This window comes from Oncorhynchus mykiss, chromosome 8 (assembly GCF_013265735.2).
Source record: "Oncorhynchus mykiss isolate Arlee chromosome 8, USDA_OmykA_1.1, whole genome shotgun sequence".
NCBI lineage: Eukaryota > Metazoa > Chordata > Actinopteri > Salmoniformes > Salmonidae > Oncorhynchus > Oncorhynchus mykiss.
In genome coordinates this window covers 12,951,059-13,023,147 of record NC_048572.1, presented here as the reverse complement: position 1 = coordinate 13,023,147, position 72,089 = coordinate 12,951,059, and the positions used below count along the sequence as shown (strand labels likewise).

The 72,089-nt window shown below is 44.3% G+C and overlaps 1 protein-coding gene across 1 annotated transcript; it reads left to right on the top strand.

Moving 5' to 3' along the window:
- The first annotated feature begins 23,243 nt into the window (after positions 1–23,243).
- On the top strand, positions 23,244–71,871 carry enpp1 (ectonucleotide pyrophosphatase/phosphodiesterase 1). Its single transcript, XM_021611574.2, has 25 exons — positions 23,244–23,846; positions 43,721–43,796; positions 44,315–44,440; positions 49,689–49,814; positions 51,508–51,571; positions 52,843–52,940; positions 53,209–53,288; positions 53,751–53,870; positions 55,171–55,280; positions 55,510–55,575; positions 55,706–55,778; positions 55,936–56,044; positions 58,686–58,817; positions 59,441–59,472; positions 59,618–59,745; positions 60,992–61,061; positions 63,775–63,862; positions 64,350–64,534; positions 64,786–64,825; positions 64,957–65,111; positions 66,310–66,445; positions 66,645–66,719; positions 69,527–69,662; positions 69,755–69,899; positions 70,291–71,871. The coding sequence occupies exons 1-25, from the start codon at positions 23,709–23,711 to the stop codon at positions 70,441–70,443; spliced, it is 2,661 nt and encodes an 886-aa protein (XP_021467249.2). The 5' UTR covers positions 23,244–23,708; the 3' UTR covers positions 70,444–71,871.
- The last annotated feature ends 218 nt before the right edge of the window (positions 71,872–72,089 follow it).

Genomic DNA, 72,089 nt, shown 5'->3' with positions numbered 1-72,089 from the left:
CTTGGCTGCAAACCGCCCTTGCTGTACTTGCTGTCTCTGCCTGGCCGGTTCCCTTCTCTCACTGAGATTCTCTGCCTCTAACCCTATTACGGGGCCTGAATCACTGGCTTACTGGTGCTCTTCCTTGCCGCCCCTAGGAGGGGTGCGTCACTTGAGTGGGTTGAGTCACTGACGTGATCTTCCTGTCCGGGTTGGCGCCCCCTCTCAGGTTTGTGCCGTGGGGGAGATCTTTGTGGGCTATACTCAGCCATTTCTCAGGGTAGTAAGTTGGTGGTTGAAGATATCCCTCTAGTGGTGTGGGGGCTGTGCTTTGGGAAAGTGGGTGGGGTTATTTCCTGCCTGGTTAGCCCTGTCCAGGGGCATCATCTGACGGGGCCACAGTGTCTCCCGATTCCTCCTGTTTCAGCCTCCAGTATTTATGCTGCAATAGTTTATGTGTCGGGGTGTAATGGGTGCAAAATGGCGGCAGAGAAGTCAGCCGCAGGAGAGAAATAACTGTGTTTCCAACGGCGCAGTTTATTTACAAAACCCACCGGAAAACAGAATAATAACATAAATGGGTACATAACCCGACACACACCAGGACAGACGTGCACAAGCACTTACAACAAACAATCACCCACAAGGACATGAGGGGGAACAGAGGGTTAAATACACAACATGTAATTGATGGGATTGGAACCAGGTGTGATGGAAGACAAGACAAAACCAAAGGAAAATGAAAAGAGGATCAGCGAAGGCTAGAAGGTCGGTGACTTCGACCGCCGAACGCCGCCCGAACAAGGAGAGGGACCAACTTCGACGGAAGTCGTGACACGGGTCAGTCTGTTATATCTGGTGTAATTCTCCTGTCTTATCTGGTGTCCTATGTGAATTTAAGTATGCTCCCTCTAATTCTCTCTCCCTCTCCTCCCGGAGGACCTGAGCCCTGGGACCATGCCTCAGGACTACCTGGCCTGATGACTCCTTGCTGACCCCAGTCCACCTGGTCGTGCTGCTGCTCCTGTTACGGTGCGTGAATGAGGACCCAAAAGCGAATCAACTTAAACAGAGCTTCTTTAATTACCAAACATAGGTAGGCTCAGATGGACCGGCAGATTCCGACAGGACAGGACAAGGTCACAGCAAACATGACGGCAGTCTGGTTCAGGCATGAATGACACAAACAAACAAGAATCCGACAAGGACAGGAGCAGAAACAGAGAGAGATATAGGGACCTAATCAGAGGGAAAAAGGGAACAGGTGGGGAACGGGGTGAATGGGTAGTTAGAGGAGACAAGGGACAGCTGGGGGAAAGCGGGGGAGAAAAGGTAACCTAACACGACCAGCAGAGGGAGACAGGGTGAAGGGAAAGGACAGAGACAAGACAACATGACAGTACATGACAGTACCCCCCCACTCACCGAGCGCCTCCTGGCGCACTCGAGGAGGAAACCTGGCGGCAACGGAGGAAATCATCAATCAGCGCACGGTCCAGCACGTCCCGAGAGGGAACCCAACTCCTCTCCTCAGGACCGTACCCCTCCCAGTCAACTAGGTACTGATGACCACGGCCCCGAGGACGCATGTCCAAGATTTTACGGACCCTGTAGATAGGTGCGCCCTCGACAAGGATGGGGGGGGGGGGGGGGAAGACGAGCGGGGGCGCGAAGAACGGGCTTAACACAGGAGACATGGAAGACCGGGTGGACGCGACGAAGATATCGCGGAAGAAGAAGTCGCACTGCGACAGGATTAATGACCTGAGAGATACGGAATGGACCAATGAACCGCGGGGTCAACTTGCGAGAAGCCGTCTTAAGGGGAAGGTTCTGAGTGGAGAGCCAAACTCTCTGACCGCGACAATATCTAGGGCTCTTCGTTCTACGCTTATTAGCAGCTCTCACAGTCTGCGCCCTATAACGGCAAAGTGCAGACCTGACCCTCTTCCAGGTGCGCTCGCAACGTAGGACAAAAGCCTGAGCGGAGGGGACGCTGGACTCGGCGAACTGAGATGAGAACAACGGAGGCTGGTACCCGAGGCTACTCTGAAAAGGAGATAGCCCGGTCGCAGACGAAGGAAGCGAGTTGTGGGCGTATTCTGCCCAGGGGAGCTGTTCTGACCAAGACGCAGGGTTGCGAAAAGAAAGACTGCGTAAGATGCGACCAATAGTCTGATTGGCCCGTTCTGCTTGACCGTTAGACTGGGGGTGAAAGCCGGAAGAGAGACTGACGGAAGCCCCAATCAAACGGCAAAACTCCCTCCAAAATTGAGACGTGAATTGCGGACCTCTGTCCGAAACGACGTCTGACGGAAGGCCATGAATTCTGAAAACATTCTCGATGATGATTTGTGCCGTCTCTTTAGCAGAAGGAAGCTTAGCAAGGGGAATGAAATGAGCCGCCTTAGAGAACCTATCGACAACCGTAAGAATAACAGTCTTCCCCGCTGACGAAGGCAGTCCGGTGACAAAATCTAAGGCGATGTGAGACCACGGTCGAGAGGGAATAGGAAGCGGCCTGAGACGGCCGGCAGGAGGAGAGTTACCGGACTTAGTCTGCGCGCAGACCGAACAAGCAGCCACGAAACGACGCGTGTCATGCTCCCGGGTGGGCCACCAGAAACGCTGGCGAATGGAAGCAAGCGTACCCCGAACGCCAGGGTGGCCGGCTAACTTGGCAGAGTGAGCCCACTGAAGAACGGCCAGACGAGTAGGAACGGGAACGAAAAGAAGGTTCCTAGGACAAGCGCGCGGCGACGGAGTTTGAGTGAGTGCTTGCTTTACCTGCCTCTCAATTCCCCAGACAGTCAACCCGACAACACGCCCCTCAGGGAGAATCCCCTCGGGGTCAGTGGAGGCTACTGAAGAACTGAAGAGACGAGACAAAGCATCAGGCTTGGTGTTCTTAGAGCCCGGACGATAAGAAATCACGAACTCGAAACGAGCGAAAAACAGCGCCCAACGCGCCTGACGCGCATTAAGTCGTTTGGCAGAACGGATGTACTCAAGGTTCCTATGGTCAGTCCAAACGACAAAAGGAACGGTCGCCCCCTCCAACCACTGTCGCCATTCGCCTAGGGCTAACCGGATGGCGAGCAGTTCGCGGTTACCCACATCATAGTTACGTTCCGACGGCGACAGGCGATGAGAAAAATACGCGCATGGGTGGACCTTGTCGTCAGAGAGGGAGCGCTGAGAAAGGATGGCTCCCACTCCCACCTCTGACGCGTCAACCTCGACAACGAACTGTCTAGAGACGTCAGGTGTAACAAGGATAGGAGCGGATGTAAAACGATTCTTGAGGAGATCAAAAGCTCCCTGGGCGGAAACGGACCACTTAAAGCACGTCTTGACAGAAGTAAGGGCTGTGAGAGGAGCTGCCACCTGACCGAAATTACGGATGAAACGACGATAGAAGTTCGCGAAGCCGAGAAAGCGCTGCAGCTCGACGCGTGACTTAGGGACGGGCCAATCAATGACAGCTTGGACCTTAGCGGGATCCATCTTAATGCCTTCAGCGGAAATAACAGAACCGAGAAATGTGACGGAGGAGGCATGAAAAGTGCACTTCTCAGCCTTCACAAAAAGACAATTCTCTAAAAGGCGCTGGAGGACACGTCGAACGTGCTGAACATGAATCTGGAGTGACGGTGAAAAAATCAGGATATCGTCAAGGTAAACGAAAACAAAGATGTTCAGCATGTCTCTCAGGACATCATTGACTAATGCCTGAAAGACAGCTGGAGCGTTAGCGAGGCCGAAAGGAAGAACCCGGTATTCAAAGTGCCCTAACGGAGTGTTAAACGCCGTCTTCCACTCGTCCCCCTCCCTGATGCGCACGAGATGGTAAGCGTTACGAAGGTCCAACTTAGTGAAAAACCTGGCTCCCTGCAGGATCTCGAAGGCTGAAGACATAAGAGGAAGCGGATAACGATTCTTCACTGTTATGTCATTCAGCCCTCGATAATCTATGCAGGGGCGCAGAGACCCGTCCTTCTTCTTGACAAAAAAAAACCCCGCTCCGGCGGGAGAGGAGGAGGGGACTATGGTACCGGCGTCAAGAGCTACAGACAAATAATCTTCGAGAGCCTTACGTTCGGGAGCCGACAGAGAGTATAGTCTACCCCGGGGGGGGGTGGTTCCCGGAAGGAGATCAATACTACAATCATACGACCGGTGTGGAGGAAGAGAGGTGGCCCTGGACCGACTGAACACCGTGCGCAGATCGTGATATTCCTCCGGCACCCCTGTCAAATCACCAGGCTCCTCCTGTGAAGGAGAGACAGAGGAAACAGGAGGGATAGCAGACATTAAACATTTCACATGACAAGAGACGTTCCAGGAGAGGATAGAATTACTAGACCAATTAATGGAAGGATTATGACAAACTAGCCAGGGATGGCCCAAAACAACAGGTGTAAAAGGTGAACGAAAAATTAAAAAAGAAATGGTTTCACTATGATTACCAGAAACAGTGAGGGTTAAAGGTAGCGTCTCACGCTGAATCCTGGGGAGAGGACTACCATCCAGGGCGAACAAGGCCGTGGGCTCCTTTAACTGTCTGAGAGGAATGTCATGTTCCCGAGCCCAGGTCTCGTCCATAAAACAGCCCTCCGCCCCAGAGTCTATTAAGGCACTGCAGGAAGCTGACGAACCGGTCCAGCGTAGATGGACCGACAAGGTAGTGCAGGATCTTGAAGGAGAGACAGGAGTAGTAGCGCTCACCAGTAGCCCTCCGCTTACTGACGAGCTCTGGCCTTTTACTGGACATGAAGTGACAAAATGACCAGCGGAACCGCAATAGAGACAGAGGCGGTTGGTGATTCTCCGTTCCCTCTCCTTAGTCGAGATGCGGATACCTCCCAGCTGCATGGGCTCAGCACCCGAGCCGGCAGAGGAAGATGGTAGTGATGCGGAGAGGGAGGCGACGGAGAGCGCGAGCTCCTTTCCACGAGCTCGGTGACGAAGATCAACCCGTCGCTCAATGCGAATAGCGAGTTCAATCAAGGAATCCACGCTGGAAGGAACCTCCCGGGAGAGAATCTCATCCTTTACCTCTGCGCGGAAACCCTCCAGAAGACGAGCGAGCAAGGCCGGCTCGTTCCAGCCACTGGAGACAGCAAGAGTGCGAAACTCAATAGAGTAGTCTGTTATGGATCGATTGCCTTGACATAGGGAAGACAGGGCCCTGGAAGCCTCCTCCCCAAAAACAGATCGATCAAAAACCCGTATCATCTCCTCCTTAAAGTCTTGATACTGGTTAGTACACTCAGCCCTTGCCTCCCAGATTGCCGTGCCCCACTCACGAGCCCGTCCAATAAGGAGAGAGATGACGTAGGCGACACGAGCAGTGCTCCTGGAGTAAGTGTTGGGCTGGAGAGAAAACACAATATCACACTGGGTGAGGAACGAGCGGCATTCAGTGGGCTCCCCAGAGTAACACGGCGGGTTATTGATTCTGGGCTCCGGAGATTCGAAAGCCCTGGAAGTGGCCGGTGGATCGAGGCGGAGATGGTGAACCTGTTCTGTGAGGTTGGAGACTTGGGTGGCCAGGGTCTCAACGGCATGTCGAGCAGCAGACAATTCCTGCTTGTGTCTGCCTAGCATCGCTCCCTGGATCTCGACGGCTGAGTGGAGAGGATCCGAAGTCGCTGGGTCCATTCTTGGTCGGATTCTTCTGTTACGGTGCGTGAATGAGGACCCAAAAGCGAATCAACTTAAACAGAGCTTCTTTAATTACCAAACATAGGTAGGCTCAGATGGACCGGCAGATTCCGACAGGACAGGACAAGGTCACAGCAAACATGACGGCAGTCTGGTTCAGGCATGAATGACACAAACAAACAAGAATCCGACAAGGACAGGAGCAGAAACAGAGAGAGATATAGGGACCTAATCAGAGGGAAAAAGGGAACAGGTGGGGAACGGGGTGAATGGGTAGTTAGAGGAGACAAGGGACAGCTGGGGGAAAGCGGGGGAGAAAAGGTAACCTAACACGACCAGCAGAGGGAGACAGGGTGAAGGGAAAGGACAGAGACAAGACAACATGACAGTACATGACAGTACCCCCCCACTCACCGAGCGCCTCCTGGCGCACTCGAGGAGGAAACCTGGCGGCAACGGAGGAAATCATCAATCAGCGCACGGTCCAGCACGTCCCGAGAGGGAACCCAACTCCTCTCCTCAGGACCGTACCCCTCCCAGTCAACTAGGTACTGATGACCACGGCCCCGAGGACGCATGTCCAAGATTTTACGGACCCTGTAGATAGGTGCGCCCTCGACAAGGATGGGGGGGGGGGGGGGGGAAGACGAGCGGGGGCGCGAAGAACGGGCTTAACACAGGAGACATGGAAGACCGGGTGGACGCGACGAAGATATCGCGGAAGAAGAAGTCGCACTGCGACAGGATTAATGACCTGAGAGATACGGAATGGACCAATGAACCGCGGGGTCAACTTGCGAGAAGCCGTCTTAAGGGGAAGGTTCTGAGTGGAGAGCCAAACTCTCTGACCGCGACAATATCTAGGGCTCTTCGTTCTACGCTTATTAGCAGCTCTCACAGTCTGCGCCCTATAACGGCAAAGTGCAGACCTGACCCTCTTCCAGGTGCGCTCGCAACGTAGGACAAAAGCCTGAGCGGAGGGGACGCTGGACTCGGCGAACTGAGATGAGAACAACGGAGGCTGGTACCCGAGGCTACTCTGAAAAGGAGATAGCCCGGTCGCAGACGAAGGAAGCGAGTTGTGGGCGTATTCTGCCCAGGGGAGCTGTTCTGACCAAGACGCAGGGTTGCGAAAAGAAAGACTGCGTAAGATGCGACCAATAGTCTGATTGGCCCGTTCTGCTTGACCGTTAGACTGGGGGTGAAAGCCGGAAGAGAGACTGACGGAAGCCCCAATCAAACGGCAAAACTCCCTCCAAAATTGAGACGTGAATTGCGGACCTCTGTCCGAAACGACGTCTGACGGAAGGCCATGAATTCTGAAAACATTCTCGATGATGATTTGTGCCGTCTCTTTAGCAGAAGGAAGCTTAGCAAGGGGAATGAAATGAGCCGCCTTAGAGAACCTATCGACAACCGTAAGAATAACAGTCTTCCCCGCTGACGAAGGCAGTCCGGTGACAAAATCTAAGGCGATGTGAGACCACGGTCGAGAGGGAATAGGAAGCGGCCTGAGACGGCCGGCAGGAGGAGAGTTACCGGACTTAGTCTGCGCGCAGACCGAACAAGCAGCCACGAAACGACGCGTGTCATGCTCCCGGGTGGGCCACCAGAAACGCTGGCGAATGGAAGCAAGCGTACCCCGAACGCCAGGGTGGCCGGCTAACTTGGCAGAGTGAGCCCACTGAAGAACGGCCAGACGAGTAGGAACGGGAACGAAAAGAAGGTTCCTAGGACAAGCGCGCGGCGACGGAGTTTGAGTGAGTGCTTGCTTTACCTGCCTCTCAATTCCCCAGACAGTCAACCCGACAACACGCCCCTCAGGGAGAATCCCCTCGGGGTCAGTGGAGGCTACTGAAGAACTGAAGAGACGAGACAAAGCATCAGGCTTGGTGTTCTTAGAGCCCGGACGATAAGAAATCACGAACTCGAAACGAGCGAAAAACAGCGCCCAACGCGCCTGACGCGCATTAAGTCGTTTGGCAGAACGGATGTACTCAAGGTTCCTATGGTCAGTCCAAACGACAAAAGGAACGGTCGCCCCCTCCAACCACTGTCGCCATTCGCCTAGGGCTAACCGGATGGCGAGCAGTTCGCGGTTACCCACATCATAGTTACGTTCCGACGGCGACAGGCGATGAGAAAAATACGCGCATGGGTGGACCTTGTCGTCAGAGAGGGAGCGCTGAGAAAGGATGGCTCCCACTCCCACCTCTGACGCGTCAACCTCGACAACGAACTGTCTAGAGACGTCAGGTGTAACAAGGATAGGAGCGGATGTAAAACGATTCTTGAGGAGATCAAAAGCTCCCTGGGCGGAAACGGACCACTTAAAGCACGTCTTGACAGAAGTAAGGGCTGTGAGAGGAGCTGCCACCTGACCGAAATTACGGATGAAACGACGATAGAAGTTCGCGAAGCCGAGAAAGCGCTGCAGCTCGACGCGTGACTTAGGGACGGGCCAATCAATGACAGCTTGGACCTTAGCGGGATCCATCTTAATGCCTTCAGCGGAAATAACAGAACCGAGAAATGTGACGGAGGAGGCATGAAAAGTGCACTTCTCAGCCTTCACAAAAAGACAATTCTCTAAAAGGCGCTGGAGGACACGTCGAACGTGCTGAACATGAATCTGGAGTGACGGTGAAAAAATCAGGATATCGTCAAGGTAAACGAAAACAAAGATGTTCAGCATGTCTCTCAGGACATCATTGACTAATGCCTGAAAGACAGCTGGAGCGTTAGCGAGGCCGAAAGGAAGAACCCGGTATTCAAAGTGCCCTAACGGAGTGTTAAACGCCGTCTTCCACTCGTCCCCCTCCCTGATGCGCACGAGATGGTAAGCGTTACGAAGGTCCAACTTAGTGAAAAACCTGGCTCCCTGCAGGATCTCGAAGGCTGAAGACATAAGAGGAAGCGGATAACGATTCTTCACTGTTATGTCATTCAGCCCTCGATAATCTATGCAGGGGCGCAGAGACCCGTCCTTCTTCTTGACAAAAAAAAACCCCGCTCCGGCGGGAGAGGAGGAGGGGACTATGGTACCGGCGTCAAGAGCTACAGACAAATAATCTTCGAGAGCCTTACGTTCGGGAGCCGACAGAGAGTATAGTCTACCCCGGGGGGGGGTGGTTCCCGGAAGGAGATCAATACTACAATCATACGACCGGTGTGGAGGAAGAGAGGTGGCCCTGGACCGACTGAACACCGTGCGCAGATCGTGATATTCCTCCGGCACCCCTGTCAAATCACCAGGCTCCTCCTGTGAAGGAGAGACAGAGGAAACAGGAGGGATAGCAGACATTAAACATTTCACATGACAAGAGACGTTCCAGGAGAGGATAGAATTACTAGACCAATTAATGGAAGGATTATGACAAACTAGCCAGGGATGGCCCAAAACAACAGGTGTAAAAGGTGAACGAAAAATTAAAAAAGAAATGGTTTCACTATGATTACCAGAAACAGTGAGGGTTAAAGGTAGCGTCTCACGCTGAATCCTGGGGAGAGGACTACCATCCAGGGCGAACAAGGCCGTGGGCTCCTTTAACTGTCTGAGAGGAATGTCATGTTCCCGAGCCCAGGTCTCGTCCATAAAACAGCCCTCCGCCCCAGAGTCTATTAAGGCACTGCAGGAAGCTGACGAACCGGTCCAGCGTAGATGGACCGACAAGGTAGTGCAGGATCTTGAAGGAGAGACAGGAGTAGTAGCGCTCACCAGTAGCCCTCCGCTTACTGACGAGCTCTGGCCTTTTACTGGACATGAAGTGACAAAATGACCAGCGGAACCGCAATAGAGACAGAGGCGGTTGGTGATTCTCCGTTCCCTCTCCTTAGTCGAGATGCGGATACCTCCCAGCTGCATGGGCTCAGCACCCGAGCCGGCAGAGGAAGATGGTAGTGATGCGGAGAGGGAGGCGACGGAGAGCGCGAGCTCCTTTCCACGAGCTCGGTGACGAAGATCAACCCGTCGCTCAATGCGAATAGCGAGTTCAATCAAGGAATCCACGCTGGAAGGAACCTCCCGGGAGAGAATCTCATCCTTTACCTCTGCGCGGAAACCCTCCAGAAGACGAGCGAGCAAGGCCGGCTCGTTCCAGCCACTGGAGACAGCAAGAGTGCGAAACTCAATAGAGTAGTCTGTTATGGATCGATTGCCTTGACATAGGGAAGACAGGGCCCTGGAAGCCTCCTCCCCAAAAACAGATCGATCAAAAACCCGTATCATCTCCTCCTTAAAGTCTTGATACTGGTTAGTACACTCAGCCCTTGCCTCCCAGATTGCCGTGCCCCACTCACGAGCCCGTCCAATAAGGAGAGAGATGACGTAGGCGACACGAGCAGTGCTCCTGGAGTAAGTGTTGGGCTGGAGAGAAAACACAATATCACACTGGGTGAGGAACGAGCGGCATTCAGTGGGCTCCCCAGAGTAACACGGCGGGTTATTGATTCTGGGCTCCGGAGATTCGAAAGCCCTGGAAGTGGCCGGTGGATCGAGGCGGAGATGGTGAACCTGTTCTGTGAGGTTGGAGACTTGGGTGGCCAGGGTCTCAACGGCATGTCGAGCAGCAGACAATTCCTGCTTGTGTCTGCCTAGCATCGCTCCCTGGATCTCGACGGCTGAGTGGAGAGGATCCGAAGTCGCTGGGTCCATTCTTGGTCGGATTCTTCTGTTACGGTGCGTGAATGAGGACCCAAAAGCGAATCAACTTAAACAGAGCTTCTTTAATTACCAAACATAGGTAGGCTCAGATGGACCGGCAGATTCCGACAGGACAGGACAAGGTCACAGCAAACATGACGGCAGTCTGGTTCAGGCATGAATGACACAAACAAACAAGAATCCGACAAGGACAGGAGCAGAAACAGAGAGAGATATAGGGACCTAATCAGAGGGAAAAAGGGAACAGGTGGGGAACGGGGTGAATGGGTAGTTAGAGGAGACAAGGGACAGCTGGGGGAAAGCGGGGGAGAAAAGGTAACCTAACACGACCAGCAGAGGGAGACAGGGTGAAGGGAAAGGACAGAGACAAGACAACATGACAGTACATGACAGCTCCAGTTTCAACTGTTCTGCCTGAGGCTATGAACCCTGACCTGTTCACTGGACGTGCTACCTTGTCCCGGACCTGCTGTTTTCGACTCTCTCTCTTGACCGCACCTGCTGTCTCTAACTCTGAATGCTTGGCTATGAAAAGCCAACTGACATTTACTCCTGAGGTTTTGACCAGTTGCACCCTCCACAACCACTGTGATTATTATTATTTGACCCTGCTGGTCATCTATGAAGGTTTGAACATCTTGGCCATGTACTGTTATAATCTCCACCCAGCACAGCCAAAAGAGAACTGCCCCCCCTCCCATGCAGCCGTCATAGAGATGAACGTATTTTGGTGCGAAAAGTGCAAATAAATCCCAGAACAACAGCAAAGGATCTTGTGAAGATGCTAGAGGAAACAGGTACAAAAGTATCTATATCCACAGTAAAACGAGTCATATATCGACATAACCTGACAGGCTGCTCAGCAAGGAAGAAGCCACTGATCCAAAATCGCCATAAAATAGCCAGACTACGATTTGCAACTGCACATGGGGACAAAGATCATACTTTTTGGAGAAATGTCCTCTGGTCCGATAAAACAAAAATAGAACTGTTTGGCCATAATGACCATCGTTATGTTTGGAGGAAAAAGGGTGGCGGCTTGCAAGCCGAAGAACACCATCCCAACCGTGAAGCACGGGGGTGGCAGCATCATGTGGGGGTGCTTTGCTGCAGGAGGGACTGGTGCACTTCACAAAATACATGGCATCATGAGGCAGGAAAATGATTTGGCTATATTGAAGCAACATCTCAAGACATCAGTCAGGAAGTTGAAGCTTGGTCGAAAATGGGTCTTCCAAATCGACAATGACCAAGCATACTTTCAAAGTTGTGGCAAAATGGCTTAAGGACAACAAAGTCAAGATGTTGGAGTAGCCATCTCAAAATCCTGACCTCAATCCTATCGAAAATTTGTGGGCAGAACTGAAAAACCGTGTTTAAATGTATTTGGCTAAGGTGTATGTAAACTTCCGACTTCAACTGTATACACATTTGATTGATTGATAGGGCACATTCGCTATACAACGCAGGCTTTTGTGACAAAATCATCAGCAGCGTTGAAAATGCGATGGAAACCCATTGACAGTGCCTTCAGAAATTGTTCATACCATTTGACATATTATTCAAACTGTTGTTGTGTTAGAGGCTGAATTAAAACAAACAACATCTCAACTATCTACACACAACACCACATAATGATGATGATGTTTTGAGACATGTAAGAGTTTTGGGTGGAAATTAAATACAAAAATATAAATTTACCTAAGTTTTTCACACTCCTGAGTCAATACATGTTAGAATCACCTTTGAAAGCGGTTACAGCTATGAGTCTTTCTGGGTAAGTGTCTAAGAGCTTTGCACACCTGGATTAAATCATATTTGCCCATTGTTATTTTTTTATTCTTCAAGCTCTGTCAAATTGGTTGTGGATCATTGCTAAACAGCCATTTTCAAATTTTGCCATTGATTTTCAAGCCAATTTAAGTCAAAACTGCAACTAGGCCACTCAGGAACATTCAATGGCATCTTGGTAAGCAACTTCAGAGTATATTTGGCCTTGTGATTTAGGTTATTGTCCTACTGAAAAGTGAATTTGTCTCCCAGTGTCTGTTGGAAAAAAGACTGAACCAGGTTTTCCTCTAGGATTTTGCCTGTGCTTGGCTCTATTCCAATTATTGTTATCCTAAAAACTCCCTAGTCCTTGCCGACAGCAAGCATACCCATAAATGATGCAGCCACCGCCATGCTTGAAAATATGAAGAGTGGTACTCAGTGATGTGTTCGATTTTGCCACAAACATAATGCTTTGTATTTTGCAGTTTTACCTTACCTTTGACTTAATGCAAACATTATTTTAAATATTTTTATTCTGCACAGGCTTGCTTATTTTCACTCTGTCATTTAGGTTAGCATTGTGGAGTAACTACAATTGTGTTGATCCATTCTCTGTTTTCTCCTAGCACAGCCATTAAACTCTGTGGTTCTCAGTGGTTTCCTTCCTTTTAGGCAAACAGAGTTGGGAAGGACACCTGTACCTTTGTAGTGACTGGGTATACTGATACACCATTCAAAGTGTAATTAATTACTTCACCATGCTCACCATGCTCAAAGGGTAAGGGACCTTACAGATAATTGTATACGTGGGGGTTACAGAGAAGAGGTAATCATTCAAAAATAATGTTAATCACTATTATTGCACACAGAGTCCATGCAACTTATTATGACACTTTTTAATGACATTTCTACTCCTGAACTTATTTAGGCGTGCCATAACAAAGAGGTTGAATAATTATTGACGTAATACATTTAGCTTTTCATTGTTAATTCAGTCCACTTTGACATTATGTGGTATTGTCTGTAGATCAACAAATTGTGGAAAAAGTCAAGGGGTGTGAATACTTTCTGAAGGCACTGTATTTTTTATTCGATACATGGGAATTTAACCGCAAAAGTAATTTTTAGGTGCACTACGTCATCACGTACATCCTTTTATCTGCAATAAGTATGTTTGATGGAAACACAGACAGACAGACAGACAGACACATCTCTGGTGAGAAAAGGTGTATATTGTTTTATACAGATTTTATAATATCCGCAATAAAATCTGTCACCCATTGGATGGAAACCTAGCTACTGTGGTCTCATGTTGAGATAAATCCATGTCTCAGGCCATCTATTTTGTAGATTCACCTGTATGCCACAACCCTAAATGAATGAAAAACATTAGCACCATATCATGTTACATTTTAATTCTATACAATGCTTGTGTTGTTCATTCATTTAGGGTTGAGGCATAAGGCTGAGGAACGTAGCTGGATCGACACAATCGATGGCATGGGATGGGGATTCATCTTGACATTAGACAACTTTAAGTCTTAAAACGTTAGACAAACTTCAATTTAGGATGTCCCTTTTAATCATCAAGTGACCTGCAATAGAACACACTATGTCAAATATCATATTAGCCTATGCCATCTGCCTATGTGAATTGTTTCTCCACATCTCTACATCCGGGTACTTTTCCATGCGTGCCAAATAAATTGAATAAGCATGGACAGCAGGAACTTAATTAGTATGTTTGGTGGAAAGGTTAGCTAATTTGTCCTGTGGCTTTAGGCAGCAGATCGTTGTTTGCTTAGATTGATTTATCTGTAATAAGAAAGCCATACAGTGGGGAGAACAATTTGATACACTGCCAATTTTGCATGTTTTCCTACTTACAAAGCATGTAGAGGTCTGTAATTTTTTATCATAGGTACACTTCAACTGTGAGAGACGGAATCTAAAACAAAAATCCAGAAAATCACATTGTATGATTTTTAAGTAATACATTTCAATTTTATTGCATGACATAAGTATTTGATCACCTACCAACCAGTAAGAATTCCGGCTCTAACAGACCTGTTAGTTTTTCTTTAAGAACCCCTCCTGTTCTCCACTCATTACCTGTATTAACTGCACCTGTTTGAACTCGTTACCTGTATAAAAGTCACCTGTCCACACACTCAATCAAACAGACACCAACCTCTCCACAATGGCCAAGACTCAGAGAGCTGTGTAAGGACATCAGGGATAAAATTGTAGACCTGCACAAGGCTGGGATGGGCTACAGGACAATAGGCAAGCAGCTTGGTGAGAAGGCAACAACTGTTGGCGCAATTATTAGAAAATGGAAGAAGTTCAAGATGACGGTCAATCACCCTCAGTCTGGGGCTCCATGCAAGATCTCGCCTCGTGGGGCATCAATGATCATGAGGAAGGTGAGGGATCAGCCCAGAACTACACGGCAGGACCTGGTCAATGACCTGAAGAGAGCTGGGACCACAGTCTCAAAGAAAACCATTGGTAACACACTAGGCCTTCATGGATTAAAATCCTGCAGTGCACGCAAGGTCCCACTGCTCAAGCCTGCGCATGTCCAGACCCGTCTGAAGTTTGCCAATGAACATCTGGATGATCCAGAGGAGGAATGGGAGAAGGTTGTGTGGTCTGATGAGACAAAAATAGAGCTTTTTGGTCAAAACTCGCCGTGTTTGGAGGAAGAAGAAAGATGAGTACAACCCCAGGAACACCATCCCAACCGTGAAGCATGGAGGTGGAAACATCATTCTTTGGGGATGTTTTTCTGCAAAGGGGACAGGACAACTGCACCGTATTGAGGGGAGAATGGATGGGGCCATGTATCGCGAGATCTTGGCCAACAACCCCCTTCCCTCAGTAAGAGCATTGAAGATGGGTCGTGGCTAGGTCTTCCAGCATGACAATGACCCAAAACACACAGTCAGGGCAACTAAGGAGTGGCTCCGTAGAAGCATCTCAAGGTCCTGGAGTGGCCTAGCCAGTCACCAGACCTGAACCCAATAGAAAATCTTTGGAGGGAGCTGAAAGTCCGTATTGCCCAGCGACAGCCCTGAAACCTGAAGGATCTGGAGAAGGTCTGTATGGAGGAGTGGGCCAAAATCCCTGCTGCAGTGTGTGCAAACCTGGTCAAGAACTACAAGAAACGTATGATCTCTGTAATTGCAAACAAAGGTTTCTGTACCATATATTAAGTTCTGCTTTTCTGATGTATCAAATACTTATGTCATGCAATAAAATGCAAATTAATTACTTAAAAATCATACAATGTGATTTTCTGGATTTTTGTTTTAGATTCCGTCTCTCACAGTTGAAGTGTTCCCATGATAAAAATGACAGACCTCTACATGCTTTGTAAGTAGGAAAACCTGCCAAATTGGCAGTGTATCAAATACTTGTTCTCCCCACTGTATGTGAAGAGAAATGTATGAATAATGAAAGCAAAATAGAGTGGGACTGGGGAACATGGCAGTTGTTGAAAATACTCACAAAACCAGTAAGTCTGAATAAGGATATTGGCCAAATCCTGGAAAACATGGACAGATTTTTTTTGCAGCCCTGCACATTTTGTACATAAGGCCTTTTGTAGAGAGGAAAATGGACAAAAGCAACAATCTTGATAAAAATCAATTGTGATTCATATTGTTTTTCCCACCAAACCGTATCCGTGAATGCAAGTCATATACTGGCATGTGTACCCAACTACTAAAGGTTAGACATGACAGCTGACGTAAATACATTTGATTGCATTTGATTGATAGTTTAGCTGTTCTCAGAATTTTTCTATGTGTTGTGATGTCAAAGTTTGAGTAGGGGAGAGTGGGGTAAGCTGAGCCGAAGGGGTAAGTTGCTTATGAATGTAAGAGGAGTCTTTTGGGGTTTAGGAACATATTACAAAAGCTTTTAATACAACTGTGTTTGATATAGACAACGGCCAAGAACCTTGCTGGCTAACCTCAACCAAATATATATCCTGCAAGGACCATTGGTAAACCTCGACTAAAAACTCCTTGTGGAGAATAACCTTGATTTGTTGAGTGAAGGATATTGGCCATAAGGCACAGACAGACAGACAAACTGACAAACAAACAGGCCTATGTTCAGACAGACAGACAGACAGACAGGCCTATGTTCAGACAGACAGACAGACAGACAGACAGACAAACTGTCAAACACACAGGCCTATGTTCAGACAGACAGACAGACAGACAGACAGACAGACAGACAGGCAGACAAACTGTCAAACACACAGGCCTATGTTCAGACAGACAGACAGACAGACAAACTGACAAACACACAGGCCTATGTTCAGGCAGACAGACAGACAGACAGACAGACAGACAGACAGACAGACAGACAGACAGACAAACTGACAAACACACAGGCCTATGTTCAGACAGACAGACAGACAGACAGATAGAGGGTAAACTGTGAGACAGACAGACATGACACACACACAGACAGGGTAAACTGTGAGACAGACAGACTGACAGACACCAGACAGATGAACAGACAGATGGACAGGCAATCAGATAGGCAGGCAGGGGGTTAAACTGTGTGAGACGCAGCTGTAGTGCTAAAGATGTGTGGAGTGCTTCATCAATGTGTGTCAGACATGTGTCAGGCAGCTGTTCTGAGCTTACTCTAGCTGTCAGTCACTAATAACCATCAATATTACAATAAAGTCAAGTATATCACAGATTGAAATGGCCATTGAACAGCAGGACATCTTGCACATTGTGCCTTTATAAGGTGTGCCTTTAAATTGACAGTTATATTCAACGACCTTGTACGGAACCTGCTTTTCCTCCGTCCAAATGTGATGAATGAAGGCTATGATATTTCCACGTTGTGTTCACCATTTAAAAAGCATAAAGGCCTTCCCATAGCATGTCCATGGTAGTGTGCCTGGTTTAACCTCTGAATATGACCTTTGACCTCTCACACATTGAAAAGCCTTGTAGCAGGAGAGATGTGGCACAAATATCCAACATTAGAGCGATTCCACAAGAGATTGGTCCACAGATATTTATGGTGCTTTGGATCTTCCTGAAATGAAATCCTTAGGAAGGTATTTTTCGGGGAAGGATGTTTGTTTTGTATACAAAATGAGAGCATCCTCACCGATTGCATCACTGCTTGGTATGGCAACTGCTCGGCATCAAATTGAAATAGAAGAAAATGCTTCTGTTGAATTTGTATGTGTTGTTCTTTGTTTCCTACAGACTACAGTGAAGACGTGAGCCGTATCCTTAAAAAAAGACACTGAGATACACAAAATCTTACACAAGTGAAAGCAAAAAAGCAGTGACATAACACATATGTCCAAAACAATTAGACTTGTATACTGCATGGTGTATCCTTATGGCTCTGTCAGGCAGACCTATACACAGAACACACCACAATGCTTAAATGAAGCGAATAACAGGTTTTTTGTTGTGACCCTTAACAAATGCACTGATTGGAATGGAGTGATCTGCAGAAATCATGCAGACTGTGCTCCATGATTGGGAGAATCCGAGAGGATGAGAGAGAGAGAGAAATACAGACAGAGCGACAGAGAGAGGCAGAGAGAGAGGGGGAGGCAGGAAAGAGAGAGAGAAAGAGAGGGAGAGGAGGTAGAGAGAGGGGGAGGATAACCAGGGGCGAACACATTACTCATAGTGAGAGAGGAGGGGGTGATGTGGGCTATATGATCAAATCCTTCCAAACCCAGAGCTGAAAAATAGAAGTGAGCTCTCTCCCTTCTCCTTTTTCAGCCCCAGCCTAGCTGCCTCCACAACTTTAAAAACCCTGGCACAGCCACCATGGATGAGCGGCTTCAAACAAGACCCTCCAGCATTGTACTATGTTTGTGTAGTGACAGTTGGAGGGCCCACTCTGTATGTTCACAACATTGTTAACGAGAACAATGCTACCAGCGGTCTCTTTCATACACACAAATGGAGCCAATCAAGTTTCTAGTTATCTAAGGCTGTCCTTCTCCAGGACATAAATACTGTGAGCAACCAGGTTGGCTTAGCTTGTCAATCAACCACTCATTTGTTCAGATAGTCTTGATGGCTGATGTACAGTACATGACATCTGGGACGGATATTGCTGAGACGAAGGACGATTTCAATATGGCAACGTTTTGAGGAGCATGTCGCACATCCAATGAATAATTCACCCGAGCATTACATTTTTACCTCGTTTTTATAAGTGGCCTACGTTCTCTCCAAGGGAAGACGAGAGTCGTGCTCATAACTGTCAGCTGATGAATTCTTAAACTAAAGAACGACTCCCACCACTTCATATTACATTATTGAAGTGTCATTGTTCGCCTGGGACGGAGCTGGAGAAGCCACTTGACGTCCCCTCAAGTACCACTGAGGCGGATTGATTTTTCAAACACGGTGATGACACGCGGTGCAGCTAAGCTAATAAACCCCAAAGCCTCAACAGCAACAGCCTTTGGAAAAGTTAGGGCATTCTGACGTTATTAGCATTACCCATGAATCCCTGTGAGATTAGCAGTAAGAGACCAGGGGAAGTTATGCTGTCACTTGTTGGACATCTAATTCTGCTCCTGGGCATAAATGCCTGATGGATCTAACTGGTATGTTTCGGCCTTAGTCAATATGAGTCCCAAATGGCACCCTATTCCATAGGGCCCTGGTCAAAAGTAGTGCACGCAATATGGACATGGTAAACACATTTAAATCCAGGTGTAAACGCATGATGTGTTCGGAATTCCATTATCAGAACTCCATGATCAGAATACAAACAATGCATTAATTGTCAAGTGTAGACACAGCCATTGAGCCATTATGTCAAAACAACTATCTCAAACACAGAGGCCTCCAGTGAACTAGACCGGGCTTACTTTCCGTGACTCAAGGACATAAGAAAACACATCTATCTACCTGACAGAAAGGCAGCCCAATTCTGAAATGTGTTTCACTAATTGGATTTTTGACCAATCAGATCTGCTCTGAAGAAAATCTGACGTGAAAAGATCTGTTAAGAAATCATATGGTAAGTAAAGATCGCAATTAATGGTGAAAATACTGCAATTTTATTTTATTTTTCTACATCGTGCAACCCTATCAAATAAAAAACTCTTAAGTATGCCTTGACCCCTGAGGGAAAGAGAGGGAGAGAAGCAGAGAGAGAACACATGGTAGATTCATACTGTATATTAATATAGTATATACTGTAGGGAATAGGGTGCCATTTGGGGCATAACCATTGAACCCAGATAGCAGTTGAATTGTACTTATAGACCTTACCCATCACCATCAAATTGACAATATAGGCCTTTTCAAGAGCAAAATGTGAGAGAAGATTCTAAGAACAAGGGAGAATGTGCGATGGAGACAATAAGTGCTGAATGTGAGGGTCACAGATAAGGTCATATTCTAATGGCCAGCTGGGTTGAGGACAGCTGTAGGCTCTCTGCTGAGACACACTGCTGCGGCAAAACTAGTTCACTGAGCATAGGACACTGCACATCACTCACTCACAGTAAATAAACACACACACAAACAGAGAAAGAAAGATAAACACGCAGCACTAGAAACAGTAAGTCCCAGGCATGTTGTAAATCCTGAGTGTCACACAAGGGAGAGGTCAGAGGTCGCGTGTTCTTGCCCCAGTGCTGGCAATGTGATCGCCATCATGACATCATGATCACTACGTTTCTCAGAGGGACAGTGGAACACCCTAACCTCAACCCCAAATGCTGTAAAAACATACAATGTACAATGCTATGGAAAACGTGTTTGAAATAAATAAATATGCCGTCGCGGGAAAAATTGCTGTAAAATTAGGTGCTGTCCATTGTCAAAGTCAAGCCTCAGCCATTATGACTCTAGTAATGACAGTTACAACACTACCACCTTGTGGGTGTAGATGGGAGTTAACACTGTGTATTTGAACGGCTTCCACCTGAATACAGTAAATAGGCCTAGCCCTGGAGACCGTGAATCATTTCCTAGACAATTAAGGAAGACTCAACCCACTATAATTGCTTTGCATATGGCTACACTGCAAGAGAGGATGTTTTAATGGCCTAAATTCGTTCATGGTGGTAAAAAACTTTGAATGTTTTGGTAGCTACCTTTATTGAGGGGTAGTACATATGACAGTCATTCACTGAGTCGGTGGTTAAATGAGGCCTCACCTCACTTTAGAATTTACAACGTATACCTCGATGGTATGGCCATGAACTATGATGACATAGTAGTAACCAGTGCTTAATTTGAGCCGGATCCTGGCACCTCTCCGTTTTGGACTGTTTTGTTCCGAGCCTATTTGGTCGGATCCAGTAACTTTCGTGGCATGAAAATCAATGTTTTTGCAATGTAACAATTCTAATAAAATCAATCAAAGTTCAATCGAGTTGCCTCTTCATTAATTATCCTGTCCCCCACAAAAAAAAACGTAATGTCAAAAAGTAGATTTTCAGCACGGGGCTAATATTCTCAGAGTTGTTTTGGGTTCGGTCGGTTTTATGGTTTGCGCAACATTGTAACCTCTGTTTGAAACCAACGCTTGGCCGCGGCTGTGTAAGAAGAGCGACAGTATCTCTCACATAACGAGAATGACATTCACTTTTTATAATATCTCTCCCTCTTTGCTCTGATATACATGAGCCTGCAACTCTCATCTATCCAGTGTTGCACATCATCATTTATTTCCATATGGAATCATACCCGCACGAAGGGTTCTGAAGGAACTGCAGCACCCCTGATCAATTGAAATACATTTGTCAAAGTTATAGAATGACTGCAGTCTCTTCAGAAATAAATGAAATCGCACACATTGCAGTTGTTGCCTGTTTTGCATGTTATTTTGGCATAAATACGTGTCACATATCAGTTTGAAAACAATGTAAAAAAAATATTTGAGTTAATAAAGCCGCATACAAACATAGTCTCTTTTTTGCTTTCTTGAGTAAGGCAGCTCCAAAATACAGGTGTTTAAGCCTAGCTCAGTGCTTCTGTCGGTGGTGGGGCAACCAGTGGAAAATACAGAGCGTAGGGGTTGGTAATGTTCTCTAGTTGCGCCGTGATTGGCTCAGTGATCTGTCACTCATGGGGACACTACGTCAGTGCAAAATCTACAGGGGAGAGCTCAAAAATTCAAACCCCTTGGGTGTTGCCATAGATTTACATTAGAAGTGCCCATCTAAGAAGGCTCAAGGTAAATGGCCACAGATAAAATTTCAAATCATGTTAAATCTACTGTAGCTTTGATTGGACTGACATGTCAACATAATACTGTCAAAATCTTAGCTAGCTAGACAAGCATTCATCATTGTGAATCAAGTTGACAATCTACTGGCAAATTATTTTCAAACCTTGTCATATAAAGAAATTTTAGATTAAATGTTTCGGTGCTCATCGGCCATTGGACAAACATTACACAACAAGTTGGAAATCTCAAATTCAACGAGTGGTTTGGAAGGAATCAGTGGCTAACTGCAAGCATTGCAAAGCAATTCAATGGAGATGATGTGTGGGCCAAGTCTGGGTTTAAGGGTCTATTTTCCAAGCTTAAATGGAAAAATATTCACATGCAACACCATGGGCCAGAAAAGGTTGAATACATTGGCCATACTGTCAATCCAGCATGACTCCATGTTCAAGACAACTGAGAACTTGAGTTTGAGTTTGCACATTAATCAACGTTTCAGTAAAAGTGCCGGTTTTAGCCAGCCGGCTCATTTTCAACCACAGTCCCTGGGCAGGTTATTAAAAACAATTACAATATAGACAATAGCAACATAGGACAAGCAAGACATAGCATACAGACAGAGCAACATAGGACAAGCAAGATGTAGCATACAGACAGAGCAACATAGGACTTAACTGACTTGCCTGGTTAAATAAAGGTAAAAAAAAAAAAAAAAAAAAAAAAAAGCAAGACGTAGCATACAGACAGAACAACATAGAACAAAAAGCAGCAAGACAAAATTCATAAAATAAACAAAGTGTTTCCACACCTCATTGAATATTGCAAGAGCTTTCATTGTCTGCTGTAAGAACAGCCCATGTTCTGAATTCTGTCGCTACACTTTTAAAAAGTGCTGAACAAATAGTTATATTGAGTACGTCCGCCTTAGCTCGCTCATTAATGTCTTAATAAAAATTACGGATTACCCCTTATCCATTCATCGTTCCTTTATGCTATAGTTTGTACATCTCAATTGTCAGTAGAAACCGCATTAATTTTCTCTAAGCAAGTCAGCCATATCAGCTATGTTTTTTTGAAAGGCAGTAAATGCGGCTGCATGAACTGTTTCGCTGCCAGACAAGGCTCTGCTGATATCCAGGTGTAGCAATGATAAGGATTCACTCCATGGTTCTGAAAATAAATCTCTGCTGTTGAGACAGCTTTATGTAGGTCCTAACAGTTTGTGGGCACCGTTATAGTGCAATTAATGTATTGTTTAGTGTCGTGTTGTGGCTTTGCTAAAATGCATTTAAAAAAAGTTGAGTTTGTCCCACTAAGATGTACATGCTAATATCGCCATTGATTGTTTTACAAGAGGGAGAGAGCGAAATAGGCTTTGGCACGAGCGCATCTGCCAGCCAGGGAGTGAGCTGCGCGAGTCATTTTTAGGACTATAATTTCCTCCTCATATTGTAGCCTACAATGTCTCCACCTAGGCCTAGGCTATATATGGATTCAAGACAAGGCCGTTTTATTGATCTCAGCTGGTCGTTTTGTGCGGTATTTTAAAAAGATGCTGCCAGAGTCTCCAGTCATGTAAAATGACATAGAATTGCACGAAATGTGTTTATAAAAGGCAAACATTTTTCCGGATAATAGACTACAACAATGTTTTCTCGTGTGTAACTTATGTAAGTGCTTTTATTCTACTGCTCTATGTCACAACGCAAATGCGATGATATGCATGCAATGCCTTCTGGTACCTCAGAACTCCCCAGGTCAGCCAACTCTCGCGCTCACTTTTTGTTCCGGCACCTCCCAATCTACAAATTAAGCACTCGTATTAGCCATAGTCTTGAAGGTTATGAGGTTGGCGGTTGCAAGCTTCATGATCACCAAAAGGTGGCGGCAGTGATGCATTATCTGAACTTGTAGAATGTTTCCTTGAGCGATGTTGAGTTGTGTAGCCTAAACAGTATACCACCTTCAACCTGAAGTTTAGCTGTCTTTATACATGTCCGAGGTAGTCTATTGTAATAATTACAGTGAGTAGTTATTGTACATAAAGCGAATGTTGGCTAATTACAAATATCCTCTCAACATAATTACAAACGTCCAACTCTAGCTCTCCATACCTATTGTGGCGTCTATTTTCGATGTTTCCTCTGCCATTCGTGAGGGTGGTGTGGCAGTACTTGGTCGCGGTAGTCTTGTAATTGACTTTTTAATGGTACTACTCCAATACTGTACTTCACCCTGACTCAGCTGGCTGCACATATTGTATAAGGATTAGGCTACAACGCTAACTTCGAGACGTCAACACTAAAAGAAGGCGGTTCTTCATTGAGCCCTACAAAATCCAAAGGCAAAAGAGACCAGACTATTTTCTCTCAAGTCTGCAAAAACTTTCTGTAACAAACCCCCGGGAAAAACGTTCTCCAGAATGGAAATATCCAAAGCAGATGACCTTTCGTCTGAGCAGGCTGCCAATTTACTAGGTTCACCTGGTCGAGACAATCAGATGAGACAGAGTGGACAGGTCCATAAAAAGAGGTCGAAGAACCGCATGGTCATCGTTGCGGTGAGTGGAATTACTGTAACTTTTCGGGCTGGGTAGGTTATGGTAAAACTAGGATCAAGTGTACCTGCGCAGTCTGCACTCTTGGTGATGTTATATCGCATGATGATACAATGTAACATAGCCAAATTTTAAAGCCAATTACCAGCATGCATAGCCCATATATTTCAATTCATTTTATGTTATATTTTGGATGGCACACATTCAATGATTCGTTCATAGGCGAACAGGTGTTTATGTTATCGAATTTGATAGGATATTGAATTACATAAAGGAGCAATGACATTGTTTACAAACAGTTGAGTAGGCTAAAACGATCTTATATTTTGGGTTCTGATTGGGTAAGACAGTTAAACTAAGCTGATGAGGTATTTTTACATTGTATTTCTTTTAAACGTTATTTTACCAGGTAAGTTGACTGAGAACATGTTTTTATTTACAGCAACAACCTAGGGAATAGTTACAGGGGAAAGAGGGTGAATGAGCCAACTGGAAGTTGTGGATGATTAGGTGGCCATGATGGTATGAGGGTTAACACCCCTACTCTTATGATTAAGTGCCATGTAATCTTAAGTGACACAGAGAGTCAGGACACCCGTTTAACGTCCCATCCAAAAGATGGCACCCTAAACAGGGCAATGTCCCATATCACTGCCCTGGGGCAATGATGTTCAATCATTAATGGCGATATAGTAGCGATCCTCCATATATGAGCCACGTTACAATTCTCACCTAGCGGATTAATCCGATTGGCACGATTCGTAGGGTGTTTGCATTTCACACCAGGGACCTGGGTTTACTTCCTTGCCCGGCTGTTTTACTACAGTGAGGCCATCAGAACGCACTACAGGACATGTGAGGGGGCCATGCTAGGTCAAAGCACAAGGACCTGCCTTCCCATTTGGAGGGGCCGTTTAGCGATCCTCACCAATTCCCACCAAGCCAGTTAACCTCTTTCGTGTGACGGGTAGGGTGTTTGCCAGCGACCTGAGTTCACTTCCCTACTTGCCTGTGCCAGCCATTGACGTTGTGGTTGTCTGAACCTGCAATTACTATATCCTTACGTTCAAGAATGTCTCAGTAGCCTACGTGCGCTACTTACAGCGCAATGTCTCAACAATCAGCTTGCGTGCACTTGGGCAATGTGTCCTGTCAGACATGAGTCAACTCTCTTCAGGAATCATTCTGCAAACGTCGGTTTAGAGTTGTGAAATATTACAACAGATGGCAATATTAGAGCTTGTTGCCATACAGACTGGTCTCATAGACTAGACATAACATAGTAAACGTAATGCCGGGACACTCAACTTAGTATATATATGTTACATTTGGTATGGTTGCATAAGATTACTTAAGGCAAAAACATAAGGAGGGGTGGTTGGTCTGAGTGGATGGGCAGGTGTATAACATGAATGCCTAGCAACTGTTAGTGTTCAAAAACTGGAGAGTTGAGACCAAATCACGGACGCTGGACAGAGTGGATTTCAGTTGTAACAAAAGACAGTTTTAATGAGTCAGAGATATCTTGTCCCGCAGTTTTACGTGCACGGACCTAGTTCACATAACTCGGCAAGGAGTCAGGTGAAAAAGAGACCTTATACTACGGTTACATTCATTTTTATACATAGAATAAAGTAGGTGGAGTCTTGTCGTTTCGGTCTTCTTGACTGGTCGGAGGGTTGGAGGCGGGCCTTGCTCTAGCCAGAGCGGGCCCCATTGGTGCACAGCAAAAGTTCTTTGCTCTTGGGACCGGCCAGTTAGAGGGAGATGAGATGTGTGTTTATATAAGGAAGAGGGGGTCAGTCTTATGGCTGGGTGTATGTGTTCTTACTACGGAATGTCTTTGTTTATATGAGCTATGTGTATGAATACTTATATAACAAATCCCTCTCTTCACGTCTATTAGACGTGAAAACTATAGCAGAAAGGTGGCGGTTGCAATCGTGGGTATACATAAGGTGGTGCTCCTAACCTTGTCTGGTTTGCATGGTGGGTCTGTAGGTGTAGTGCTACGTTTGGGACGGGAGTGATTGGAGGGAGTGATATCAGGAAAGGAGTTAGGGACATGTGTAGGGGTTGGTGTATGTGATGTGGCAGGGTGAAATAGTTGTTCAATTAACCATGTGAAAGTCCTCGGGTTACTCCAAATATCAGTAGGAATATCACAAATAAGGGACCAGATATCCCCAGCCTCACCCAGAGAGGGAGAAATTTCCCTCTAACTGGGCGAGGTTCCCTTCTCAGGGGAGGCAGAGTTTGATGCCGCATCACCTGAGGAAGGAGTGTCTTCATTTGGAATCGAATTTAGGCCGCTCAAATCAGCTCTGACTTCAGTCAGTGTTCTAGAAGGAATTGGGGCTGGGGTGCAATGTGTAAGGCGGTGCCAAGGTGTGCCTGATTTACCTTTGACCTGGACTGAGTGTGAAGTAACCTCCTTCACTTCGTACGGTCCAGTCCACCTGGGTTCCAGCCACTTTCTCTTGTGGACTGTAACCCTCACCCCGTCACCAACCTTTACCTTCAGTAGTGGCGTGTCCCCCGGCAGCTCCCCCTCCTGGACCTTGTGAACCTGGGTAGAGAGTGCTGCAGAGAGAACCGTCAGTTTTTTCACATAATTAGACATTACAATTTGTTGTACATCAAGGGCGGGCATATGACCTCCCTCCCTTGGTGGACCATGCATGACTCTACCAGTCATTATCCCATGAGGCACATACTTTAGCTATCTTAGCTTTTGCTTTTGGTTTGACGTTCCACCAGATTTTGGGATTGGGGCCTGTACACAGATCCAAATCTGTGGGTTATGCCAAATCTTTCTTCCACCTGTCTCAGGTGTTTGTTAAATGTAAGCCATTTGTCAAATTTGATTTGTCTTGGGATGCCATACCTGGGTATTAGTTTGGTTTGTAGCCACTCAAAGACTGACCTAGCATCCTCCCCTTTTGTTATTATTGCCTCTACCCATTTGGAGAACCTATCTACTATGACTAGGAGATAGAGTTTGCCTTTAGATACATTTTCGGGGCCCATGTCGGTGTAGTCTATACTAATATCCTGAAAACATGCATTAGGTATTACGTATGAGCCCATTGGTGTTTGATATGGTTTCTTTGGGTTGTGTCTGTCACAACCATTGCATTCGTCACAAAATAAATCATCGTCATAAAATAAGTCAGTCATATTTTTTATGTGAGGGTGCCACCAGATGTGCGAGGCCTTTTTGGAGGGTCTTTAGTTTGCCTTCGTGTGTGGGGCCATGTGTTTCTCATAAAAGTTCTGGGTCCATCAGTGTGGCCTGCTTCATGGGCATGGGCTGAGTCTGTATAGATATTCAGTCTTTCCTTTTCCTCTGATGAGGACCTGCGTCAATCCGATGATTTCAGCTAATTTGGCCGATGCTGGTTGAGGGATGATGGCTGATTGAAGGGTGACATCACGAGGTGAGCTGTTTTTTCAATAGCTTTTGCTACTGCAGCAACGTATCTGGAGCATGTTGACTGTCCTACCTCAATGTGGTCAAGTTTGAAGAGTAGTACATCAAGACCCTTCTCTCCCCCTCTTGTTTCTGGAATAGGACGGATGAGGTGAATCCTTCCCTTTCAGAAACATCCAAATGGAACCTGTTCTTGTAGTCAGGTGCAGTCAGAGCTGCTGCCGCTGATAGATCTGTTTTCAGGAGTGCTATGGCTGTTGATGCTTCAGCCGTCCAGGCCAGGGGTGCATGGAGGTTCCTTGATCGTAGGATGACCGGTGCTGCCACCCCCTCTGGGCCACACCCAATGGTACAACACCTGATAGGAGGGGTCAGGTGCATCATGTCTTCGTCCCAGTCTGCAGTGTAGAGGCAGTCATCAGTTTCTGTTGCATTGAGTGTGCAATGGATCTCAGCTTGGGGAGTCTTATATGGGTGCAGAGTGTAGATTTGAGCTTTCAGTTGGTTGAACTTAAACTGGATGTGAGGGGTGGCAGGCCCTGTGGGTAGGCATTTTAGCCAGTACACTTCTTGGGCTTCAGACAGTGTGGTCATCGGCAGGAGTGGCATCCTCATCATTCTTACTGGGTGATCAGGTGTTGAAGTGGGAGGGTTGGTTGTAATCTTGCTGCTCCTGCTGCATGTGGCTAGATTCTGGGTGGTTGTATGCTGGCTGTTGCTGATGCATGGGTGTGGGTCCTGGTTGCTGATGTTGCAGAGGTGGGTTTCCCCCACTTCCTCTTGCTCTCCATTGCTGTTGCTGCGGGGAGAGTGGTTTCATGCAATCTCTGGCAAAATGACCGGGAATTCCGCAGTTAAAACACTGGTAGTTTCCCCCTCTGTATGGTCCAGTGTAGGGGCCTCGTTGAGCCCGTTGCCGTTGCAGGATATACCGCTGTGGGGGAGGGTAATGGGGTGGTGGGGCTGCCTGCTGTTGGATCATCTGAGAGACAGTCTGTGCCACGATCTGAGTGTTATCTGGCTGCTCCCCTTGGTCTTGAGTTTCTACTGCAATCATTTGTTTGGGCGTGATGGCTGCAGACATTTTATCTAAGTCGTCTGATAATGTGTATAATGCGTTATTTAGGTATATTCAATCCTTACTATGTGGTGTTTATTTCTATCGTTGTATGCTTAGCCCGTACTGCTGTACTGGCTGTGGCTTATCTCTTCCACCCTCACCCTCGCATACAAAGGGGGTTATCCGTATGTGACGCCCGCCACGTGTGTTTCTCCGGTATTTTATTTGAATTTGTTCAGAGATTCGTTTAGGTTTTTTCTAGAAATGATTCGGCGATTTCCTTTTGGAACAATATATCAGTGAATATATGCGGTTCTATAACAGTTTTCAGAGTAATTCTAGCTCTTTAGGAAATATAGATTTGTTCAGCGAATTATTTAAATACTTTCTGTAAACCATTCGGTAAATTCCTTTATGAACTTATATCAGTAAATTCGAGCGATTCTATAGCAATTGTCAGAATAATTTTAAACTTTAGGCAATATCAACAGGAATGAAAAAAAAACGAAAATCAGTATTCCAGCCCGGCTGCTGTCAATCAAAGTTGCACGGCCATTCGATACTAAGGTGGCTTTGTCTATCAGCACGTGTGCCTAATAGCCCAGTTACGTATCCCAACCTACTCCGCGACAAACGTTTATTTCAATTTAATTTCCCCCATCTCCAAATCATGGAATGTCAACTCTGGTTCATATTATGTTTATTGTTTGATGTGCAATAGCCACCTCATTCCCGATCTCTGTCTTGTGGAACGCCAAACTTACATATCCTGTATCTACTCGACTACACCTCTTACAAAACCTATTAAATAATACACAGCTTTTTTAATAGGGCATTTTTCATGCAGATTCATTCAATCCAACCACACCTCCACAAGACCTATTCGATGTTATATGTATCAACAGGAGATTTTACTTGCAGATCCGGTTCATCCATAATTCAACTATAACCACACCTCCACAAGACCTTTATTCGATAGTACAGAACGTATCAAAATAGGACATTTTTACTTGCAGATTCGGTTCATCTATAATTCAACTATAACCACACCTCCACAAGACCTTATTCGATAGTACAGAACGTATCAAAATAGGACATTTTTACTTGCAGATTCGGTTCATCTATCATTCATTCATTCGTATGAAATTCTCATTGAATTTCCAACATCCATAATTGTGTCCTTTACGTGTTAAAACACAGCCACTATTTAACGTCACCTCTATACACAACCCAATACATATATAATTAGGACAGTTTTCTATGCAGATTTCAGAACAAATAGGGTCCCTGGAGGAATTTAACACATTGGTCAATCACAATTCACACATTCCTATTAAAATAACTGAGTATAGGCCCATTAATAAGAATATATATATATATTTTTTTTTTTACAAAACAAGATATCTTTAATCAATGTCTTAGGTTCTTATGTAAACACAACCCAAATCCTAACCTTAACCCCTAGAGCTAGCTAACATTAGCCACCTAGCTAGCATTAGCCACAACAAATTGGAATGTGTAACTGTATCATACATTTGCAAATTCATAACATTTGTAATGTACATTTTGCAAATTTTGAACATAAATGTACATTTTGCAAATTCGTAACATGTCATACGAAAGGGATGATCGACATCCGCAAATGAATACATATCATACGATACCAGTCAAAGGTTTGGTCATTCCAGGGTTTTTCTTTATTTGTACTATTTTCTACATTGTAGAATAATAGTGAAGACATCACAACTGTGAAATAACACACATGGAATCATGTCGTAGCCAAAAAAGTGTTAACAAATCAAAATATATTTTATGTTTGAAATTCTTCAAAGTAGCCACCCTTTGCCTTGATGACAGCTTTGCACACTTGGCATTCTCTCAACTAGCTTCATGCTTTCCCAACAGTCTTGAAGGAGTTCCCACATATGCTGAGCACTTTTTGGCTGCTTTTATTTCATTCTGCGGTCCAACTCATCCCAAACCATCTCAATTGGGTTGAGGTCAGGTGATTGTGGAGGCCTGGCCATCTGATGCAGCACTCCATCACTCTCCTTCTTGGTCAAATGGCCCTTACACAGCCTGGAGGTGTGTTGAGTAGGGATGTACAATATATCGGTTAACATATCGGAATCGGCCAATATTAGCTAAAAATGCCAACATCGGTATCAGCCCGATGTCTAGTTTAACGCTGATGTTAAAATATCGATGTCAAAGCTGCCATGCATACATATATATGACGTAATGACACCATGTAAAATGTTGCCCTACACGTGCAATACAGCATCCCTAAACTAGCCAACAATATCTGGTGTGTGGATTGAGCAGTCAACAAGTCGAGCAGTCATTTGAAAGGGTAAGAACATTTCAGCAAGACAACTCAAAAGCGAAATCCATTAAAACCAAGATAATGGAATTCATTTCCCTTGACAATCAACCGTTCTCTGTCGTGGGTGATGTTGGCTTTCGCCGACTGGTCGAGCACCGGTACACACTATCAAGTGCGCTATTTTTCAGATGTTGCCCTACCAGAGTTACACAGTAATAGCGTCACTGCTATTAGCTTCACGACATACATACTATGGAACTCCGTTTGGGTCTTTGCGTGTCGTAATAGCGTCACTGCTATTAGCTTCACAACATACATACTGTGGAACGCCGTTTGGGTCTCAAAACATGTGTAGTAGCATTGTCAAAGCTGTACAAAGAAGTCTGTAAACACCAGCCACGAACAATGTGTTTTCAATACCACATTGGTAATAAAGTTAATATTTGTTCGACCTCAACTTCAGGGGTAGCTAGCGTTAGCTTGGTACCAAGCTAGCACCAATACAACCAGCGTGAAAACAATGACCAGTAGAAACTGCAGTCATTTTCATTATTCTTAGCAATGATTTAGGAATCCTTGTAAGTATTGTTGTTCGCCTATTGAAATTAAACTTTAGTTCATGAAAATAAACTCACACTGTCAACTGCGTTTATTTTCAGCAAACTTAACATGTGTAAATATTTGTAAATATTTGTATGAACATAACAAGATTCAGCAACTGAAACAAACTGAACAAGTTCCACAGACATGTGACTAACAGAAATTGAATAATGTGTCCCTGAACAAAGGGAGGGTCAAAATCAAAAGTAACAGTCCGTATCTGGTGTGGCCACCAGCTGCATTAAGTACTGCAGTGCATCTCCTCCTCATAGACTGCACCAGATTTGCCAGTTCTTGCTGTGAGATGTTACCCCACTCTTCCATCATGGCACCTGCAAGTTCCTGGACATTTCTGGGGGGAATGGCCCTAGCCCTCTGCGCCAACAGGTCCCAGACGTGCTCAATGAGATTGAGATCCGGGTTCTTCGCTGGCCATGGCAGAACAGACATTCCTGTCTTGCAGGAAATCACACACACAACGAGCAGTATGGCTGGTGGCATTGTCATACTGGAGGGTCATGTCAGGATGAGCTTGCAGGAAGGGTACCACATGAGGGAGGAAGATATCTTCCCTGTAACGCACAGCTTTGAGATTGCCTGCAATGACAACAAGCTCAGTCCGATGATGCTGTGACACACCGCCCCAGACCATGACAGATCCACACTGATCCTCAACACTGGAGCCTTCAAGGGTGCGTGCTCAGTCCCCTCCTGTACTCCCTGTTCACCCACGACTGCATGGCCAGGCACGACTCCAACACCATCAAGTTTGCAGACGGCAAAACAGTGGTAGGCCTGATCACCGACAACGACGACACAGCCTATAGGGAGGAGGTCAGAGACCTGGCCGGGTGGTGCCAGAATAATAACCTATCCCTCAACGTAACCAAGACTAAGGAGATGATTGTGGACTACAGGAAAAGGAGGACCAAGCACGCCCCCATTCTCATTGACGAGGCCGTTATGAAGAGTTATGAAGAGGGCACGACAGCCTATTCCCCCTCAGGAAACTAAAAGGATTTGGCATGGGTCCTGAGATCCTCAAAAGGTTCTACAGCTGCAACATCGAGAGCATCACTGCCTGGTACGGCAATTGCTCGGCCTCTGACTGCAAGGCACTACAGAGGGTAGTGCATACGGCCCAGTACATCACTGGGGCTAAGCTGCCTGCCATCTAGGACCTCTACACCAGGCGGTGTCAGAGGAAGGCCCAAAAAGTTGTCTAAGTCCCCAGCCACCCCCAGTCATAGACTGTTCTCTCTACTACCGCATGGCAAGTGGTACCGGAGTGCCAAGTCTAGGACAAAAAGGCTTCAACAGTTTTTACCCCCAAGCCATGTTCGTCCTGTCTCCCTGTAGCGCTGTCTTAGGCATACTTCTCTGTTTATCATGTATGCATAGTCACTTTAACTATACATACTACCTCAATTGGTCCGACCAACCAGTGCTCCCGAACATTGGCTAACTGGGCTATCTACATTGTGTCCCTCCACCCGCCAACCACTCTTTTACGCTACTGCTACTCTCTGTTCATCATATATGCATAGTCACTTTAACCATATCTACATGTACTTACTACCTCAATCAGCCTGACTAACCGGTGTCTGTATGTAGCCTCGCTACTGTATATAGGCTGTTTACTTACCTATTGTTCCTCTAATACTTTTTTTTGCACTATTGGTCAGAACCTGTAAGTAAGCCTTTCACTGTAAGTTCTACCTGTTGTATTCGGCGCACGTGACAAATAAACTTTGATTTGATCCTCCACCTCCAAATCAATCCCGCTCCAGAGTACAGGCCTCGATGATCAAAGCGAATCCAACCATCACCCATGGTGAGACAAAACCGCGACTCGGAGGGTGAAGAGCAATTTTTGTCAGTCCTGTCTGATCCAGCGATGGTGGGTTTGTGCCCATAGGAGACTTTGCTGCCGGTGATGTCTGGGGAGGACCTGCCTTACAACAGGCCTACAAGCCCTCAGACCAGCTTCTCTCAGCTTATTGCAGACAGTCTGAGCACTGGTGGGGGATTGTACGTTCGTGGTGTAACTTGAGCAGTTGTTGTTGCCATCCTGTACCTGTCCCGCAGGTATTGTTCGGATGTACCGATCCTGTGCAGGTGTTACACGTGGTCTGCCACTGCGAGGATGATCAGCTGTTCATCCTGTCTCCCTGTAGCGCTGTCTTAGGCATCTCACAGTACAGACGTTGCAATTTTTTGCCTTGGCCACATCTGCAGTCCTCATGCCTCTTTGCAGCATGCCTAAGGCACGTTCACGCAGATGAGCAGGGTCCCTGGGCATTTTTCTTTTGGTGTTTTTCAGTCAGTAGAAAGGCCTCTTTAGTATCCTAAGTTTTCATAACTGACCTTAGTAGCCTACCGTCTGTAAGTTGTTAGTTTCTAAACGACCGTTCCACAGGTGCATGTTCATTAATTGTTTATGGTTCAGTGAACAAGTATGGGAAACAGTGTTTATAGCCTTTACAATGAAGATCTGTGAAGTTATTTGGATTTTTACAAATTATCTTTGAAAGACAGGGTCCTGAAAAAGGGACGTTTCTTTTTTTGCTGAGTTTAAATAGCTAGCCAGCTACTTAACCCTGTTGCCCAAATCCAACGTTATAAGCAACCAGCTAGCTTCATCTGGCTAGTGAGGCTCGACCGGACCGGGTTATGTATTATGTAACGCGCAGTCCCATTCAGATCCTGAATGGTCAACAAGCTTAGGACACGTCAAATAGTGTTATTTGACTCAAGGACCCAAACGGCGTTCCATAGATATCCTGGTTGAGAATGAAATTCACAATGAAACAGCACAGCAAGTAAGTGAAATAAATAGTTTTTGATTATGTTTTACTGGTAATGGGGACGTGTAAATGCCAACAAAATAATTTTTTGATCAGTGTGTGTAACCTTTTTTTAAACTAGGCAAGTTATTAAGAACAAATTCTTATTTACAATGACTACTTCCCCGGCCAATCCCGGACAACGCTGTGCCAATTGTGCGCCGCCCTATGGGACTCCCAATCACAGCCGGATGTGATAGAGCCTGGATTCGAACCAGGGACTAGTGCACTTGCACTGAGATGCAGTGTCTTAGATCGCTGCGTCCTTGTGTGTGTTAACTATTAACAGTTAACTATTTAACTGTACTAGAATGCTTAAAAGGCCGCATATTTTTTTCCAATATTGGTTAAATGACACCAATGAGAAGAAGAGACTTGCTTGGGCCAAGAAACACGAGCAATGGATGTTACACTGGTGGAAATCTGTCCATTGGTCTGATAACTCTAATGAACTTATCCTCTGCAGCAGAGGTAACTCTGGGTCTTCCTTTCCTGTGGCGGTCCTCATGAGATCCAGTTTCATTATAGCATTTGATGGTTTTTGCGACTGCACTTGAAGTAACTTTCAAAGTTCTTGAAATGTCTTAAAATAATGATGGACTGTCATTTCTCTTTGCTTATTTGAGCTGTTCTTACCATAATATGGACTTGGCCTTTTACCGAATAGAGATATCTTCTGTATACCACTCTTACCTTGTCACAACACAACTGATTGGCTCAAATGCATTAAGAAGGAAATAAATTCTATAAATGTACTTTTAACAAGACACACCTGTTAATTGAAATGCATTCCAGGTGACTAACTCATGAAACTGGTTGAGATAATGCTAAGAGTGTGCAAAGCTGTCAAGGCAAAGGGTAACTACTTTGAAGAATCTCAAATATATATTATATATATATATATATATATATATATATATATATTTTTTTTTTTTTTTGTTTAACACTTTTTTTCTTACTACACAATCCCATATGTTATTTCACAGTTTTGATGTCTTCACTATTCTACAATGTAGAACAAATAATAATAAATAAAGAAAAACCCTTGAATGTCTTGGATTTACATACAGAATAATAATACAAAAAGTCAACCAATAACAGGAATCCTTCATGATTACATGAAGCAAATTTACATTTTTGAGTAGTCTTGCTCAATTAACCTGGGGTGTGTATAGCTACTCCCAACATTTGGGTTGTGAGATGTATATTCTGTTTAGTGTCCTGAGGCGCCTGCTGTAGCTTTCCACCGGACAGGGTGTTTACTTTCACTGGACCTCGGTACTTTACCCGTGGCTTTCCCAGGACACCAGCCAGGTTTCTCAAACACCACACACACACACACACACACACTTGCAAACATAAACACATCTACACACACACACATATACACACTTGCACAATATTTCGTTCTAATATGGCTTTTCCAGTAAGCCATATTCGACTTACGACATCACACATGTACAGCATATGATTCATGAAACAAAGTCCTCAAGAGTTTTCAAAGCACTCCAAGATTAGGACCCGAGTTGTCTTTTATGCTCTTTACTACAGGTTATTGGTTTTAACCCACAATGAGAACACGCCATACTGATTAGAGCCCAGTTCTAATCCTGACAGGTCCTGCTAGCCTCTAATGAGACTCTTGACTCTCTTCAAGCCTTGATTATTAAACTTCTGTATATCCCTCCCTTTTAACATGGCTGACTCAGTTGAAACTTTAAACCACTGAGATCCACAGTCTTTGAACCGCCCACTAATTAAACATGTGGCAAGCCGTGCACCCTTCCATGGCCAGAGGAGCCAGTCAGAGCAGACCACCAGGCAGCCAAGAGGAGGGGAGTTGTCTTACGACCAGCATTTACTTCTCAGTTAGAGGGCCAACACCCAGATGTGGAGAATTACTGACTTTTTATTTGTACCCAGAAGAGAGGTATACATTTGAATGGGAAAGATTAAAGTGTCATACGACACATTTTCAAGAAGATTAATTTGGGTATGGTCTTTAGTATTTCATTTATTGTTTTGGTTGAATATTATTCTAGGATGTCTATTATTTTATTTTTTTTAATTTAAAAAAAAGTTTGGTTTCTCTCGATTATAAACGACTAGATGTTTTCCTCATACACAAGTTACAATAATATTTCTCAAGGTCACAGCAGGAAAGACTGCTGCCAAACGTCTCTTCATAATTTTTCTGACAATACTTCTGTGGTATGCGATGTCACTTTGCAGTCTCGATTTACTGGCCTTACTAACAGTGAAAGTGATTTAAAATCCCATGTACACAATATAAAAAAAGCCACAAAACAATCCCCAGAAGATTGAATACTGGGATAAAGCAGAGAAAGAAGTACTCTGGTTTAACCAGAGTGAGTGCTACGTAGCGTCACAATAGGGATAACAGTTTGATCGGATGAGAAGAGATCCAAGATGGTTTTTCAGGACGCAATGCTTCCATAACATTATATACCCATGATATGTACTGTGCTGGCCTCGTACCTATCCAACATACAGTGCATTTGGAAACTATTCAGAACCCTTTTTCCACATTTTGTTACGTTACAGCCTTATCCTAAAATTGATGAGGAAAATATTTATTTAATTAATCAACACACAATACCCTACATTGGCAAAGGGAAAACTGATTTAAAAACAGAAATACCTTATTTACATAGGTATTCAGATGCTTTGCTATGAGACTTGAAATGGAGCTCTGGTGCATCCTGTTTCCATTGATCATCATCCTTGAGATGTTTCTACAACTTGATTGGAGTCCACTTGTAGTGAATTCAATTGATTGGACATGATTTGGAAAGGCACACACCGGTCTATGTAAGGTCCCACAGTTGACAGTGCATGTCACAGCAAAAACCAAGCCTTGAGGTCAAAGGAATTGTCCGTTGAGCTCAGAGACAGGATTGTGTCAAGGCACATATTTGGGAAGGGTACAAAAAAAATTCTGCTGCATTGAATGTCCCCAAGAACACAGTGGCCTCCATCATTCTTAAATGACAGAAGTTTGGACTGTTTGTAGAGCTGACCACCAGGCCAAACTGAGCAATCGGGGGAGAAGGGCCTTGGTTAGGGAGGTGACCAAGAAGCCGATGGTCACTCTGACAGAGCTCCAGAGTTCCTCTGTGGAGATGGGAGAACTTACCAGAAGGACAACCATTTCTGCAGCACTCCACCAATCAGGCCTTTATGGTAGAGTAGCCAGACGGAAGCCATTCCTCAGTAAAAGGCAAATGACAGCCCGCTTGGAGTTTGCTAAAAAGCACCTAAAGGACTCTCAGCCCATGAGAAACAAGATTCTCTGGTCTGATGAAACCAAGATTGAACTCTTTGGCCTGAATGCCAAGCATCACATCTGGCAGCATCCCTACGGTGAAGCATGGTGGTGGCAGCATCATGCTGTGGGGATGTTTTTAAGCGGCATGGACTGGGAGACTAGTCAGGATCGAGGGAAAGATGAACAGAGCAAAGTACAGAGAGATTGATGAACACTCCTGAGTGCTCTGGAGCAGGTTATGGTTCACTCTACCTTGGGAGCACCATTCACATAACCTCCGCCGTGAGCATGGCCTATGGACATGTTGCACCATTAAGTCAATGTTTTTACCTTGTCGTTATGGATTATCATAGTCTTCATCAGACATGTAATCAGGCATAGGAAATAAATCCGGTAAATAGGGTTCTGAGGTGTCTCCTTCAGGGGTCAGTACTGGCATGGCAAGAAATGTCAACAGTTTAGCTGCACAATTTTTTTAACACAATTTTTTTATTTAACCTTTTATTTAACTAGGCAAGTCAGTTAAGAACAAATTCTTATTTACAATGGCGGCCAAACCCGGACGGCGCTGGGCCAATTGTGCGCCGCCCTATGGGACTCCCAATCACGTCCAGATGTGATACAGCCAGGAATCGAACCAGGGACTGTAGTAATGCCTCTTGCACTGAGATGCAGTGCCTTAGACCATTAAGTATTTATTGAAAAAACACATTTCCAAGACACAAATCAATCAAATAAACATTGTAGTTCCCATAACACCAAATAATAACTGAACCCTTCGAAATGGATTCCAATCGTTGTCTGGTTGGTGTTAGTTTGCGAGATCACTGCTGAGCTCTTTCAGATGTTCCACTACAATAGTCAAGTTATCCTCACCCAGGATATGAATGTACAGCAATGGTCACCTGTAATTTTGGATAAGGCTAAATCAATTACAGGCATGGTTGACCACACCCTATTTCCCGGCACTCATCCTTCTGGCGTGTCTTCATGTTCTTCTTCAGATAGTGTTTCAGTTCGCCCTCCCAAATGGCACATGTTCACTGTCCTTTACAGTCCGTTATGTATTGTCCATTTTCCTACCAGTACACCAGCAGCATGAAGGAAGTTGACAGGATCTCTCTCCATGCTCACTCTACGTGGACTCATGTCGCACAGCGTGAGAGAAAAAGACATGAGAGAAAAGGCAGTTGATGGCTTTGACTGGATACTGTGTACAGGTTGCTGGCTCGGACTCAAGTGTCACGGTAGCAGTGGTGCAGGACCATACTGAATGCCATTGTCGACATTGCTTCAGACGGTTGAGGTTCCGACTGTTTTTGGTAAAATTATATAACAATTTCATGTATCTAGATAGCATCTGTACTCACCTTCGCCATAACCTCGAGGCTTGACCAGAACAGCGGTTTAGTTTAGGGCATTCCTGATTCAGAAAATCCAGACAAATGATTTACTGTATGACAAATGATAACTACTAGCAATATTCTGAATACAAATTTCAAAAACAAATGTCAAAGAGAATAAAAATACACAGTTTAAGGCCTCCCGGGTGGCGCAGTGTTTAAGGGCGCTGTATTGCAGCGCCAGCTGTGCCATCAGAGTCCCTGGGTTCGCGCCCAGGCTCTGTCGTAACCGGCCGCGACCGGGAGGTCCGTGGGGCGACGCACAATTGGCCTAGCGTCGCCCGGGTTAGGGAGGGCTTGGTCGGCTTGTCTCATCGCGCACCAGCGACTCCTGTGTCGGGCTGGGCGCAGTGTACGCTAACCAAGGTGGCCAGGTGCACGGTGTTTCCTCCGGCGCATTGGTGCGGCTGGCTTCCGGGTTGGATGTGCGCTGTGTTAAGAAGTGCGGCTTGGTTGGGTTGTGTATCGGAGGACGCATGACTTTCAACCTTCGTCTCCCCTGAGCCCGTACGTGAGTTGTAGCGATGAGACAAGATATTAGCTACTACAACAATTGGATACCACGAAATTGGGGAGAAAAAGGGGTAAAACATAAATTTTAAAAATACACAGTTTAAACCATTTTTCCCCAAATGGGCTTATAGTCCCTATCATCTTGGCAATCTCACTGCAAAATTACAGGGTCAGGGAGTTAGAGGGCCAACTCTTAGGAAAATATCCCAACCATACAGCAGACCCAATCTGTTGAGATTTATTATGGAAGCAAGACGACAACAAACAAACCACAGCAACACACTTCATATTAAACTAGAGGTGGGAAAAACTTTTCTTCCTTTTAAAAAGGAGGATTTTTAAAATTGTATTTCACCTTTATTTAACCAGGTAGGCAAGTTGAGAACAAGTTCTCATTTACAATTGCGATCTGGCCAAGATAAAGCAAAGCAGTTCGACACATACAACAACAGAGTATGGAGTAAAACAAACATACAGTCAAAAATACAGTAGAAAAAAAAATATATATATATACAATAATATATACAGTGCCTTGCGAAAGTATTCGGCCCCCTTGAACTTTGCGACCTTTTGCCACATTTCAGGCTTCAAACATAAAGATATAAAACTGTATTTTTTTGTGAAGAATAAACAACAAGTGGGACACAATCATGAAGTGGAACGACATTTATTGGATATTTCAAACTTTTTTAACAAATCAAAAGCTGAAAAATTGGGCGTGCAAAATTATTCAGCCCCCTTAAGTTAATACTTTGTAGCGCCACCTTTTGCTGCGATTACAGCTGTAAGTCGCTTGGGGTATGTCTCTATCAGTTTTGCACATCGAGAGACTGACATTTTTTCCCATTCCTCCTTGCAAAACAGCTCGAGCTCAGTGAGGTTGGATGGAGAGCATTTGTGAACAGCAGTTTTCAGTTCTTTCCACAGATTCTCGATTGGATTCAGGTCTGGACTTTGACTTGGCCATTCTAACACCTGGATATGTTTATTTTTGAACCATTCCATTGTAGATTTTGCTTTATGTTTTGGATCATTGTCTTGTTGGAAGACAAATCTCCGTCCCAGTCTCAGGTCTTTTGCAGACTCCATCAGGTTTTCTTCCAGAATGGTCCTGTATTTGGCTCCATCCATCTTCCCATCAATTTTAACCATCTTCCCTGTCCCTGCTGAAGAAAAGCAGGCCCAAACCATGATGCTGCCACCACCATGTTTGACAGTGGGGATGGTGTGTTCAGCTGTGTTGCTTTTACGCCAAACATAACGTTTTGCATTGTTGCCAAAAAGTTCAATTTTGGTTTCATCTGACCAGAGCACCTTCTTCCACATGTTTGGTGTGTCTCCCAGGTGGCTTGTGGCAAACTTTAAACGACACTTTTTATGGATATCTTTAAGAAATGGCTTTCTTCTTGCCACTCTTCCATAAAGGCCAGATTTGTGCAATATACGACTGATTGTTGTCCTATGGACAGAGTCTCCCACCTCAGCTGTAGATCTCTGCAGTTCATCCAGAGTGATCATGGGCCTTTTGGCTGCATCTCTGATCAGTCTTCTCCTTGTATGAGCTGAAAGTTTAGAGGGACGGCCAGGTCTTGGTAGATTTGCAGTGGTCTGATACTCCTTCCATTTCAATATTATCGCTTGCACAGTGCTCCTTGGGATATTTAAAGCTTGGGAAATATTTTTGTATCCAAATCCGGCTTTAAACTTCTTCACAACAGTATCTCGGACCTGCCTGGTGTGTTCCTTGTTCTTCATGATGCTCTCTGCGCTTTTAACGGACCTCTGAGACTATCACAGTGCAGGTGCATTTATACGGAGACTTGATTACACACAGGTCGATTGTATTTATCATCATTAGTCATTTAGGTCAACATTGTATCATTCAGAGATCCTCACTGAACTTCTGGAGAGAGTTTGCTGCACTGAAAGTAAAGGGGCTGAATAATTTTGCACGCCCAATTTTCAGTTTTTGATTTGTTAAAAAAGTTTGAAATATCCAATAAATGTCGTTCCACTTCATGATTGTGTCCCACTTGTTGTTGATTCTTCACAAAAAAATACAGTTTTATATCTTTATGTTTGAAGCCTGAAATGTGGCAAAAGGTCGCAAAGTTCAAGGGGGCCGAATACTTTCGCAAGGCACTGTACCTGCTGGAGCGCGTGCTACAGGTGGGTGCTGCTATGGTGACCAGTGAGCTGAGATAAGTGGGGACTTTACCTAGCAGGTTCTTGAAGATGACCTGGAGCCAGTGGGGTTGGCGATGAGTATGAAGCGAGGGCCAGCCAACGAGAGAGTACAGGTCGCAGTGGTAGGTAGTATATGGGGCTTTGGTGACAAAACGGATGGCACTGTGATAGACTGCATCCAGTTTATTGAGTAGGGTATTGGAGGCTATTTTGGAAATGACATCACCAAAGTCGAGGATCGGTAAGATGGTCCGTTTTACAAGGGTATGTTTGGCAGCATGAGTGAAGGATGCTTTGTTGTGAAATAGGAAGCCAATTCTAGATTTAACTTTGGATTTGAGATGTTTGATGTGAGTCTGGAAGGAGAGTTTACAGTCTAACCAGACACCTAGGTATTTGTAGGTGTCCACATATTCTAAGTCAGAACCGTCCAGAATAGTGATGTTGGACGGGCGGGCAGGCGCAGGCAGCGATCGGTTGAAGAGCATGCATTTAGTTTTACTTGTATTTAAGAGCAATTAGAGGCCACAGAAGGAGAGTTGTATGGCATTGAAGCTCGTCTGGAGGGTTGTTAACAGTGTCCAAAGAAGTGCCAGAAGTATACAGAATGGTGTCGTCTGCATAGAGGTGGATCAGAGACTCTACAGCAGCAAGAGCGACATCATTGATGTATACATGGAAGAGAGTCGATCCAAGAATTGAACCCTGTGGCACCCCCATAGAGACAGCCAGAGGCCCGGACAACAGGCCCTCCGATTTGACACACTGAACTCTATCAGAGAAGTAGTTGGTGAACCAGGCTGGGCAATCATTTGAGAAACCAAGGCTATCGAGTCTGCCGATGAGGATGTGGTGATTGACAGAGTCGAAAGCCTTGGCCAGGTCAATGAATACGGCTGCACAGTATTGTTTCTTATCGATGGCGGTTAAGATATCGTTTACGACCTTGAGCGTGGCTGAGGTGCACCCATGACCAGCTCTGAGACCAGATTGGATGGTCTCCTGAGGGATCTCCTCCCAGACCTGGACTAAAGCATCCGCCAACTCCTGGACAGTCAGTGGTGCAACGTGGTGGATGGAGCGAGACATGATGTCCCAGATGTGCTCAATTGGATTCAGGTCTGGGGAACGGGCGGGCCAGTCCATTGCATCAATGCCTTCCTCTTGCAGGAACTGATGACACACTCCAGCCACATGAGGTCTAGCATTGTCTTGCATTAGGAGGAACCCAGGACCAACTGCACCAGAATATGGTCTCACAAGGGGTCTGAGGATCTCATCTCGGTACCTAATGGCAGTCCGGCTACCTCTGACGAGCACATGGAGGCCTGTGCGGCCCCCCCAAAGAAATGCCACCCCACACCATGACTGACCCACCGCCAAACCGGTCATGCTGGAGGATGTTGCAGGCAGCAGAACATTCTCCACGGCGTCTCCAGACTCTGCCACGTCTGTCACGTGCTCAGTGTGAACCTGCTTTCATCTGTGAAGAGCACAGGGCGCCAGTAGCGAATTTGCCAATCTTGGTGTTCTCTGGCAAATGCCAAACGTCCTGCACAGTGTTGGGCTGTAAGCACAATCCCCGCATGTGAATTGTATTGTCAATCAGTGTTGCTTCCTAAGTGGACAGTGTGATTGACTTGGAGTTACATTATGTTGTTTAAGTGTTCCCTTTATTTTTTTGAGCAGTGTGTGTGTGTATATATATATATATATATACACACACACACAATTTTGCTAAAAATTATAACCGGTTTTTGCTTTGTCATCATGGGGTATTGTGTGTAGATTGATGGAGAAAAAAAAACAATTTAATCAATTTTTTAAAAAATTGTAATGCAACAAAATATGGAAAAAGTTAAAGGGTCTGAATACTTTCTGAATGCACTGTAGGTACTGGAACTGTGCTGGAAAGATAATGTGACAATAAAATATCCAAACCAGCACTGTATGGTTTGAGTCGGCAGAATACTGTGAAAATGGTAATAGTGGACTATACAAGATGCTAAATGTATCTCTTTTCCTTCCCAGATGTTTTACTTGTAGGAACCTTTTCCTGCCACTGCTTCTGCGTTTCTTCCTCTGAGTTCTTGGCCAGGGTTACTGTGAAGCACTTTGTGATAACTGCTGTTATAAAAGGACTTTAGAAATACATTTGATTGCTTGGACTCCTACACTTGGGGAATTTTATAATGTTTTTTTATCTCGTCTCACCAATAGGTACTGTTGCTCTGCTTGCTGATGATCACTGTCATCGTGGTCGTATTTGCCTTGAAGCAGCGCTGCGATGTTAAAGGTACGGTTTAGTTAACAACGAGCCATCTCTGTCTACAGCCCTTTTTTTGTGCTTGGCAGCTGTGCAAAACTGACCATTTGTAAACACAGAAACAAAACCCGCCATTGTCTTTATGAGCTCGCCCACTGAATAGACGCTTTTCAGTAAAAATAGAAATCCTGTTCTAGTCTAATTTAATGCATTGAATGTCCAGTTTAAATGGTTCAATATTTTATTTTGAGAAAAGGCAAAAAACAGCCAAGGGTCAGCATTAACATCCATGTTAATCACAGCATTCAATGTGTTTTCAGCCATAACTAACCAATCATATGTACTTTTTCCTGCTTTTTGTAATCTGTCAAATGTTCCCCAATTATTCTGAGGAATGTAAATAACATTCTGAGTAACGCATTTGACGTTCTGAGTAATATAAATGTAATTCTGTGTAACAAGTCACATTCTGAATAACAAATTACATTCTGATTAGTGTAGTTGACATCCTGAGTAACACAATTACATATTTTCCTCATCCCCTGTAGTGTCAAGCTGTAAAAACAGGTGTGTGACGGGCAGCAGGGACAAGTCTGCATCGTGCCACTGTGACCTGTCCTGTGAGAAAGAGGGAAACTGCTGTCTGGATTACACTGAGGTGTGCGTGGAGCCTGGTAAGTCCCTAGACTAACTCAAGTGTTACTGCAACACTACACTACCAGAGGTATGTGGAGCAGGAGAGAATGAGCCAGGTTACCCACCAGCTACCCACCATCTATTAGCCCATAATGACGAAGGAAAAAACTGAAATATCGCATTTACATAAGTATTCAGACCTCAGTACTTTGTTGAAGCACCTTTGGCAGCAACTACAGCCTTGAGTCGTCTTCTGTATGATGCTACAAGCTCGACACACCTGTATTTGGGGAGTTTCTCCCATTCTCCTCTGCAGATCCTCTCAAGCTCTGTCAGGTTGGATGGGGAGTGTCGCTGCACAGCTATTTTCAGGTCTCTCCAGAGATGCTCGATTGGGTTCAAGCCCGGGCTCTGGCTGGGACACTGAAGGACGTTCAGAGACTTGTCCCGAAGCCACTCCTGCATTGTCTTGGCTGTGTGCTTAGGGTCGCTGTCCTGTTGGAAGGTGAACCTTCGCCCCCAGTCTGAGGTCCTGGACGCTCTGGAGCAGGTTTTTATCAAGGATCTCTCTCCAATTTGCTCCGTTCATCTTTCCCTCGATCTTGACTTGTCTCCCAGTCCCTGCCGTTGAAAAACATCCCCACAGCATGATGCTGCCACCACCATGCTTCACTGTAGGGATGGTGCCAGGTTTCCTCCAGATGCGATGCTTGGCATTCAGGCCAAAGAGTTCAATCTTGTTTTCATCAGACCAGAGAATCTTGTTTCTCATGGTCTGAGAGTTCTTTAGGTGTCTTTTGGCAAACTCCAAGTGGGCTGTCATGTGCCTTTTACTGAGAGAGGAGTGGCTTCTGTCGGCCAATCTTAAAAGCCTGATTGGCGGAGTGCTGCAATCAGGCCTTCTAGAAGGTTCTCCCATCACCACAGTGGAACTGGAGCTCTGTCAGAGTGACCATCTGGTTCTTTGTCACCTCCCTGACCAAGGCCCTTCTCCCCCGATTGCTCAGTTTGGCCGGGCGGCCAGCTCAAGGAAGAGTCTTGGTGGTTCCAAACTTCTGCAATTTAAGAATGATGGAGGCCACTGTGTTCTTAGGGACCTTCAATGCTGCAGACATTTTTTGGTACCCTTCCCCAGATGTATGCCTTGACAATCCTGTCTCAGAGCTCTACGGACAATTCCTTTGACCTCATGGCTTGATTTTTTTTCTCTTACATGCACTCTCAACTGTGGGACCTTACATAAACCTGTGTGTGCCTTTCCAAATCATGTCCAATCAATTACATTTCCCACAGGTGGACTCCAATCAAGTTGTAGAAACATCAAGGATGATCAATTGAAACAGGATGCACCTGAGCTCAATTTCGAGTCTCATAGCAAAAGGTCTGAATACTTATGTAAATAAAGTATTTGTTTTTTATTTTTAATACATTTTTTTAAATTTCAAAAAATCTGTTTTCGCTTTGTCATTATAGGGTATTGTGTGTAGATTGTAAATGTAATCCATTTTAGAATAAGGCTGTAATGTAACAAAATGTGGAAAAAGTCAAAGGATCTGAATACTTTGTGTGTGTGTGTGTGTGTACATGCTTGTTTGTGTGCGCGCGTGCGTGGACTTAAAGATGAATGCTTTCTCCTGTACAGAATAAATGATTAACACTATTATAAAACACGTTTTTTTCAGGTGAACTGGAATGTTCACTGCAGATGGCAGGCATGTTGACTCTGAGATAAGGCAGAACATGACAGAACCCATGTGGTCAATCGTGTGCAACATCATCCCATTTGAAACCCACAGTGCCAAGTCTTCCCTTTCAGGGTCCTTTCTGGTGTAACAGTACTGCTTCCAACACTCTCCTCACCTCGAACCAGGGACCCTCTGAACACATCAACAACTGCCTCCCACGAAGCATCGTTACCTATCGCTCCACAAAAGCCGCAGCCCTTGCAGAGCAAGGGAAACAACTTCATCATGGTCTCAGAGCTAGTGATGTCAACACTAACTAGCTAGCCATTTCACACCGGTTACACTGGTCACTGTGGCCAGCAGTCCCCTAGCTTCCATGTGGTATTCTCGGCCTTGTGGTTTCCCCACACATGGTTTTATATTTTACATGACATTTTAGTCATTTAGCAGATGCTCTTATTCAGAGTGACTTACAGTAGTGAGCTCATACATTTTTCATACTTGTCCTATGTGGAAATCGAACACACAACCCTGGTGTTGCAAATGCCATGCGCTACCAACTGAGCCTCACAGGAACATGTTGGTTTTTCCCCTTGATTATTGTAACATGGATGCATGTCTCCTAAGACTAACTGAGCTTAGCATCCCCCTGTCAGACCTTCCACTTGACCAGTAGGGAGGGAGGTAGAGAGAGACCATCTCGAGTTGAGTCGGCACTTCTGGTTCAGTCTGTGAGGAGATGTTCTGTAGACTCACATGTCAGTATCTGCTGTTGCTAGCTAAACAGCAACACTTACAGTAAGCTGGCTCTTAGTTTAATATCTTTGCACCAAAGAAAACAAGTGATGTGTGAGTTGGCTGCCCAAGGGCTTATATGAAAGCCACACCACCAAAAAATATATACAATAGCCAGATTGCGTAGGGTGCATGCTAGCAAAGCAACAACGCTAAACAATACATTAATTGCACTATACCACTGCTACACCTGTTTGGCAGCTACTGACTTTAAAAAAACATAGCTGATGTGGCTGACTTGCTTAAACAAATGTGGTTTCTACTGACAATTGAGATGTACAAACTATGGCATAACACCGAACCCAAACCGGCTGCGCGTGCGATAACGTGCATAAGTTTATTTTGTCCTAATACACCAAACGCGATCACGGCACGCATGTTAAAATATCAAAACAAACTCTGAACCAATTACATTAATTTGGGGACAGGTCGAAAAGCATTAAACATGTATGGCAATTTAGTTAGTTAGCTTGCACTTGCGAGTCCTATTTAGCTAGCTTGCTGTTGCTAGCTAATTTGTCCCGGGATATAAACATTGAGTTGTTATTTTACCTGAAATGCACAAGGTCCTCTACTCTGACAATTAATCCACACATAAAACGGCCAACTGAATAGTTTCTAGTCATCTCTCCTCCTTCCAAGCTTTTTTAATCGTTTAACTTATATGGCGATTGGCATCTAAACTTTCATAGTTTTACTACGACAACCGGCAACAGTTCATCTTTCATTCACCCACGTGGGTATAACCAAGGAGGAGATGGCACGTGGGTACCTGCTTCTATAAACCAATGAGGAGATGGGAGAGGCAGAACTTTCAGCGCGATCTACGTCAGAAATAGGAGTTCTATTTTAGCCCTTGGCATCGCAGACGCTCGTTGGTGCGCTTGAGCAGTGTGGGTGCAATAATTGAATAACATGGATTTTGCGATGCACGCGCCGTGTCCGGTCTGGTCAGCATGTGCGGGGACGACAAGCAGATATGAGGCATGCTGTAATTTTGATTAAGACATTAAGCGAGCTAGGACAGACGTAGTCAATATAACTATTTGTACAGCACTTTTGAAATGTACAGCGACAGAATTCTGTCGGTGTACATTAGTGTTCTCTCTGTAAAACCAAGTCAGAACCGTAGGATAAATAGAGTGGGCAAATAAGCAGACAATGAAAGCTCATAAAATATTTGTTGATGATTACATTTCTCTAAAACAGGTTATAGGCTGTGTGCACCACCAAGTCAGAACAGTAGGCACATTTAAGAGGGGCAAATATACAAAATTATTAGGGTGAGGCACAAGGGCTAAACAGCCTACTACACAACATACACTTAGCATTACTTTCTAGCTACAGTATACATATCTCCCAGGCATATTACATTATTTATGCAGCAGCATACATTACATGTTTGGACTCACCTTGTTGTGCTGTGCTCACTTGAACAGGAAGATGGCGAGGCAGTCCTTCGTGAGCAAATTTTGTAATCAAAGTCTGGCTCTAGAAAGAGGCCAGAGTTCCCGATGTTTACAATTTGTTGGATCAAAGTTCAAAACGTATTTTCTCAGTCGTAGCTCATTTTACCTGAGTTCCCAGTTGTCTTGAACTCACTAAAGTCAGATTTTGCAGTTCCGAGTTAAGTTATTTTGAGGACGACACAAATCATGCTTCATTGACAGCATGGCCAATGTTTATAATTTTACACTAGGAAAAGATAACCTTAATCTTAGACTTGGGACCACACAACCACTCCACTGAATATCAGGCTAATGATTGATTTACAATGCTTGCAGTTAGCCACTGATTCCTTCCAAACCACTCATTGTTGAATTTGTGATTTCCAACTTGTTATGTAATGTTTATGTCCAATGGCCGATGAGCACCGATACGTTTTATCTAGAATTTCTCTTAATTATTTATCTTCATATGACAAGGATTTGCCAGTAGATTGTTGACTTGATTCATGATGATGACTGCTAGCTAAGATTTTGAAAGTATAATGTTGACATGATCAGTCCAATCAAAGCTACTGTAGGGATTTGACGTCATTTTATCTGTGGCCAATGACCTTGAGCCATCTTGGATGGGCACTTCTAATGTAACTCTATGGAAGCACCCAAGGGGCTAGAATTTTAGAGCTCTACCTTTAGACTTGGTGGTGATGTAGTGTCCCCATGAGTGACAGAACACTGAGTCAATCATGGCATAACGCTCCGTATTTTCTGCTGGCTTGCACACCACCACAGAAAGCACTGAGCTAGGCCGAAACGCCTGCAGTTTGGAGCTGCCTTTCTCAAGAAAACAAAAAAAGACACCATGTTTGTATGCTGCTTTATTAACTCAATGATATATATATATATATATATATATATATATTTGTTTGCAAACTGATATGTGACACGTATTAATGCAAGAATAACATGCAAAACACAAGCCTGTTTGTTGCTAATATTATGGGCTCAAAACAGGTAGTGCTCTGTCTGTCTGTTCTAATGGGTAATACTCACTTGCTTTACTGTAGTGCTTTGTGAGAAGCAGACAGCGGTAGGAGAGATGACAGATTATTCAAATGCTGCTCTCTGAGTTTGTCCTTAAGTTGCTCTCCTACAAACAAACACACGCTCACACACACGTACTCGCTCTCTTCCTCTTTCTTCCTCTCTCTTTCCTCCTCTCTCTCTCGCGCTCTCCCCTCTCTGTCCTTCTCTCTCGCACATTCTCCCAATTTTTCTGTCATAAAATCTGTTTCTCTCTCTCCCTCATACTTAAATATTTTCCTGTCATAAACTCTCTCACTCTCTCTCTCTCCTCTCAGGTCAGCGTTGGACCTGTTCCAGATTCCGCTGTGGTGAGGAGAGGTTGGCCAATGGCCTGTGCTCCTGCTCTGATGACTGTGTGAAAGCAGGGGACTGCTGTGCAAATTACTACAGCTCCTGCAAAGGTAAAACCAAAGACTAAACTGTCCCTGCATGGATTGCAGTCCCAAACAGCATCAATTTTTTGCAACAGACCTTGGTCAAATACATTTATCATATAGATTCAAATATTTTACATATGCTTGTTTTAAGGCTATATCAAGTGCACCTCAAATACTTTCAAGTATTTTGCCCAGGTCTGTTACGTAAAGGCCTATACTCAGACAGTTTACAGTTGTTTGTTGACCGTTAGAGTGGGTGGTTGGTTGTTGACCGTTAGAGTGGATGGTTGGTTGTTTAGAGTGGGTGGTTGGTTGTTGACCGTTAGAGTGGGTGGTTGGTTGTTTAGAGTGGGTGGTTGGTTGTTTAGAGTGGGTGGTTGGTTGTTTAGAGTGGGTGGTTGGTTGTTTAGAGTGGGTGGTTGGTTGTTTAGAGTGGGTGGTTGGTTGTTTAGAGTGGGTGGTTGGTTGTTTAGAGTGGGTGGTTGGTTGTTTAGTGGGTGGTTGGTTGTTGACTCGTTAGAGTGGGTGGTTGGTTGTTGACTCGTTAGAGTGGGTGGTTGGTTGTTTAGAGTGGGTGGTTGGTTGTTTAGAGTGGGTGGTTGGTTGTTTAGAGTGGGTGGTTGGTTGTTTAGAGTGGGTGGTTGGTTGTTTAGAGTGGGTGGTTGGTTGTTTAGAGTGGGTGGTTGGTTGTTTAGAGTGGGTGGTTGGTTGTTTAGAGTGGGTGGTTGGTTGTTTAGAGTGGGTGGGTGGTTGTTTAGAGTGGGTGGGTGGTTGTTTAGAGTGGGTGGGTGGTTGTTTAGAGTGGGTGGGTGGTTGTTTAGAGTGGGTGGTTGGTTGTTTAGAGTGGGTGGTTGGTTGTTTAGAGTGGGTGGTTGGTTGTTTAGAGTGGGTGGTTGGTTGTTTAGAGTGGGTGGTTGGTTGTTTAGAGTGGGTGGTTGTTTAGAGTGGGTGGTTGACAGTTGGTAGAGTTGTATTCCAAAGGAAAGTAAGGTTCACCAGATATTAAGACATTGTGTCAAGGGATTTTAGGATTTAACACATTTGCAGCTGAATATAAACTGAATTCCACCTTTGATTGTAAAATCATCTTCTCCCTATAGTTCCAATGCACTCAGTCCCACAGATAGACTTGTGTGTGTTGATTTCTGATTGATGTTGGTCTCTCTTTTTTTCTAGCTCCTCCAGTGTGGTGGAATGAATTCCACAACATAAGGCCCTCGCAATCTTTCACTATCCCTGACCATCTTATAAGTGCTTAGACCAGTGTTTCTCAACCTTATTTGTACCAGGGACCAGCAAGCTAGGGCCTTCCTATTTGGACACCCACTTACACTAGCACTTCTAGAACTGAATAAATGAGTGTCAGAGAATTGAGGTTGAGAAACACTGGCTTAGACTATACAGGATCTCATATCTACATTTTAGAGCTGTTTTAGAGTCATCCAGTTGGCTTCATACTTATCACTCTTAACTACCGAAATAAAGCTTTAACTCATGGTCATTTCAGCTAGTATTCACCATTACTTGGCTTGCTTTAGCCTAAGCGATTCAAGCACAATGTTCACTTCATACATTTTTTAAATATATATTAGATGTGGTTAGATGTGGTTTAAGTGTAATGTGATTTTAGTCTAGTAGATAGATGTACTGTCAGTGTGTTTGGTAGTTCGCCACAAATGAGTGATGATAGTATGGTTGATTTTATAATACTTTCCAGTGGGAGTGAAGTCTTGGATAGAAGAGGAGTGTGAGGACATTCAAACACCACAATGTCCTGCCAGGTAAGTCATTTTCCACAACTACAGTACTTTCTCTGTGAGAAACACTTTCATACACCACAGTCTGAAGATAGTATCTACTGTTGAGGTCCCACTGTGCTTTAAGGCACAGCACAGTCCTTGATTTAAACTGCTTGATAGTGTATACACACAATGTGCTGTTGTTACTTAGTCACACTACAATCTGTGCGTACTACAGACAAAAACAGAGCACATTATGACGCAAATGCATTGTGTACAAGTTGAGGCCATTTGCTCTACTTGTGAGACTAAAACAGGATTAACACAAATGTTATTCCTGGCTTTTATGATGGAGAAGTTGGAGTGAAGCTGTTCAGTGTCTATATGGAAACTTAGCTAATGGGGCTGTGGATTGAGTGTGTGTGTGGCATGTTGTGCGATAAGGTTGGGACCACAGACTTGTTGGACTATGGAAAAGTTAACAGCTGGTGGTCTTGAAGCCATTTTTAGTCTGAAATACCTTCCCAAAGGTCTAATTAACGTTGTTTTTCTTTTGAATGTTTTCTTCTTCTTAATGACTGACGTCACTCATTCTTGTCTTTTCTCTTTTGGGGAAGGGGAGGATTTCTATTGGCTATAACTTCAAATTAGGGTTTATTTTATGAGTTGTTAGCCTTCAGCCTACAGGAAAACACAAATCTCCTCTGGTGCGGCCCTCTCTGTCATGATGAATAGATACGTTTAAAAACGCCTATTACTGAACCACAGAGAGCCTTAAATAACTTTAACATACATCACTTACCTCTGTTATCCCTCATGTTGGAGAAAAGAGAGGGAGAGCGGAAGAAGGAGTAAAAAGGAAGAAGAGAGGAAAAAAAGCAACTGTTGTGTTCGACTGAAATCTGTCTTTACCCTGCATTGCATTTCAGTTGAAAAGGGGAAGGGGAAAGTTTTTAAAATTCTCAGGGAAATGGGAACATTTTTAAACCACAGGCCTTAGAAACATCTGACTCATCTTGGATGCAGCCATCCAGCCCCAGACCTCTTCCTGCCCTTCCCCTCCTCTCTGTGTGTCTGTGTGGGCTGAATCCATCCTGCCTATCCGTCTCATCTAGTCAGCTCATGTCAGTTCCCCACAGTCAAAGGGCTTGCTTTGTGTTAGTCCACACAAACCCACAGCACAACTACTGTAACCGTGGAACTGTACCATCCACACTGTGCCAGACTCAGACAGTTTTAGATTCATGCTTTCCAGGAAAAATGTATGTTCTGTTTTAACCTCAATACAGCTCATTCTCTGTTTGTATCCCCAGTTTTTCCAAACCCCCACTGATCCTGGTGTCTATGGATGGCTTCCGGGCAGGTTATTTAAAGGCCTATGGCAGTCTTCTTCCAGTCATCAGCAAATTACGTAAGCACACCATTGTTTTCTGGTGTGTAGGGCAACATTTGGCATGAAACATTCTAAAGAAGTTATCTGGTTGAAACGACATCAGATTACAATCAAGTAAAGACGTCGTGGAGGAAATGATCCTGTTTCAGGAAACTATTGTTTATTTGGCCACTTATGTCCTTCCGCACCATCGCAAAAGACGTCAATATTTTAAAACCATTATCCACATGGTGAAATCCATTTACTTTGGCAGCTTTTAACTATTTTTCGTCTCCATCTATTTCAGGCAACTGTGGCACTTCTACCTCATACATGAGACCTGTCTACCCCACCAAGACCTTCCCCAACCACTACACCATTGTGACTGTAAGTGTTGATGCTCGTCTTAGTTGCTCTAATATGGAACCATCTGTTGCTCTGCAGAATTGTATACACAACTGGCCTATTTGTTTATTTGAAAATGGAATTCACTTAAAAGAAAGATGACTCTTTAAATCACCTTATCCATCAAATTGTCACTTACGACTAATGATAACATTACCTACCTCCTGTTGTGGCTGGATGGCTAGGACATGCTGCACCTCAGGAGAAACTGTGTTGGAGGTGTGCAACTGTAGGCGGTGATTTCAGATCTACTGGACTAACCCACACCTTCCATTTAGCCTCCAGAATTCTTTCAACACAGTGGGTTAACCGGTGGCTCTCTGTGATGAAATGGTTTAGATGTAAAGTTACAGATGATATGTCCACTTACTTAGCCGTGCAGCTGTCAAAGCACTGGTGTGTGTTACTCCCACAGGGCCTCACTGGTGTGTGTTACTCCCACAGGGCCTCTATCCAGAGTCCCATGGGATCGTTGACAACAAGATGTATGATGTGACCCGCAACGCCTCCTTCAGTTTGAAGGTTCCCGAAAAATTCAATGCCAAATGGTACCAAGGAGAACCAGTGAGTGGATGCATTGGAATACACAACAGTGCAAATACCGCACCTTCATTCAATGTTAGTTTACTGCTAGAACTTATTGGTTTGAGGATAATATGGCCCTAGTGTTAGGAGAAATGTAACTTGACTGGTAGCAAAACAGGTTCTCTGTTTCAGGCTAACATTCCACTCCTTGTGTCATGTTAAGAATGACAAGGAGTGTAATGATAACTCAAACAGACTGGTACCCAGGCTAGACGAGTGGAGCTTGGGAAGACATAAGGGGCCCTGTTGTTGTTAGAACAAGTCACAGATGGCACTTTGAGAAGATTTCCTCCTGAAACATTTAGCTGGAAAAATGCATGAGGAATAATAACATGAATGTTGTTGAGGAAATTCATTTGAACTGTGTTTACTAAAACAACCCTAACTATGAGACATAATGACAATACAGAACAAAGTTTACTAAAACAAGAGTTCCATAGGGCGTCGCACAGCGTCGTCCGGGTTAGGTGAGGGTTTGGCCGGGGGGCTTTACTTGGCTCATCGCGCTCTAGAGACTCCTTGTGGCTGGCCGGGCGCCTGCAGGCTGACTCCGGTCGTCAGTTGAACGGTGTTTCCTCCGACACATTGGTGCAGCAGGCTTCCGGGTTAAGCAGGCGGGTGTTAAGGAACGCGGTTTGGCGGGTCATGTTTGGGAGGACACATGATTCGACCTTCGCCTCTCCCGAGCCCGTTAGGGAGTTAGGGTTAACCCATTGGGAGGGAATTGTAATGTGGCTCATATAGTGAGGAGCTGAGGATCATTACACTGGGCCCTCCAAACGGGAAGGCGTCCCCGTGCATCAACTTTCTTTCAAGCATCTTCACACGTCCGCCAGGCTTTCTGGTGGCCTCACCGCCGCCATCCCACTTCTGAAACCAATTTGGGGGGTAGCCCCAACTGCGACTCAGACCTGGGTCCAACGACTGTCAAGCCAATGCCTTAACAATTACACCAAGAGGTCTGAACCACTTGATGAGGTTTCTAGGTGTTAATGTCGCTACATTACCCCCTTCCTTCGGGAGAGCGTGCCCCTCACGTGTACATGCCTCTCCAATAGCCTAACAGGCACCATCTCACTTCTGACAACCAATGTAGCAAACGGAGGGAGCAGGAAGCAAACCCGGATGGCTGGAGTGAAAGGCAAACAGCGTATAGGGTCAGTTTTGATGAGTCTATAGAGCTATTAGAGTAGCTCTTTCTAGTGGTCTGTGGTTGTTTTGATGATCAGAGCACCTCCACTGTCTGTCTCTCTCTCTCTCTCTCTCTCTCTCTCTCTAGGTTTGGTTCACTGCCATGGACAATAACCTGAAATCAGCCACATTCTTCTGGCCGGGCTCTGATGTGGCAGTCAATGGAAGATTACCTGACTTCTATAAGAAGTATGACAAGTAAGAGACATGCGTAATGGTCTTTCTTATCCATGTTTGTTTGTCATAATAAAGAGGAGTAGGTAATTATCCGTTAGTGAATACCCCATCTATTTGTTTTGTAAGATATAAAGTATGAATGTGTTATTTGGAGGTGACCAGCATTTGCTGTAGTGTACTGTAGCAGTGTGTAAGCTATCCATAGTGATGCTTTCTAAAGTAAGAAATAAAGCAGTATCTTTTGTTTTAGGAGCATCTCATTTGAGGAGAGAATCTCAACCATATTTCAATGGCTGAACTTACCTCAAGGGGAAAGGTATGGTAATATGCTTCTTATAACCTTTAAATGAGCATCATTTTGAAGGACAGTCCAAACACTGTCGTTCTCTTTCATTTGATCGGACCTCACTATGTAATCAGAGTCCTTTCATTTTGTTTTCATGTAGGCCAGATTTTTACACTCTGTACATGGAGGAACCAGACTCTGCCGGCCACCGATACGGACCAATGAGCAGCCAGGTCAGATCCATCTCTATTCATTCAACCCACCAATCAGGTGGGGGGTAATTTATAACCAATCAAAGCAGACCCAGCAAAGGCCACAAAGTAGTCAGGCAGAACTCCTGGGCCTTGTATAACATGTGGTGTTATGAATGACTATATACTGTATTTGCAGGTGATTGAGGCCCTGCTGAACGTGGACAGGTTGTTAGGACTTCTAATGGACGGCTTGAAACAGAAGAACCTTCACCGCTGTGTCAATCTGGTGCTTCTGTCTGACCACGGTGAGCAGCATGTTGCCACAACACACAGCCGGATTGTCCTGTACACACAGTGGTCTCTGCGATCAACCAAGGAATCAGTAGCCTTGTTTTCTACACAGCATTCAGATGAAACAGTAGATTGGAAAGTGACTTGTTGTTTTAGCTCCTACTGGAGCAAAGGGCTTCGAGGGGAAATGTACAGTACAAGAGAAACAATGTTTCTCAGAGATAAGCACTAAGAAAGTCAAAGTGAAAGCAGGGGAGGCGGAGGTAACCCATTTAGTGTTTTTTGGCAAATGAAAAAAGACAAGTGGTTTACTTTATGGGTCTGCTGTAAATCATAAAGTGATGCGATAGTGAGCATCCACTACTACTTAACATGAAAGAGGAGTTGGTCTAGGGGGGAAAAGGGATGAAAATAAAAAGAGGAAGTAGCTGATTTTCCTACATCCCTAAATATTAGTGACTCATCAAAGAAAAAGAGCTCATATCGAGTCAGTATCTGGCAGCTAAATGATGGCTAACGTCCCTTAGCTGTTGTATAACGGCTGCACAGCTCCTGCCTAACCTCCCTTAGCTGTTGTATAACGGCTGCATAGCTCCTGCCTAACGTCCCTTAGCTGTTGTATAACGGCTGCACAGCTCCTGCCTAACCTCCCTTAGCTGTTGTATAACGGCTGCATAGCTCCTGCCTAACGTCCCTTAGCTGTTGTATAACGGCTGCATATCTCCTGCCTAACCTCCCTTAGCTGTTGTATAACGGCTGCATAGCTCCTGCCTAACCTCCCTTAGCTGTTGTATAACGGCTGCATAGCTCCTGCCTAACGTCCCTTAGCTGTTGTATAACGGCTGCACAGCTCCTGCCTAACGTCCCTTAGCTGTTGTATAACGGCTGCATAGCTCCTGCCTAACCTCCCTTAGCTGTTGTATAACGGCTGCACAGCTCCTGCCTAACGTCCCTTAGCTGTTGTATAACGGCTGCATAGCTCCTGCCTAACGTCCCTTAGCTGTTGTATAACGGCTGCACAGCTCCTGCCTAACGTCCCTTAGCTGTTGTATAACGGCTGCATATCTCCTGCCTAACCTCCCTTAGCTGTTGTATAACGGCTGCATAGCTCCTGCCTAACGTCCCTTAGCTGTTGTATAACGGCTGCATAGCTCCTGCCTAACGTCCCTTAGCTGTTGTATAACGGCTGCATAGCTCCTGCCTAACCTCCCTTAGCTGTTGTATAACGGCTGCATAGCTCCTGCCTAACCTCCCTTAGCTGTTGTATAACGGCTGCATATCTCCTGCCTAACCTCCCTTAGCTGTTGTATAACGGCTGCATATCTCCTGCCTAACCTCCCTTAGCTGTTGTATAACGGCTGCATAGCTCCTGCCTAACCTCCCTTAGCTGTTGTATAACGGCTGCATATCTCCTGCCTAACCTCCCTTAGCTGTTGTATAACGGCTGCATATCTCCTGCCTAACCTCCCTTAGCTGTTGTATAACGGCTGCATATCTCCTGCCTAACCTCCCTTAGCTGTTGTATAAAGGCTGCATAGCTCCTGCCTTATAGCACACAATCCACTATCAAACTCAATCATTAAGTTATTGTCTACAGATTTTATTGTACAAGTAGCAATTCAGAAATAAAACATAACAATTAACAGTGTAGCCATAGTGTATATTACCACAACATATTGTTTTGTTTATATGTTATAGTTCTTCTATTGAGTAACTTTTGGATTGTCTTCCAGCCTCTGGCCTGTACTCTGGGGTCTGCCATTGTGGGGGCATTTGAATGCTTACTGTCAGCCACACGTACTGTTTGTTTTGGCTGAGACAATGGATACTTCCAAAATGGCTCCCTATTCCCTATTTAGTTCAATACTTTTGACCAGGTCCTATAAGGCTGGTTCAGAAATAGTGCACTATATAAGAAATAGGGTTCCGTTAGGGACGCTGCCCTAGCACCTGTTGTGGGGGAATCACATGGCAGAGCGAAAACTTTTGTAAAACAAGGTCAGATTGAATGCTGAAACAGCTGTGAATGATTTAGCCAGGGAGGTTTACAGAGGAGAGGTCTGTAAAGAAGAGATGCTCGCAACATCTGCATAGCATTTGACATGTGTCTAGTCTTGTAATTATGTCATTATGCGTGTAAAGGATTAACGAAATGAAATTCATTTGGTGGCACCGACCGATGGCTACTCAACTGGCCTTGTAATAAGCTCCACGTTGCAGGGTTGTACATTTTGATGTCAGGTTTTTATAATAACAAATGTCATATGGGAATCTTTTTTATTTAGCCTATAACAATTATTGCATTGCTCTTGGGTTATTTTTTGTCAATGTTATTGATGTGATTGTGATCGATTTGATGTTTTGATTGATTGGGAAATGGAGGATATAATCCTAGTAACAATAATCTGTTTATAATTTAAAGTTAAGTCTGTTCAGTAAAAAAAAAAAAAAAGATTCTCTGAAATCTGGTACAGATTAGACCACTTAATTATGGTGCTGTTGAAGTCTTATACTGTCTTTTCTCATTCTCCATTTCTCTGCTCTAACTTCTATTGCTCTGACTGCCCAGTTGCCAGGAACAACAATACAAACAATGGCAATTGTTTTTTAAATGATGTGTGCGTGTGTGTGTGTGTGTGTTTACTGTAATTGCAGGAATGGAGGAAGCTTCCTGCAAAAAGGCTGCATTTGTAAGCTCGTACCAGGACAACATTGACGACTTCACTGTCATCCAAGGCCCTGCTGCGCGAATCCGACCCAAGAACCTCCCAGAAGACTTCTTCTCCTGTGAGTAACTGTTGCTGATGACTGTTGATGATGTCAACGTGTCACTTCCAGCTGTTTTCCTTCCTCTTCCTGGCCTTATGTTGAAACACCATTCAGTGTTACAGCTGGTCCCAATTCCCTCCTTCCCCCTTAGTAATGTGTAAGCATTAATTAAGGTAGAAGCTTCACCACTTCACTGGGGCAGCAGGTAGCCTAGCGGTTAGAGTGAGCTGGCAACTGAAGGGTTGCTGCTATCAAATCCTAGATGCCATTGCCTTAACCCCCCACAACAGCAGCTCCCTGGCTTTCCGGGTGTGGCAGCCCCCCGCACATCTCCAAAAACCTGTGTGTGTGTGTCTTTCGCAGGGGCTGGGTTAAAGTATTCGGTTGGACTATGTGTACAATTGACTAAAGTGATTTTAATCTTAATCGCACTGTACCTATGCAGACCATCCAGATCTGCAAACATAACGGGAGGGATACAGCATTTGGGGCCAAGGGGAAGGGGCAAAGTGTTTGAGGGCAAAGTGGTTGAGGGCCAAGGGGAAAAGGGTCAAGCGGTTGGGTCCAAGGGGTCAAGAGTGATTTGGGAAGGGGAAGGTCATGACCCTTGAGTTACCAACTGTCTGTTTTTATTCCCCCAGTCGACTATGAAGGCCTGGTGAAGAATCTGTCGGTATGTGAAGTTATTGTGCCCAGTTGACTTCTGTGTTAATAAGATGAATTGAAAAATGATTTGCTTGCCTTAGCTTATGTCAAACAGGCCTCTCCCTCTGTCCCTTCATTGACTCTCTGCTCTTCTCTTGCTTTGTGTTTTGAAGTGCAGGAGCCCTGACCAGCCCATGAGGCCCTACCTCAAAGAGCACCTTCCCAAACGGATGCACTTTGCTAACAACGTGCGCATTGAGAAGGCCCATCTCTACATGAAGCCTGGCTGGCAAGCAGCTCTGTATGTCATAACATAACTCTCTTGTTTGCTTTTTTTTTTTCATAACACATTTTGTTTTTACATCTTTATTCATACAGATGTGGGATCTTAATTTGAACATGAGTAAAATAATCCTGCAAATGGGAAATTAGCTTTGATAGGCTATAGTTTAGTTGTTAGATCTACTGAGAGAAAGATAATTCTGGGTTTTCAATGAAGGTATGTAAATCACAAGACTCATTCTCTGTGACAACCGATCAAATTAAGATATGACATCTGTAGGAACCGTATACAGTATGAACCATAACCCTCTTTGAAAACGCAACACTTTTTTTTATCACATAACCTAAGCTGCACTCTTGGCTTTACTCTGGCATTAAGCCAAAGTATCTGTTGTGGAATAACCTAAGTAAATAAGTACCGTTTTAAATATTTAATAGTTAGCCTACTCATCACGGTTCACTCCTTTTTCAAGTCATCAGTTCCAGGCTAAACTAAATCCACACCGGTTAGAACTACACATTATCCATTGACATTCACTTTAAACGTTGTGCCTACATGCACTTGTCCCTATATGCATTTCTCCCTACATGCACTTTGAAAGCAGTTACAGGTACTTGCAAAAGGTGATCCCACTTTATATTTATACGGAAAAGTACAAAAATGTATGCACTCACTACTGTGGGTCGCTCTGGATAAGAGCTTCTGCTAAATGATTCAAAAGTAAATGTTTAACTCTCGTTATGTTCGTCTGTTGCAATGAGACATTATTCGACAAGACGACTCACTAGCCCTAACTTGACCGCTGAAATTCTCAACAGCTGCCACATATGAAAAGTGATAGTTGGTCTCCGGTTAACAGAAAGCCTATTAACATACCAACATACATTTTGTTTTGCCCATGTTTGGGCATGTTTTTTACGGATGTCTTTATTGGGTGCTGAAAGCTGTTCCTTGTTGTTATGGTTGCCACAGTTGAGGATGTGAGCTATTATTTAGTTGGGCTGGTTTATACAGCTGTTCAATTGAAAACCCCTCAATTTTAGTGTTGTATAAATATATATAAAATACAGAACTCCGTGTCATGTCATTAGTAAAGATTGAAAAAAGTAAGGGGCCTAGACACCTGCCCTGAGGAATTCCTGATTCTACCTGGATTATTTTGGAGAGACTTCCATTAAAGAACACCCTCCCTCTGTGTTCTGTTGGAGGTGTGATGTTTTTTCTAGGAATGGAATAATGTTTTTTCATCTCTGTTCATCCACAGACAACCTAAGGAAGTCAAGTACTGCACTGGTGGATTCCACGGCTCGGATAACGTCTTCAAAAACATGCAGGTCAGGGAATGTACACATCCAGGGAAACCCATCCGAACATACTGTCTCTAACTAAAAAACAGCTAACGCTAATAGCTACATTACACTTGAATCACATGGAGATAAAAAAAAAAAAAACACAACTAATTTTTATTTTGATGTGAAGTTCTATGATGAAAGCACTACAGAGAGGTAGCCTGAGTCCCAGATCTGATTGCCATCTACAGATATAGCATCTTAATTTGATCACCCTTTTGTTGCTGATTTGTCACATGCGCCGACTACAGCAGGTGTAGGTAGACCTTACCGTGAAATGCTTACTTAACCAACAATGCAGTTCAAGAAAGAGTTTAGTTTATATAGTAAATATTTTTTTAAGAAAAAAAAAATCTAATCAAAAGTAACAAAAAAATTACATAACAATAACGAGTCAATGTGCGGGGGTACAGGTTAGTCGAGGTAATTTGTACATGTAGGTAGGGGTAAAGTGACCATGCATAGATAATAGCAGCATTGTAAAAACAAAGTGGGTGTGGGTGTCAATGTAAATAGGTCGGGTGGCCTTTGGATTAATTGTTCAGCAGGCATATGGCTTGGGGGTAGAAGCTGTTAAGGACCTAGACTTGGTGCTCCGGTACCGCTTGCCGTGTGATAGCAGAGAGAACAGTCTGACTTGGGTTACTGGAGTCTTCGACCATTTTTTGGATCTTACCACCTAGTATATAGGTCCTGGGTGGCAGGAAAAGCAAACTTAGTGTATTTGAGTTTTTAAAAGGCTTCTAACGTTTGTAATTTTCTTTTTTACATTTTTTTGTTGAATTTCTACCCCCTTTTTCATGGTATCCAATTGTTAGTAGCCACTATCTTGTCTCATCGCTACAACTCCCGTACGGGCTCGGGAGAGACGAAGGTCGAAAGTCATGCGTCCTCCGATACACAACCCAACCAAGCCGCACTGCTTCCTAACACAGCGCGCATCCAACCCGGAAGCCAGCCGTACCAATGTGTCGGAGAAAACACAGTGCACCTGGCAACCTTGGTTAGCGCGCACTGCGCCCGGCCCGCCACAGGAGTCGCTGGTTCGCGATGAGACAAGGATGTCCCTACCGGCCAAACCCTCCCTAACCCGGATGACGCTAGGCCAATTGTGCGTCGCCCCACGTACCTCCCGGTCGCGGCCAGTTACGACAGAGCCTGGGCGCGAACCCAGAGTCTCTGGTGGCACAGCAGAGTGGTGCCCTTAACCACTGCGCCACCCGGGAGACCCTACGTTTGTAATTTTCACTTAAACATTTCAGACTTGATTTGCAGAAAAATGTATCAACGCCTACAAAAAAGGATTATTAAAAAGGATTATTTTCCTGCTGTAGCAAACTGGCTCAAATTAAGATCCTACACCTGTATGGCCATTCTCAGGCCAAATGTCCCAAACAGATCTGGGAGCAGGCCACTCCAAAGGAGCCCCAGTTTGTTAAATCATGCCTGACATTCTTTAGGTTAAATCAAGCTGTGTCCTCCGAGAGAGTCAAGTCTCTCCCAAAGTAAACCCACTGCAATACCATCACCTATAACAGTAATGTCCTCCCATTTGGAGTTGTTGTTTTCCCATGTACATTTTTACTAGGTTTACTAGGTTTTACTAGATTTCTCCCCGTCTCCATGTTAGTCTTTATGATCGGTCTGTGTATGTTTCCGGCCTTAGAAAATCGCTCCCAAAATAAGCCTGCTGAAATACCATCCCCTATAACAGTATGCTTTGTTCCCATTTGTGTTGTGTTTTCTCATGGCTATGTTTACTATAGTTTACTAGACGTCTCCCTGGCACCTCCCTGTTAGTCTTTATGTTTATAATAGGTCTGTGTATCCTTCTAGATGTGGTCACACCTGGAATGTGTTGCTATAATTATCCCTGCGACTTTACTCGCTAACCTAAATAAAACAGGTGCATGAGACAAATGAAAGTCTGCTGAAAATATCTTCTGTGTGTCTTGCTGCAGACCGGAAGAAAAGCAGACATAGCTAGCAAGTAACAACATCACCTATTTAATTTAGTAGCCACCCACGTTTTAAAGGGGCAATCAGCAGTTACTACATACATTTTTGGACTTATAAATGAATTATGTGCCCATTGACTCATGAAGAATACAAGTTAAGAATGCCTCATCAACTGTCATACCCCATCAGAACCCAAAATATACTGTAAGTTTGTTTTACTTAAATGTTTGTAAACAAAGTAAATGTGACCAAACACTATACAGCCGCAACATGGTTAAAACTATCATTTTGATTTCATGGATGGTTAGTCCTTGCATCAATAGCTCTGAATTTGAGAGTGGTTGATTTCTCCAGCCCCAATCTCTCAGCTTTTTACTTAAACGAGGGCTGGGAGTCCCCTTGTTATTGTTTCTACTGCTGATTGCCGCTTTAAGGCTCATCTTATGATTATTTCAAAATGTTAATTGCTTTTCAACCCACCTTTTTGGAAGGTCATTTAAGTACTTAAACTCCCACACGGTTTACTTTTAGCTATTCTGATGTTTACACATGGTCTATTTGTGGTTTTGACTCCTTCGTAGGTGTAGGGAAATTTTAACTAAATGAGATGGTGAAATTGTGGTTACTTTGTTCTTCTCTCCATATCTAACATGTCTACTCCACTGTCATGAATAGCGTCTCTCTATCTATTTATGTGTCAGTTATTCTTGTGAAAATGAATTGTTTTTGTATTTTTCAGGCCATTTTTATCAGTTATGGACCAGGGCTGAAATACAAGACCCAAGTTGCACCTTTTGAAAACATTGAAGTGTACAACCTCCTGTGTGGTAAGCCTGTTAGTCAATGGACCATTTAACATGGGGACAATGTCCTGTTGCATAACTAGAAAGGATTAGCCTGGGTGCCAGTCTGTTTTCGCTCTCTTGCCAACTCCTGATGGAATTGTCATGCCAAAGGAGTGGAATGATATCTAAACAGACTGGTACCCAGGCTAAGTAATACTTCTCTAAAGTGAAATTATTTCAGCAGGCCGAACTGGCTTTACATTCATTATAGCATCATTTCAACCACTTCTATACAGAACTCCCAGGACTATTTCTCAACATTGTGATACGTTTCAAAGAGGATGTGCCAGTTGAGAAGGCCACAGCACCACCACTGGAAACTAAGTCCATAGTCACACAGCTATTCTGTACAGTTAGCCCATTAGATCAAATCTAGTCAGTTAAAGAAAATACCTTTTCAACTCTCTACTATCACTTTATTCCCCCCCCCCCCCCCCCGTCTCTATCACCCTCTCTCTTTGCCTGTCAGATTTGTTGGACGTTCCCCCTGCTCCTAACAACGGGACCCATGGGAGTCTGAACCACCTCCTGAAGAACCCTCCCCACCGCCCCGTGTACCCAGCTGAGCTCTCCTCTAACTCCACCTGTGAGGCCAGTGGCCTTGCCCCCTCTGACCACCTGGGCTGTAGCTGCAGCACCCGCACCAAAGCAGCGGTATGACCAGGGGGTACAATCAGGGAGGGGGGTGTATCCTCAAACTCGCACATCCATCCCCAGAGAGCAGGACTGGGAGGGGAGGGGTAGACAGAGGGTTTGTCCTGTCCATAACACTCTAAATCCTCAATGTTTGAAAGGTGCTTCATTGAAAACTAATATTTATCCTCACTTTATGATTGATAACCCAGAAGCACTCAGAGGGAGAGAAGTTGACAGACACACTAACATGCTGAAAATATATGTTTCAGGAGAAGACTATGAACAGGCAACTCATCAAAGACAATTCCAGTGAGTACACACTTCATGGGTTTCTTTGTAATGGCTTAGCAGTAAAAGCTTTGCCAAACACTCCAGTTAGCGTAATCATGGCTCTATTTTGTCTATAATTATGTTTTTTATCACACCCTCCCCTCTCTCAGTTTCCGGAACCAAGGCTCTTCACCTACCATATGGAATCCCTCGAGTTCTCCAGGAGAATTCTGAGTACTGTGTCCTGCACCACGCCGACTACATCAACGGTTACAGCAAAGATACTCTCATGCCCTTATGGGTCGCCTACACAATTAACCCACTGGTGAGTCTTTATGTGCTTGTGTGAACGACCAGGTTTCATACCCAGGTATGTGTTAGTCTGCTTAGCTAAAGCCGAGGCATTTGCTTGGGGGAGTTAACGCAAGTCTTCAGAATCTTAGGAAATGTTACCCCTCACGCGAGCGTGGTTCTAAACCACCTCCATTACACTCTGGCTCTCTTTAATGTCTACAGATAGATAGTATGTTGTGTTGGAGATGCACTGTTGTATTATGTTTCTCTGGTTAGTGTTTCTCTGGTTAGTGTTTCTCTGGTTAGTGTTTCTCTGGTTAGTGTTAGTGTTTCTCTGGTTAGTGTTTCTCTGGTTACTGTTAGTGTTTCTCTGGTTAGTGTTTCTCTGGTTAGTGTTTCTCTGGTTAGTGTTAGTGTTTCTCTGGTTAGTGTTTCTCTGGTTACTGTTAGTGTTTCTCTGGTTAGTGTTTCTCTGGTTAGTGTTAGTGTTTCTCTGGTTAGTGTTAGTGTTTCTCTGGTTAGTGTTTCTCTGGTTACTGTTAGTGTTTCTCTGGTTAGTGTTTCTCTGGTTAGTGTTAGTGTTTCTCTGGTTAGTGTTTCTCTGGTTACTGTTAGTGTTTCTCTGGTTAGTGTTTCTCTGGTTACTGTTAGTGTTTCTCTGGTTAGTGTTTCTCTGGTTAGTGTTTCTCTGGTTAGTGTTTCTCTGGTTAGTGTTTCTCTGGTTAGTGTTTCTCTGGTTAGTGTTAGTGTTTCTCTGGTTAGTGTTTCTCTGGTTAGTGTTTCTCTGGTTAGTGTTTCTCTGGTTAGTGTTTCTGGCTAGGATATGAAATAAGTTGTAAAGATGTGTGAAGTGCTGTGAGCTGAGCTGCTGCCTGGCCCTGCTAGCTGGCTGTAGATCTTCCTAACTCGTGCTGGCTTTCATAGCTTCTTGTGTTTGTCATTATGTGGTGAAAACCTCAATGTAAATCAGGACGTCTCTCTACAGTATATCTATCCCTGGCGTTCGTTCTCTCAACATCCTCCTTTTATTCCATTACTTTCTGTCTAAAAGCTATTAAGAGGATGGAAAGTAGATGATTCATGGTTTTATTTTATCTGAGGAGAAGGTAACGGGAAAAGCATTATCCTAATGTATATATTGAGTCAACCCTGCAATAAAGAATGAAACTAGGTTCACAAAACTAATACCAGAGCTCAAGAACTGGAATCATCTTTCTCGTCCCCGTCAGAACAATGTCCAGCCACTGAGTCCAGTAGCGGAGGCCTGTGTCCGTGCAGACGTCCGTGTGGCGCCGCTCTTCAGCCAGAACTGTGTCAGATACAAGGACAACCCTGCGCTGTCCTACGGCCTGCTGCATCCACCCAGTGAGTACATGGGAGATTACACCCCAAAACCTTTTGTTAAATACCTACTCCATATTACTGTACATGCATATAGCCAGCGGTGCATCAGATTCTAACACTAAATCAGGACAGTTCTCATCCAACTTTTGAAGACCAGTTGATGATTTAAATGAAGTGTGTGTGTGTGTGTTTAAGTGATTAATTCATGTTGACGTTTCAGATCTGGGTGCCAATGGAACAGAGGCAGAGTCACTACTCACCAGCAACATTGCGCCCATGTACCCTGCTTTTAAAGGTGAGCAGGTCAAGCTAGCTGGCTAAGAGACAGATACATCTCAGGTACTGTGCAATAATAGCTCAAACACTCAACCAGGTATGTGTGATTTCTTATGGACATGCAGCTTCAGGAAATGACTTCTTAGGACACAGTGTGTCTTTGCATGGTGTATGTATAGGCCTACTATAAGATTTCTCACTGGACTAATGGGTTTGTTTTATACTGATCAAAAATAGAATAAAATACTATGTAAAGTGTTAATTCCATGTTTCATGAGCTGAAATAAAAGCTCCCAGAAATTGTTCATATGCACAAAAATATTATTTCTCTCAAATTTTGTGCAGAAATATGTTTACATCCTTGTGAGTGAGCATTTTTCCTTTGCCAAGATAATCAAGCTACCTGAAAGTTGTGGCATATCAAGATGCTGATTAAACAACAATTGCACAGGTGCTCCTTGTGCTGGTGACAGTAAAAGACCACTCTAAAATGCAGTTTTGTCTCACAACACAATCCCACAGATGATTTGAAGGAGCGTGCAATTGGCATGTTGACTCCAGGAATGTCCACCAGAGCTGTTGCCAGAGAATTTAATGTTCAATTCTCTACCATACGCCGCTTTAGAGAATTTGGCAGTACATCCAACCGGCCTCAGAACGGCAGACCACGTGTAACCATGCCAGCCCAGGAGATTATTCACCTGCGGGATAGTCTGAGACCAGGATCTTGACCTGATTGTAGTTCGACTGTTGTAACCGACTTCAGTGGGCAAATGTTCACCTTTGAAGGCCCCTGGCACACTGGAGAAGTGTGCTCTTCACAGATAAATCCCGGTTTCAATTGTACTTGGCAGATGGCTGATGTGGCGTCGTGTGGGCGAGTTGTTTGCTGATGTTAACGTTGTGAACAGGGTGCCCCATGGTGGCGGTGGGGTTATGGTATGGGCAGGCGTAAGCTATGGACAACGAACACAATAGCATATTATCAATGGAAATTTGAATACATAGATACCATGATGAGATCCTGAGGCCATCACCTAATTTCAGCATGATAATACACGGCCCCATGTCGCAAGGATCTGCACACAATTCCTGGAAGTTCAAATGTCCCAGTTCTTGCATGGCCTGCATACTCACCAAGGACGCTCTAGATTGGAGTGTACTACAGCATGTTCCAGTTCCCGACAATATCCAGCAACTTCGCACAGCCATTGAAGAGGAGTGGGACAACATTCCACAGGCCACAATCAACAGCAGCCTGATTAACTCTGTGAAGGAGATCTCGCACTCCATGGTTGGTTGGTTGACTGGTTTTCTGATCAACAACCCTACTTGTTTTCTGAACGGTATCTGTGACCAACAGATGCATATCTGTATTCCCAGTCATGTGAAACCCATAGATTAGGGCCTAATGAATTTATTTCAATTGACTGATTTCCTTATATGAACTGTAACTCAGTAAAATCTTTGAAATTGTTGCATGTTGTGTTTTTGTATTTTTGTTCAGTGTCGTTTCTATCAGTTTTACTTTTACTCTTAGGCTTACTCTTACAGCATGTAACACTCCCAGCCTGCATCTCTATTCTATTTTGAACTAGCCTTGGCCAATTAGGTATAAATTTCAGCCCAAAGATCCAACAGCTGAGATAACGTACTAGGACAGTTTTTCCCCTTGTATTTCCTGTTAGATCGTACCATTTTTCCTAGGATCTAAGGTTCTAGTTGAATAGTGGAAAAAAGCTGACTCCATAGTAAATATTTAACTCAACAACAAGCTGTAGATTTAGGAGCAGGGTTTAAAACTCTCACACCAACTGAGAAATCTCAGATTGGTCTGTCAACATAAAAGCTTCCCTGTGAATTAACATGGTAATCTGACCATGGTCATAGTGAGCCATATTTATTCAGTAGACATAGGATCTCTGTTACATTTTGTCTAGGGGACAGTAGTGTACAGTAGTGGTGCAGCAGGGCGTTACCATATCAGGCAGTGGTCACGGTAAAAACCCAGCCCACTCCCTAAGCTCTCTTTTAGTGTTTTATTGTTCACTTTCCATTCTGTGTAACTGGCTTGACAAAAGTGATTGCTTGCTATGCTATTCTAAAGAAGGGGAGTTTGTTACGTTTAAAATCCCACCCCATTTTGTACTCTCTGCTTGGCACGTAATGTCATTTGTGAGAACATGAGCACTCCTGATGCAACATTCCGATAACAACTTGTGGTGTAGTTACTCATAGACCGTCAATGTGTTGGTAGTAGACCTAAAAGGTGTGTTCCTGACTTTCCCAGACAGACAATGTTGCTAATGTGGTGTGGGGTCATGTCTACTCTGATGGAAAATAATAGCAGAGTTTTAAACACTGGGCTGTAGGATACTGTTTGGGACTCGGTTATGGGATAGCGGTTAGGATGGTACAATATGATGCCATCTTGTGGGTTCCATATTGATGAAAGGGAGATGCAAATGGTTGTTACTTTTGTTGATGCCAGTGGACACAGGTAATCCATCATGAAAGGGGTTTATTAAGTATGATATGTCATACAAGGGGATTTTGTTTTTTAAATCCATGAACAGAAGCACTCTGTGGATAACTTTACAAACACTCACTGCCCTCTGGTGGCAAATGGTGAAAGTCTACAGAGTAGAAATGCTGATCTAGGATCAGCCCCCAACACTGTCCATTTAATCACATTTATTATGATCTAAAGGGCAAAACTGATTCTAGATCAACAGTCATACTCTAAGACATTTTTGTGAATACGGGCCCTGAAGACATTGTTCAGTGACTTCTTGCTTTAATAAGTATATGATTGTATGTTTGCAGCTGTTTGGACGTACTTCCATGACGTCCTCCTGGTGAAATATTCCCAGCAGCTGAATGGGGTCAACGTTATGAGTGGACCTATCTTTGACCGGCACTACGACGGACACTTTGACACTCCTACAGTTAGCACACCACAGTAAGTGTTCATCATCCATGCGTGTTGTTGCTTCTGGCTTTTTTTGAATTCTCAGTTGTACATGAACATGTTTCCATCTTTCTCTCCTGCAGACATGAGGCTCCCATCCCCACTCACTTCTATGTGATCCTGACCAGCTGTGGAAACTCTTCCTTCTCCCCTGCTGACTGCCAGGGTCCCCTGGAGACCACCTCCTTCACCCTCCCCCATAGACCAGACCACACTGAGACCTGTGCTGTGAGTCCCACCGCTCTGGCTGGCTGTCCTACTCTTTCCTACTGGGCCAGCTGAAAAGCCTGTTGAGGAAATGTAACATGTCAACAGACCAAAGGATGGCTGAGATAATCAGATCTGGTTTAAATAGATGCTGTATGTCAAATACTTGAGCAGCACTTCATTTAGTTAGCCGTGTACAATGCAACCAATTAAATCGTCTCAAATGTGCACATTTCAAGCTAAATCAGCTGCACCCGAAATATTTTCAGGAATTTCAAAGTATTTGATTGTGTATTTGACCTAGGTCTGGAGATCATATGGGATCCTCTCTAGTTTTGCTGTTTGTAAAGATAATCTATGAATATTATTAGTGACTCAGCCCTCCTTTTCCTCCTCCTCCCTGTCTCCTCAGAATGGCTCAGACTTCCAATGGGTCCAGGAGTGGGCCCAGTTCCATGCTTCCCGGGTCCGAGACATAGAGCTCCTGACTGGACTCAGCTTCTACCACAACAGGATATCAGTGGAGGAAACGCTACAGCTCAAGACATTTTTACAGACTTTCTAAGATCCCAAGAAGTTGCCTCCGGCAGGTTTTAGTACCATATTTTGTTATCGCTGTAAGGCCTTACTACACATATGCAAGTAAAAAGGCACGGGCTAAATGTGTAGCCTTGGATCCCATTAAATTAAAAAAGGTGTAACACTTATATTTAAGTGCATAAAGAGGGAAAAAAAGCTGTACTGTTTAAGTGAGAAATTGCTTGAACCTCAATCATAGACTTTAAACCAGAAAGGCATACACTGAAAGAAGCCAAGTTATGACACATAATATAATAGACCGTTGTCTGTTTGGACTTGAGCCAGAACACTGAACCAAAGAAGTCATCATTACAGTGCATTTCGAGAGTATTCAGACCCATTTTCTTGTTACAATATGACATTTACATAAGTATTCAGACCCTTTGTTATGAGACTTGAATTTGAGCTCAGGTGCATCCTGTTTCTACAACTTGGAGTCTACCTGTTGTAAATTCAATTGATTGGACATGATTTGGAAAGGCACACACCTGTCTATATAAGCTCCCACTTGAACCCAATTGAACATCTCTGGAGAGACCTGATAATAACTATGCAGTGACGTTCCACATCCAACCTGACAGAGTTTGAGAGGATCTGCAGAGAAGAATGGGAGAAACTCCCCAAATACAGATGTGCAAAGCTTGTAGTGTCATACTCAAGAAGACTTGACAGTAAACGTTGCCAAAGGTGCTTCACCAAAGTACTGAGTAAAGGGTCTGAATACTTATGTAACTGTGATTTCAGTTTTTTTTTTTACATTTGCAAAAATGTCTAAAAACCTGTTATTACTTTGTCATTATGGGGTATTGTGTGTAGATTGAGGGATTTAAACAAATCTATTTTAGAATAAGTCTGTAACGTAACAAAATGGACAAGTCAAGGGGTCTAAATACTTTCCGAATGCACTGTAGATCCATCTACCACTCTGCTGAACACCCCTCTTTCATCCCAGAAAAACAAGGGGAAAGAGTGAGAATGGAAGAAAATACGAGGAAACCGGCATATAAATAGGAATTCTATTTGACTAAGTGATTATAATAGCTGGGACATTCTCAGGAAACCTCAGACATTCTGGAATGCAAAAGTTAGTAACGGACACTGGCCGAAGGCCTGAAACACTGCCAAAGTGTTTGACTCAGATGTCTGTGATTCGGAGAGTTGGCTGAAAGACATGGCATGGGTGCTCAACAGAAAGTGTTTAGTCTACAAGAACAAAAACAGGAAAACCACACATTCCACACACATGTTCATGGTTGCACTTGCCAAATGGTGTCATTGTATGTTTGACTAGATAGTGTTTTTATTTTGTTAATATCAATGTTTTTATATATTGAGTATATTTTTATTGCTCTGTCACTATAAATTAAAGGTTGTGAAGTTGATGTGGGGAATTGGGATTAAATTCTTGACAGGACTATTGGTGTGTGCACATAAGTATGTGGTGTACATGTGTTGTGGTTGCAAATACATGTACATGTGTGTACTTTGGTCGTGACCGGAACTTAAAGTAATACCAAGATTAGCATGACTCTAAAAGACAAAGTATACAGTGTATGAAACAAGATATGCAGTACATGACATCCAATGTACAGTTGAAGTCAGAAGTTTACATAAATGAGTTTAATGACTCCA

Coding starts and splice junctions, on each gene's coding strand:
- enpp1 (XM_021611574.2), top strand. CDS start 23,709: ATGGAAATATCCAAAGCAGATGACCTTTCGTCTGAGCAGGCTGCCAAT. Junction 56,045..58,685: donor GGTGCTTCTGTCTGACCACG/GTGAGCAGCATG, acceptor CTGTAATTGCAG/GAATGGAGGAAGCTTCCTGC. Junction 66,446..66,644: donor CGGCCTGCTGCATCCACCCA/GTGAGTACATGG, acceptor TTGACGTTTCAG/ATCTGGGTGCCAATGGAACA.